Source organism: Elephantulus edwardii, unplaced genomic scaffold (assembly GCF_000299155.1).
Source record: "Elephantulus edwardii isolate Elephantulus edwardi_28Jun2011 unplaced genomic scaffold, EleEdw1.0 scaffold00009, whole genome shotgun sequence".
In the NCBI taxonomy this organism is placed as follows: domain Eukaryota; kingdom Metazoa; phylum Chordata; class Mammalia; order Macroscelidea; family Macroscelididae; genus Elephantulus; species Elephantulus edwardii.
The window spans coordinates 1,008,351-1,059,712 of NW_006399759.1; the positions used below are offsets into that span (position 1 = coordinate 1,008,351).

A 51,362-nucleotide genomic window follows, 5' to 3' on the forward strand; every position below is an offset into this window, starting at 1 on the left:
GGTCCTTGGAGAGGGACATCATGCTTGGGAGGGTGGAGGGACAGCGCAGGAGGGGAAGACCCTCTATGAGATGGATTGATTCGGTGACTGGGGTTATCGGGATGGGTGTGTCAGAGGCGGTGCGGTTGGTGCAGGATAGAGCAGGGTTTAGGGCTTTTGTGCATAGGGTCACTATGAGTCGCAAACGACTCGACGGCACATAACAACAAACAACAACATACACACACACACACACACACACACACACACACATAGAGACACAGAGTAGATTATCTATCTATCTATCTATCTATCTATCTATCTATCTATCCAGTCTCTTACAATATTGACAAATTCACATATTAGTTTTAGTAGTTTTTTGTAGTGTGTGTGTGTGTGTGTGTGTGAAATTATGCACACATAGTCTGTTTTTGAGGGACTATTTTCAAGAAGTCTGCCCAATAGTAAAATATATTCTCACACTCTTGGAGGGGTAGAGTTCCCAATGGAGATGGTCAAATCTTGCAAGTTATTCCTTGAATGGATCCCAGCTTCCTTGGATAGTAGTTTGGAAGGCCTAATGATTTTATTCAGGCAAAAGCTGGATGGCGTAGTTAACGCACCTGTCCACTAACTGCAGGGCTAAAGACTTGAGTCTACCCAGAAGTGCCTCAGAAGAAAAGCCTGGAGTTCTACTGCCAAGGAGGGAGTCACTGACAACCTGATGGAGCACAATTCTATTCTGACACACATGACCATTTTCTCTACAGCAACTAGCAGGTGGAGGAGATGCTTATATGAATTGATAGTCCGTTAACACTGTAATCTCAGAGCAGATTATAGTCACCGTGTTAAAAGCCCAGATATGGAATGCATGAAGGCAAAAACGTCTAGACTTGGGTTAGAAAAAGGTCCCCAAATCCTTATCAGAAACCACCAGCTCCTCTTGCCTCAACCACCAAGAAGCCACCTTTCTTGTCTCCTCTTTTCCTGTCTTGCCTCCTACAATCCTATCCCCCCTGAGTAGAGATAGTCTGAAATGCAGCCCACACCTGTTAGGCCCTGCACTAGAAGAGGATCCAGCTCCTCACCCAGGCCTAAGCTGCCCTCCTCACACTACTTGCCCTCCTCCCTCACCAGCCAAGCTCGTTCCCAGCTCTAGCTTCTGCCTGGAGTGCCTTTCCACATTCCACACTCCTCCTCACCACTAGTTAACCTACCTAACTCCTACTTGTCACTTCTTGAGGTTACTTCCTGACCCTCCTAAGTGATATTCGCTCTGGCAGCACCCCAACTTTTCTGTGTTGTGCATTGCCCTCACCATTATCTGCCACTGGCTTTCACACTAATGCAGGACCATGATGAGGGCAGAGCGCTATCTTGTTTACCCCAATCACTTACCCCTTGCTGTCAAATAGCAGGTACTGAGTATGTGACCTGAGGGGCTGCTTAAACTCTCTTTAGTGGCACTCCCTACGTTCAGGGAGCTCTGCTGGCTCAGTGTGTCCTGCTGCCAACCGAAAAACAGGTGGTTCGAATCTATCAGCTGCTCCTCAAGAGAAAGATGGGCCATCTCCTCCCATGTGATTCATAGCCTCTGAAAACCCACTGTAGGGCCAGCTAGGAGTCAATTCTAACTCAATGGTAATGACTTTGAACCTTATCTCCAGTTTAAATTCTACCTACACAGAAGCGTTGGTAGCTTTATGAACTATGCACAATATATCTTGGGTATTTGATGAGGTATAGGAAAAGTGGTTGGACATCAAACTAACTTGACTGTGCATGTGTGAGAATATGTACAACAGAAATCCATGCAACAATTTTTTCCATGGACTGTTCACTGACAATGGTTACAAACTGCATGTGTCATCATTCTCTGTGTTGTTTCGCCACCACTAACCTAGACCCTGCCTCTTCAAGTTCTCATCTCTATCTTAGTATGATTACTGTCATTTCATGTTCGTATAGCTAATTCTCTGATGCAAATCTCAAGGCAGACTTTGTTACTGAGATAAATTGTTTTATCCAAAAATGACTTCATGGGATACACTCAAGGTTCCAAAGTCCTTTCCAAGTAACAGCTCTGCTGGTCCCTTGATGTACCATTATTAAGTCTGGTTCTCACTAGGACTTTGAAGTCCCATTCCACAGCTTTACTCCCTTTGGTCAAGATCTATGGGACCCTTGATCAGAATGTGTCCAGTTAATTGGAGCTAGAACCGTCCATTTTCTTCTGGTCTCATAGAAAGGGAGGTAGCATCTGGGAAGATTTGAAAAAGTCACAGTAATGCCAGAACCCCAAGTCAGACATGAAGCTCAATCTTTGGAGGAAGGGGTCTGGACTGGAGACATGGTTAACGCACTTGGTTGCTAACTGAAAGGTAGGGGATTAAAGAAGAGACTTGACTACCTACTTCTAACAAATGAGCCACTGAGCACCATTTGGCGTGGAGCTTTACTGTGACACACCTGGGGTCACCATGAGCTGAACTGACCCAGCAGCAGCTGGTAGTGGCCGGCATTGGGTACTTGTATTTTAAGTAACTTTCCAGGAGCTTCGGGTATGCATCCAGGGCTAAAGAGCTACATTCATTCAGTGAGAGTGTTTAAAACCTTGAGGAGCTCATCCAGGAAGAGCTCTGTTGTTATGTGCCGTGAAGTTGAAACCAACTCACAGCTGACCCGCTGGTGGGTTTCAGAGGCAGTAAAATCACACTGGAGGAGACTGCTCATCTTTCCCGCCCCCCTCAGAGTAGCTGGTAGATTAAAACAGAATGCCACAGGGTTGGCAATGCAGCTCCTTGGTAGTATGCCAGGGCTATGGGGCAGGATATGTAAGCAACTTTTTCTTTTAATATCTTTATTACACGAAGTATTTGGAAATGTAGTTTAGGGTACTTGCTCTCATCTGAAGGGCAAGGTCCTCAAGATAGTTACATTTATTGGCCACTACTAATAGTGATCTTATTTGAAACAGATGTAAGAGTCTTACAGGTGACATTTAAAATCTCAAAGTATATAGAGTCATCAAGAGACTACCACATACTGTAATTGTTGATATTGTTAGTAAATGAGACTATTTGCAACTCATGATCACCCAATGAGATAGGGTAGAACTATTTCAAAGGGATTTCTAGAAGATGGGATCAGGGTAAGCAACCTTTATAAGAATTATTCACTATTGCAAGAACATGGAAACAGCCCATATGTCTAACTATAAATTAATGGATTGAGAAATTACGGCACATTCACACAGTGGAATACTAAGCAGCACGCAGAAGCAATAACTCTGTAAATTATTACCTAACTTGGGAGGGACTGGAGAGCATTATGCTGAGTGAACTAACTCAGTCCCATAAGGATAAATACTGTTATTGTAGAATGAGTATTACGATGCAGGAGGGGTGGTAGAGGATGGAAGCAGGGGGATATGAATTATAGGGGGAGGGGGGAATTAATCATTGGGTTGTACCATTTGTTGGGTGTGGGCAGTGAGGGAAATTGAAAGAATTTGTTCAAATTTATATTAGAATGTTGTAAATAAACTAGTAAAAAAAACCAATTTCACTTCAACCAAGCCTTCTTCAAATTACTCATTTGTCCTGTGTTGAATCCGTTCTGTTCACCAGGGAAGAAAGGATACTAAGCCAGAGTGGAAAGCATTTTCAAACTTTATTTACAACTGTCACAGTGACAAAAAGTAGTTTGGAAAAAAAAAATGCTAGTTTCTCCCTGAGCCTCAAAAAAGAACAGATAGAAGTTACAGGAGGTTCATCTTACAACAGGCATTTTTACTGAAATACTAGGATTTTGTTTTTTTCAATACAATCAGGTAGAAATACACACAGATTACTTAAAAAAAAATACAACAAATGAGGAGGCCAGACAGGAGCTCAGCCACTTGTCTGAGAGCAGCTGGGTGCTCCGCCCAACTAAATCACTGAGGGGCCTGACTTAGCTGTCACCCCCTGGCCTACTCAGACTCCAAAGGTCGTACAAAGTGGTCTAGGGACCAGCAAATAAAAGAAAAAGAATCATAAATCACCCCCATAAACATACATATACACAAAATAGGTTTGTTAAGCAGTTTACAAGCACATTCCCATCACATGGCAACACTAGGACAGATGAGGAGGAGACATCGAAACACAGGGTTTGGAAAGGCAAGACCCCGTCACAAAGGAGGAGGTGAGGGATGGTGAGTGTCGCGGGGAAGCAGAGTAAGGACTAAAGGCTCTTTGCTGCCAAAACAGAACAAGAGGGAGAGCAGGAGAGAGGCTGGCCCCCACCAGGCAGCTGCAGGCCTCTCCCACTTCAACAAGGAGCTGAAAGAAGTTATTGCCATCATATACAGAGCACAAGCGACGACACAGACGAGGGAGGCAGAGAGGTGAGAGGGAGTAGAAGTCGGTCCCCCAGAAACAAATCCTGTGGCAGGTCAAAACACACTCTAGTTTCCCACCCCACCACTCCCTGCCCCAACATTCTCCAGATCCACACTAGCCTTGAGGTATTAATGCTACTATACACACATGTCCCCAGCTTGGGGGTCAATCTGGCCTGACTGAAGGATGAAGGGTCACAGGTGGACCTTGATTGGCCCAGTTTAACCCAAGGAAGGCCCTGTCAGCCACTTCTTGGTTACATAGTCCTGCTGAGATATAGTTTGGGGAGTACGTCCTGCCCCTGCTGCCCCGGACATCCATCGGTTCTTAACTGCGGTGTCCTTGTATGGAAAGGAGGTGGGCAAGACAGAACCCACAATGCAGTGCAGGCAGGGACACCAGAATACTCCCTTTCCCGTGCCTCCCCACCATTCACATCCTGGAACAACTTGATCCCAGAGCTGTTCTAGGACCTTGTCACCGTCTGCCAGCTGCAGGGACCAGCATTAAACTCCCTCTAACAATAAAAGACAGAAAGGAGCCCTTGCTCCCCATTCCAACACCCAGGAGAAGAGGCCCAGGACCTGCTCTGAGCCATCAGGCAATGGGAATGAGGAGCAGGGCTGAAGAGAAGGGAGGGCTGGCCTGGGGGGGGAAGACCAACTTTGACATCTTAGGAGGGTTCTGAACACTAGTATTCTGGGGAGCAGTTGAAGGAGGACCCTTCGGACTCATGTGCCCACTTCAGGTGAGGGGAGGATGGTGTCACACCCACAGGGGCTGGGCAGCAACAGGGGTGACTTCAGAGCTGGGACCTTCACCACAGCTGGGAGCAGAGAAGAAGGATGAAGGAGTGCAAGGGTGCCCCTTTCCTTGCCAACCCATCACCCCCAGCAGGTCCACAAGGAAGCAGCCACTCCAGCTCTCCCTCCCCCAGTGACAGACAGACACACACACACCTGAAGTCAAAGCAGAGGGTGTGGGGTGAGGGTGGGGTGAGAGAGATGAAGGCTTGGTTTTCTGAGCCTCAGCAACCACAGCAAATGCTGGAGGAGCACTGGCTGCAGCCAGCAGGTTGCTCGGGGGGTTCCTCTCACTCCCATCTTCTCTCCTAGCTTTGCTTTCTCCCCCCCTCCCCAGTGTTCTGCATGCTCCCCCACCTCCTCACAGCCCCCCTAGAATCCCACCACTGCCTCTCTCTCACCCACTGGGACCCAGATAGCGATCTTAAAAACAGAAGCTGCTTTCCCACACCCCCACCCTCTTCTCAGGCGGCTTCTTCCTTTCTGGGAAGGCCTCACAGAGCGTCACAGAGGGCGCCCGCTGCTCGCTCGGCAAATTTCAAAAGAAGAAAACAGAAAAGAAAAGAAAACCAACTCGGTGATAAAACGGAAGCCATCGGCTGACATTTTCAGAACTACCGTGGCTCTCCCTCTTCTTCCATCATGATGGGGGGCAAAAAACCACACAGTTTAGGTCCAGAGGCCGCCTGGTGTCACCCCACGGGCGTCAGCAGTGACTCTACTGCTCCTTGTTTTCTTTCGCTGTCTCTTCACAGTTTTCTTGCTCATCCTCCTGGACCAGAAACTCCTCAGGGGGCCACCGGAGCTCCCCACTCTCCACCTCCCCCTCTGTGGGCTCCACCACTATGGAGGGCAGGCGGTCCTTCAGTTTGCAGCAGCGGTCAAAGTCCGAGGGGTCCGGGAAGATCTACAACATAAGCAGAGGGGGATGCCAGGTCAAGCCAATGCTGGGAGGGGAGGTGGGTGGGAACAGAAACCAACTTGGGTGTCACAGAACCAGTGCCCACCCATGGCACACCTGCCCACCCATGGCACACGCGCCCACCCATGGAAAACCAGAGCATGTCAGGGTAAAACTGTGCTCCACAAGGTTTTAAATGTCTGCTTTGTTGTAAGTACTTCTCCAGGCCTTTCCTCCACGGCACCTCTGGATGGACTTAAACCATCAACCTTTCGGGCAGCAGCTGAGTGCATTAGCTGCACGCACCAGCCAGGGCTCACACATTTGGACAGAGAAATTCCATCCCTTCCTTTCATGAACACATGGAGCAAGGAGAGCAGAAACCCAGCTCAGCCCTCCCCACAGGCCGAGGTAACAGCTTCCTGTTCCAAGTCCACAGGAGAAAATTCTGGACCAGACTTTGACTTGAATCCTGAGCTGAAAGTTTCAAGGACACTGTCACTGAGTCTAAAACACAGTATATTATTTTTGTTCTTTTTGTTTTATTTTCAAATAAAAGACTCTCAAACCAAACCCTATATAGTAAGTCAACTGTTTGCAATAAGCATTTTACTTCAATGGTCCTTACAATGTTGTTATGTGCTGTCGAGTTGCTTGAGACTCATAGCGACCCTATGAACAACAGCCCTAAACCCTACTCTATCCTGTGCCAATCGCACTGCCTCTGACACACACATCCCGATTACCCCAGTCACTGAATCAATCCACCTCACAGAGGGTCTTCCCCTCCTGCGCTGTCCCTCCACCCTCCCCAGCATGATGTCCCTCTCCAAGGACCAGTCCCTCCTTACAACATGTCCAAAGTATGTCAGACGAAGCCCCAGAATCCTTGCCTCCAAGGAGCCGCCCGGTTTAACCCTCTCCAGGATGAATCTGTTTGTTTTCTTGGCAGTCCATGGGTCCTTACAATAGGCACCAAAATATGAAATTCCTTTCACGGTAACATTGGTACTTCATCTAAGCAGGGTGGCAAGGGCTGCAAATAGATTATTTTGAATCAAGGGATCCATGGAGAAAAAAACCACGTATGCAACCCATATCACAGGCTAGAAGAAGTAGGCTACCCGAGATCACACAACCTGGAAAGGAGTAAAGGTGGAGTACAATTCAAAAGCAGGTCTGTGTAATGCCCACGTCTAGACCCCCATACATACCACCCTACCGCTCAAGGAGTCTTGATCTCAAAGCAACCCTAGAAGCAAAAGCAAAGTGGCATTGAGGGCACAGACTCAGTCTCAGACAAGCTGGGAACCAAGTTCAAAGCTCTTCTTTCTCCCATGAACGACTCTTGACTCCTCCAAAATCCTAGACCTGAGTTTATTCCTTTTCCTCCTGTCAACAAAGCTTCGTTTTCTATGATTACTGTGTGCCAGAGCTGGCAGAAGCCTCCATCAGGCTATCAAATCCAGGGCCAAGTCCAGCTCTGTGGACTCCTTTTGCATACACTACCCTGTGACTACAGTTGACCCAGTTCTTCACCCAGCTTAAGTACTTAATCCAATGGGCGGCTGGTCCCTTGCCATTCACAGTACTAGGTAACACACAGGAGCTAGAGCAGGAGCCTCAGAAATCCTGAGAGCCACACAGCCCACTGGGTCATTCACCTTCAAGGCCATTTCTTCCAACCTCTCTATTTACTCGGTGAGAAAATCAAGGCCCAGGGGCCCACGCTAATTGCAAAATCAAAGAAAGTGAAAACTAGAGTGGGTTATTGTTGTTAAGGTGCTGTTAATTCGACCACATCTCCTAGCAACTTTAAGAGGATAGGTGGAGATGTACATTTGCCAAGACACTGGGGATTGCTTGTTTCTCATCTGTCTTGTCAGGTACAGGCAGCAGACAAGTACCTGCTCACAGGATGTCAAAGATCCCTTTGAGCTCCTACAAACTTAGGCCCTCTAAACCCCAACCATTGTTGCCCCACCTAAGTCACGCCCTGACTTACATCACAACATATGACAGTGTGGGGGTTCCAAGAACCATGGACCTCTGTGAAGCCTCTCCAACCCCTCTAGACAAGCGATTATTAACCATTTATCCAATAAAGGTCTATTGCTGAGGATTAAGCCTTAAGCCATCTGCACAACCAGGCGTCATTAAAGACTTAACAAGGCTCATAAAAAGTATCCTAATGGCAACCAGGGGAAAAACAAAACAGGGGCAAAGCTGGAGAGTAGGTCAGAGGAGGCGTGAGAAGCTGACCTCCACCCCCAGCTTTTGGAAGGGTGGCAGCAGTTCTCGGCCAGCCCTAAAAGTCTGCCCTGACTGTCGTGTGAACACAGATCTCTCTGTGTGTGTGTGTGTGTGTGTGTGTGTGTGTAAAGGAGAGAGGCCAAGTAGCCTTTTCTGACCCTTTCTAAGTGGTCTTCATGGGGAGCTTGGAGCCTCTCCCTGGGGGTGAGGACACAGTACACGCCCAACATGAGCTTTGGGAGGGGAACCCCAGTGAATGGAAAGTACGCAATCACGAACAGAGTTCAAGATACCTCCTTGTTTAAGGCCTCCAACGTCCATGGAGCAGTAAGACTTTGTGACTCTGAGAAGCACATGGCCAAGATCTGAATGTGAATAATCATTTCCAGCACTTATACCTTTTGGAAAGTGAACTAGGATGCCCCTGGACCAAGCATAAGTAGAAGAGTGACCAGGGAAGCCAGCAGGCTTTGGCTCTGACTGCCCATTCAGCTGCTAGAGGTCTGAGGTTCAGGCTCCAGAAGGATCACCAGGCAGCCAGGTCCAAAGGTGAGTTTACCCAGGCCTGCATAGTTGTCCTAAATCCTTGAGAGCCAAGCTAGGACTGTGAAATATCAAGAGAGCTGTCCAGACACCTGGCCCAGCTTTGACCCTGGGCCCAGTGCCCTTCCTCCCTGACCTCATTGTCAGGCCCAAGGCTGGGTGTCTTCTGAGTCATGGCCACTGCTACTCAGCTGGGAGAGGTAGCCAATAGGCTAAAACTATGATCACCCTAGCCAAGGAAAAGCAAAGGAACAAGAAGCAGGGCAAGGCCAGCCAAAGAGGGAGGAGGTGGAGTGCATCTGATTTCATTTCAAATTGGAAATAGGCCTATAACTAAAATTAGGGGGAAATTAACATAATGATGATGTTGATGGATGACATGCCAGGCACATTTGCTAAGCAGAATCTCAATCTTCACAAAAATCCTATGAAGTAGTCAGTGGTATAGTCATTCCTCTTGGTATCTGGGAACTGCTTTCAGGATGCCCACAGGTTTCAAAATCAGAGGATGCTCATATAAAATGGCCTAGTATTTGCATATAAACTATGCTTCTACACCTTCTGTAAGGGACCTCTATACTTCTACATCTGCTGTCAGGAACCCCTCCACAGTACTGAAAAGCAATGATGTCATTCTAGAGACTAAGGTGCACTTAATCCAGGTCATGGTCTTCTCAATTACTTGCTATGGATCAGAGAGCTGGACAATGACTAAGGATGATAGAAGAATTTATGCCTTCAAGTTGTGGTGCTGGAGAAGAATCTTGAACATACCACGGACCACCAAGAAAATGCATAGTTCTGTCTTAGAGAGGGTGAAACCAAGTTTCTCCTTGGAGACTAGGATTTTGAAGCTCTGTCTCACATAGTTTGGGCAAGTGGCCAGGAGAGATCAGTCCTTGGAGAAAGGCATCATGCTCAGAAGGGAGGATGGACAGTGCAGGAGAGGAAGACCCCAGATGAGATGGATTGATATAGTGACTGTGGTAATGGGGGTTGGTGTGTCAGAGTCAGTGAGACTGGCTCAGGACAGGGCAGGCTTCAGTGCTGCTGTATATAGGTTGTTATAGGTTGCAGGTGACTTGATAGCACATAACAACATACACCTTTTTTTGTACTGAATGAAAGTCATCTCTAAATTGCTCATAATATTGAATACCATTAAATCCCATGCAAATAGCACTTTAGGCTTTCTCTTAGCCTTTGAGGGATTGGTTTGATCACTTAAGGCTTTAGGGGCATTTCTTTTTTTCATAGAAGCACAAGGTGCACACTTCACAAGCAGCCAGTGAACTAGACTCGAGGCAAATAGTGCTCCCCCAGGGAGTGACTGGAATCAGTGAGACGGCAGGGGCTATAACAGGGATGTCTCCATGTCTCTTCACTTGGGTGCATCTAGAGCAACGCTTGACACAAGTCTCTTGGAGGGTTTTCTAGAATTCCACCCCCTGACTGCTACCCCTGAATATTTCAATCTGCAGTTAGTTGAATTTGTAGATGTGGCACTTACAGATTTGGAGGGCTGACTTTATTATCCCGACTTTAGAGATGAGGACATTCCCACAAAGAGGACAAGTGACTTGCTCAAAGCCACACAGCTAGCAAAAGGCTGGGCCAGGATTCAAACCCAGCCCTGCAGGAATTCAAATTAAGTGCTCCCTCAGGCCACGCCACGGAGCCCAAGAGTTTATTACCTCCTTAATATCACTTGTATAATCACAACCTGTCCTGACTCAGATTCTCCTTTGGAGAAGTAAAAACTTCTTGTCTAACTAGATGGGTACAACTCTTGGCAAATACAAAGATGGTAAAGTGCTTTGATGACATATGTTACAATCAACTTGTAATGTCTTCTTTGGAGTCATTTCAACAGGGCTGCAGTAAGGATCCAATCTCCGAGCAAGAGGCAGTAATACGAACACAGTCATTAAAATAACTCCAAACAATGCCTTTCATACCAGGGGCTGCACAATCAAGTCTTTCAAGTCCTTGGGGAAGTCTGAGCATTGAACTTCTGATACTGCTAGTTGCCAGAGAACTTTGCTCTTTGAATTGCTCAAAGCAGGCGCCAGTTAAAAAAAAAAATTACAACTGCTAATTCTATTTCTTTTAAAGAAAACCCAACCACTGTAATAATTCATCTAACCCACCCATCAGAGATACTATTTTATTATCAGATTATACCAATTTCTGCCCTGGAAAATGGCAGCTTTCTTCAAAACACACACACACACACACACACACACACACACACACACCCACCCACCCCCGAACCAAACAGTGTCTCATTTTTTTACAGACAGACAGAAAGCCTCCCAAAGTGTTGTTGAACATTTTGCCAGCACAATCTTATCTCCAGCAGCTGCTTAAGAGGCTGACCCCAAGGAGGTCAAGATTTTTCCACTAAGTCATGCTTTTTAATCATCTAGGCAGCAGAAAAATGAGAGGTTGCAAACTGAAATTTGACTGGGTGGGGAAGTCAGTGGAAAAAAAAAAAGGACTGGAGTCAGACTTGCCAAGCACATGACAGGTAGGGCTGAGGTGACAAGCCAGCCTGGCATGCTGTCTGCCTACAGGAACTGGCAGGGGATAAAGAGCTGCCCCTGTTCCAAAAAGAAACTGCTTCTGGTTAAACCTCTTATCCCCAAAGTGCCCCTTCTCTCTAAACTCAGGAAATGCAAAATCTCTTTCCTTTGCAATGAAAGCTCTCTCCAAGAAGAGTAGAGAGGCAGGTGGGAAGACAGGTTGGGTTGGGTGTATCTAGAAGCATCCTTTGCCAGCTGGGATCCTCTCAGCCCTGTACCTTCCCTCTCTGACAACACTAGACTCCACACCTGCAGTTCTCAGACTACAGTCAGGGCTAATGACCTGGAGGGCACTGTGGCTACCTGAAACGGACACCAAGGCTCTTCCTTTGCAAATGAGATGATGTTTTAGAGATCAAGCACACTAAGTGGAGCTCATTGCTTAAGAACCATAGCAACTCATACTTGGTCACCAGGAATTTACCAGGAGATAGTTCTCTCACAGATCTATCCTTTGCCAACAGATCTCTCATTCCAACAAGTTTTACTATTTTGGGATCTCAAATGAGTCACCTGAAAGGTCAAGGGAGCTTGAGGGTCTTCTAGAAGATATGATCTGTGAGAGGTAATGTGGATGCCAATCCAGTGGAATTATTGACGGTACAAATCAGTGGTATCCAACCTAATTGTCTGTGATGGAGATGCTCTGGTTTTGCACAGTTCAATGTGGTAGTCACTAATTACATGCAACTACTATGTGCTTGAGTTGTGGCTAAACTTGTTTTAACTTATTTTAAACATATTTTATTTAACTATTATTAAGACACATAGTATATAGTAAGAAGCTGTGCTACAATCCCAAAGGCACAGGGTTCAAATCCACCAGTTACTCCGTGGGAAAAGGATGAGCAATCTCTTTCCATGCAACTACTCCCTCTGAAAACCTGCCAGAGGGTCAGCTATGGGTCGGTTCTGACTTGATGATACACAACAACATGTAAATACAATATCGTGGCTAGTAGCTCCCTCACTGGACAGCACAGATATAGGTGGTCAACTTCAGAAGAATGGAAACAGGATTATCCAGGAGAACTAAGGATGCACCAATGATTGACTGCACCAATGAGCAGAAGATTCTGGGGTTGAGAGTGAGCCTCCGAGGAGAAATCTATCAGCAGGCTTTTTGCTCTAGTGTAAAAGTTGCTGATCTGTCAGCTCCCATTTCACCCATGGAGAGGAACTGAAAGGCAATACTAGGACTCCAAAGGCCCCAAATTTGGGGGCCAAGCTATCATTTATCTGCTTCTCAGCCAGGTGACCTAAACCTGGCTGGCTCTGGGTGAGGAGTGGAGAGAGGTGCCTGGCACTTGGGATGGAAAATGTGAGTGATTCTGGTTGGAGCTGCCCTCTGCTGTGTGTGCATCCCTCAGCCATCATCATCCCAGAAAAACAACCTGAGCTGGCCACTGAGGGGGCGGAGGGCTCGGCTCAGAGATGCTAATGGAGAAATTGGACACCAGCAGGTGGAGGAGATGAAAGGTGGTTAACTGGACACAAAGGGCCAATTACCAGCTCTGCAAGCTGAGCCTCTGGAGCTGGGGCATCCTGCTCCTGGGTGCTGGGGTGGATCAGAGGAAAGGGGCGTGCTGAGGTGGAGACTGGAGGAGAGAGAGAGAGCAGAAGGGGGAAGATAAATGCCAGGCTGGCTCCCCCACGCCTGGGAGGGTGAGAGGGATGGCTCTCAGTGAACAAAGCCAGTGGCAAACTTCTCTCCTCTCTAGTTCCAGAAATCTGCTATGAGAAATTTTCCTTCTGCTGGGGACTAGAAATCTGAAGAAAGATCTAGCTTTCACCTTGCCCCCATCTTTTATTATCTTTATAACTTTGGTCAAGGCATTGTACCTTCTCTGAGCCATGAGCCAGAATCTACTTGTTATTTTTTTAAAATAACTTTTATGTCTTTATTCTTTAAGCCTCAGTTGCCTCTGGAGTATGATAAGGAGACTCCCCTTTGCAGAAATGATGGTACAATGCTGCCCATTACCTACCCACAAGGGCAGAACCTGACGGTGCTCAGAGGGCTGTCATCGCCCTTGGACCCCTCATAGACTAAGCGGCAATTACGCTAGTTCCCGTTCTGTATGGTCTTGGGGAGAATCAAATGAGATATGTGTGAATGTGCTCTGCAAACTCTAAATTCCTAATGAGGGCTCTGATTAGACAAAGCTGGGGGCCTCAAGGAGCATTTAGAGTGAGGGACCAGAACATGGAGAGCTGTAGCTTGGGACTGAAGCAAATTAGTGGCACTCCTAGGCTTCTGCTCACAAATCCTGGGCCAGGTTCTTTGGAAATTGTGCCTGTTTCCCCTGGGTACATAGGCAAGGCCTGCTGGAATGTAAACTACTGGTTGGACCAAATGCTGGTCTTTCTAAATGGAATTTCCTATAGCCAAGGGTCTTCACAGTGTGCACCCCGTCCCCAGCCGGTCTATTCCATGGGCTGCTATGTTGGCATGCTCAACTCAGTCTGTCCCCAACTTCAACTTCCTGAATCCTAGATTTCTTCTTTGAGAACAATGGATTTGTCTTGTGTGTTTATACTTTCCTAGGAGGGGTTCAGAATCAACTCAAGGGTGGCGGGTTTTGGTTTTGTTTGGGGTTTCCCAGGAGGTATTGGTTTCTACCAATGGATAGATCTCTATAGGTATTCTGCTTGCCAAGGGCTGAATGAGTGAGAAGTTGTTGTTATGTGCCACTGAGTTGCCTGTGACTCATAGCAACCCTATACACAACAGCTCTGAACCATCTCCTATCCTGAGTCAATCTCACTGTCTCTGAAGCACTTGCCCTTATTACTCCAGTCACTGAGTCAATCCATCTCATCCAGGGTCGTCTTCTCCTGTGTTGTCCCTCCACTCTTCCAAGCATGATGCCCTTCTGTAAGAACTGGTCCCTCCTAGCAGCATGCCCAACATATGTGAGATGAAGCTTCAAAATCCTTCCCTCCAAAGAGCAGCTTGGTTTTACTCTCTCTACGACAAACCTGTTTGTTTTCTTGGCAGTCCATGGTATGTTCAATACACTTCTCCAGCACACAACTCAAAGACATCAGTTCTTTTTCATCCTTAGTTATTGTTCAGCTCTCTGATGCACGGAAAGTAATTGTGAAGATTATTGCCTGGATCAGAAGAACCTTAGTCTCTAACATCATTGCTCTTCAATACTCTGGAGAAGTCCTTGACAGTAGACTTTCCTAATGCAATTCAACTTTTGATTTCCTGACTGCTGTGTCAAGAGTGTTGACTGTAGAATTGAGCAAGCTGAAATTATTAATCTCAATCTCTTCTCCATCTATCATGGTGTTGCCAATTGGCCCAGTGGTGACATCCATATAAATTAGTGAGATTGTACATTCAAATGAAAGTATACCTTGATTTTTGCCTCTCTTGTGGCCTAGTGTTAAGTAATTGTGCTATTAGCACAAAGGTATGCAGTTCTAATCTGCCAGCGGCTCTGAGGAAGAAAGATGGGCAATCTCTCCCCATGTGATTAAACTGCCTCTGAAAACCTGCTGGAGGGTCAATTGTGAGTTGACTCTAACTCAATGGTCCGTAATAACAATAATATATGAAGGCAAGAAATATTCTTTTTAAAATAGTTGCCTCCTGCTTTTTAATTGCTCAATCAATTGATTTGGAATTTATTGGCTTTTCAAAGTGAAAAGTGGCTGGTAGGAATAGAGATTATATTAAAAGGATTTTTATGCTGTTGTTATGTGCCATCAGGTCGCCTACAACTCATTGTGGCCCTCTGCACAATAGCTCTGAAGCTCTGAGCTAGTCTCACTGACTCTGACACAATAGCCTCAATACCCTAGTCACTGTGTCAATCCATCTCATCCAGTGTCTTCCTCTCCTGCACTGTCCCTCTACCCTTCCAAGCATGCCATCCTTCTCCAAGGACTGGTCCCTTTTGGCCATGTGCCCAAAGTATGTAAGCCAGAGCTTCAAAATTCTTGCCTCCAAGGAACAGCTTGGATTAAAAGGATATAGGGCCTATTATCTGACTTTCAGGAAGGAAGCTTATTCCTCAAGTCTCCACTTGAATGCTTATCACCTTATTCTCCAACCTTAAGACTCTGGCTCCAATCTCCCCTGGACTACAGTTACGGGATATTGATTTCACCTTCTCCCACCCTTCTCTGTTGCCCCTAATCCTACAGGAGACTTAAGCTGAGATTTGGGGCCTTATAACAGCAGTTGGACCTCCTTCCTTTGGATCAAAGATGCTTAAGCCTTGAGCCTTGAAACTTGAAAGGAAAGGAAATCCTTTGGATATACACCATCTTTCATAAACACGTCTCAAACACACACCCATCCTGCATGACAAGAATTCCAAATTCCAATTAATTAGCACTAATTAACTCTGGCGCCTAATAACAACAACCACCATTCATTCTGGACCCAGTGAACTGCTTGGACTTTTGGAATGCTTGCTAGAATGTTTTCAAACTTCTCTAGGCCTATGAGGAAAAAAAACTGTAATTATCTGACACAAATGATTTCAAATACTTGCACCTTATCGACTATATCACTCATGCCTTCTTGAAGGAAGAGTCATTTTTGGGTCTCTGGGGATGACAGATCCCTCTAACCTCCTACATTGGTATTACCTAAATGCCCCATGGTCACATCTCATCTTTCTCTAAAAGCCTAGCATGACACCTCGGTCATTTCCAATCATATCCCAATTATTTGTTTGCAAACAAAATCCTTGAGTCTGGTGCCAAAGTCTTGCCATCTTTGTCTAATATTTCTTTCTTTACCTTGCTCATTTGACTTCCAAACACATCCTTCTATTCAAACTACTCTTCCAAATCCCTAAGGACTTTCTGGGCCTTCAGTCATACCACCAGGCAGGTCGGTCTGCCTTAAGCTTTATTTTCTCTTTGCCTGACCTCATGGTCCTTTTCAAGTTCACCTGACCTGTCTAAGCACATTTTCTCTGCACCTTTCTGACATTTTGGTGTCATCTTAAGCTTGGCCTCTGGGTGGGTTTTTCCAGATTCAGCTTAGACATTGCTATGGTTTTGTCTATTCCTACAGGGTGAGGACTCTGAGATGGACAGCTGGGCCTCTACTTCCTATCGCGCTGCAACAGGGCTCTACTTGGATGATTCTCCCAAGGTGAGTTCCTAAGCTGGTTGCTCATTTTTCTTTTCTTTTTTTTCAAATGAGCCCATGCTTGATAGTGTTGAGGGTGGTGGTGTGTACCATCAAATCGGAACTGACCCTCTAGAAGGTTCTCAAAGGCAATAAATCACATGGTAGAAGACTATCCATCTTTTCCCCCAAAGAGCAGCTGGTGGATTCAAACCATGTGCCTTTGTGTTGGTAGTACAATCCCTTACCACTAAACCACCAGAGCTCCCTTGCTTGCTAGTAGATCCTCTAAAATAGGTTTAGAGATTTTAGTCAATCACAACTACCATATTCATGCTAAAATCTAAAACCAACAAGGTCATACACTTAGAGTTACCTTGAGTATATTGTAGCCATCTATACTAACAAGAAAATGAATGGTTCCTCTGGCATCAAATCTTAAGACATTACATTCAGGCAAGGAATTCTGAAAACTCACATTTCTACATACTTTCTTTGGGTAAAAGGATTGAATTATTCTATTTTCATAATAATACTAAGATGTTACTTGCCCTTTTCACTGTGTTGGCACCCAAATAATGTAAAAAACAAAGATAGGTGAAAGCATAGGAACCAGAATAAAGATTAAAGCAGTGGCAGCAAATTGTACGAGTTGTCAACTGTATTCTCCACTGTCACACATTCACAGAGAAAATACTCAACAAAACAATGTATGCCCTTGATTAAGTAATAAAAATAAATTTTTAATTAAATCTTGTTTCTTAAATGTACATTGTTCTAATAGACTATGCAATTTGATGGAAAGTAAGCATAACTAGTATTGCTGCACACCAGTACAGAGATTGTCCCATGGAAAGGCACTTGAATTACTGAGTTGCCAGCTAAATTAACCACTTTTCCCATAGCTGAGCATTTTTACTTAAAAGAGCACCTGACCAACAAACTTGGTTATTCAGACTTGAGTATCTGGCATTTCCTCAAAGATGAACAAAATGAAGCTGTCAACCAAGGAGCACAATTTTTTAATACCAATGATAAAAATTGAATTTTCAAGTTAAAATTTGAATTTTACAAAGGTTTTCTTAGTCATTATGAAATTGAGAACTTCCTTCTTATTGGAGACTTTTTTATGAGATAGGCAAAGATGTAGTACACGTAGTTTTTGATGCTTGTATAATGAAACATGTCAAAATTTGAAATATCTACATAGCTTACCAACTCATTATTTTCCAAATGATATCTGTATTATATTACAAAATCAAGCATGAGTAAAAGTGCAAGAAAGACTAAGTAACTTTAATCTAAAAGTACAAAAATTGTGGCAAGATTTCAGATTCCAGACTGGTCACTAACCTTTATGAAACTAGTTGTTATGCTTTGGTGGGGTATCAAAAAAATAACAGAAAGGCTATTAAAATATTTTTTCTTCACAATATCTAGTAGACACTGAACTTCTGTTACTGGTAAGGAAACATTTATGAATGGTTAATGACAATGGACAAACAATATGATGAACATTTAATGTCACTAAACTGTATATGTGAAGGTTGTTGAAATGGTCCTTACTTTGTTACTTATATATTTATTTATTGGGCATAGGGTCACTATGAGTCATAGTTGATTTGATGGCACATAACAATAACATATATTTTCTAGGGAGCACTGGTGGCTAGTGATTAAGAAGCTGTGCTGCAGTCACGAAGGCATGTGGTTCAAATCCACAAACGGTTCCATAGGAGAAGGATGGGAAATCTCCTTCTGCATGATTAACTGTCTCTGAAAACCTGCTGGAGGGCCAGCTGTAGGTTAGCTCTGACTCTGTGACTCACAGCAACAGCATATATTTACTAGGAAGCTGTGATGGCCTAATGGGTAAGGAGCTGTACTACCAATCCAAAAGCAGGTGGTTCAAATCTACCAGCTGTTCCACAGGAAAGAACTAGCCAGTCTCCTCTAGTGTGATTTACAGCCTCTGAAAAACCACTGAAATGTTAGCTGACCTTTGAGTTGGTTCTGACTTGACAGCACATAACAACATATATTACTACAATTTAAAAAGAAATTTTAAAATATTTCTTCTTTCCCCCACTTATCTATATGCATGACCTCAGATTTTCTTTATCAGCTAAAGTAAAATATATCACGATAGACTAAATTCATGAAGTATATGAGAATCCAACTGGTTCCTATTAAAGTAGACCTGAGATTTGTAAAAATAATAAAATACTTCTATCTTCACTAAATTTGGGTTATTTAAAAAGTACTTTTTAATCAAAACTTGTTACTGTATTCACACAATAGTTTTATTCTTGCTTTTTAAATAATGTAAAAATCTTAGTTTTCATTTCTGAAACTGTAAAGACCAATAGAATTACTATAAACAAAAGCTCTTTGGGGGATCCTAAATAAGTTTTAAGAATACATATTATAAAAAAAGACTAAGACCAAAATGATTGATAGTACTGGCCTAGAGGACACACACTTCTGAAAGATGACCAATAAATCAAGGCTGAAGGGCAATGCATATTTTAAAAGTGGAAAAGATTTGGCAGAAACATAGTTAGTACCATCTAATTCTGAAAGACTGACAGAAGACAGACTTTTTTGTTTTTAATTGTTTTACTCCAGTTGGATAGATATAGGATAAGGTTGAAAGATTTCATTTTGCTATGTAAGTTTCTGCAACAGTAATCAACTCTTACTTAAAAGATCAAGACCCAAAGAGGTGACCTGAATTACCTGAGATAACTGATCATAGCAGGACAAAGATTAGAGAACAGTTGTCCCAATTCCTAGTTCATAGTCCTTCCAGTCCTGAGAAGCTCTGTAAAGTTAATTGTTGAAAATGACTTTCCTAGCTATTAATTTGACTTTACCATGTGGATGGGCAGGAATATGCAAATAGGACACATTAGCCTATCCACAAGGGGATTGGCTAGTCTCACCATTAAACTGAGCGGATCTAGCAGCAGAATAGGAAGATCTACCCCATCAACAAAAAAGCAAGAGATTATAGTGCAACCTTTGGGCCCAGAAATGCTTGCACCAGCTAGAGCACCAGCTAGATCTATAGCAGGAACAGCCATGGCCAAAGCAGAGGACTAGAGACCCAGCATGAGATGGAGCTGACCTTGGGACTGCTACGCCCACAGAACCAGAGCTAAACTAAGAGCCTTTTCTCACGTTTGTTGAACAACTTGTAGGGGGAACACAGGGAGGGATGCAGAGAGCCAATACTGGATGGACTTAGAACTTTTTATCTATGGCCTAAAATCAAGAGGCTCAAGGTTGAGGCATCCATGAGCACATTTCTGAAGTTGTCCTGACTGTATTCTGCTACTAACCTAAATTATAGCTTTTTTTTACTTCCCCAATATGGTTCTGTGTGGTCTGGATCACATTTTGGAAGTAATAAAGCAGTAAGATTGGTGTTGAGATGAGTAGAAAGAGGTACACGAGCTTGGGGGGACATGTCTGGCCTCACAGGAATTGGTTTTGTGTTGGTAATGCTGTTGATGGGGACAGTTCCCCTTTGTGAAGTTGGTAAAGGTCACATATGGGTGTCCACATTCAGCCCTTGCTCTTTTCACACTGTTCTGAGTGGAGTTCAAAGACTATGTAGGTGATTGAGCCTCATGCTACTCTAGAGCACATTCCCAAATCTAATATGAGGCTGAACCAGGAAACCAATCTCAGAGGTACCTTCTTACTTTAAGATGCTCTGGTGCTGTAATTTTGACTTTATAGAGATTTACATACCCCTATAGTTCCACTTTTATTGTTTATGTGTCTCTTAAAATAATTTTTAAGAATTATTTATTTAGACATTTTCAAATCGACATTTAAAACTTCTGATACATTCTAAAAACTAACATTCCAAAGAAAGCCACTTATATTGCTCTTATAAAAGTATTCAATGGGGAAAAAAAAGTATTCAATGGATTATACATTCCGCAGCAATTCAATAGCAACTGTTATCCAGGGGGTCGAGGAAATCTCACAAGCTCTTAAGCCAAATCTAGTATTATTCCTTTCCATACTAGAAATCATAATTCTATTCTACTTCTACAGAATTTGATCTTAATATATTTTTAAGCTTGAACCTGTCTATGAGCATTGCATACTTGTCTGTGGTAAAAATATATAAATAGATTGGCATTTAATTTTTATGACCCTATGACTTAGCTAATTTTAAAACTCCCTCAATTCTGGATTGGCTTAATGTGGCAATTAGCATGTGATGGATCAATAAAGAAACTATAGAGAATTATTAAACACAAAGGTGAAGTTTTATTAGATTGGTGTCTCTTACTGTGACAGATGCACAGGATTGATGGGAACTTCTTGGACAGTGATATTTTGAATTTGTTTGGTATGCCTGCTGTTTCTATAGCCCAGGAAAAAGACACCTTAACAGACTCAGGAGGTCAGAGGCAGGTCTTTCTCGTAAAGAGTGAGAGAAGCGTAAATGTGACAAGCAAGCTAGGAAAAGAAAACGGGTGAAGCCAGTCTTCAGGAAATTCAATTTTAGCAAAGCAGCAGAAGGAAGCTGAAGACGTGGAAACTGATTTCCTGAAAACACTCTCTGCTGTCATATCCCCTGGAAAGTTTCTGTGCAGCCCCAGGGTTGTTATCCTCCAGTTTTAATATTGTGTTAAAGCAGCACACGCACAGAGACATTATTAAGTAATTGACATGAAAATCTCCAATATTAAGGTGCCAAGGAGAAGAGCCAGGAAAGATCCTGATTGCTGTATCTGAGGGAGCATGTAAGAATCAGTGCTCAGAATGTAGTCTTAGCTCATCTTTAAGGATGCTTCCATTTAAGAGGATATATTTAGCTTTTTAAAGGGAAAAAAGTTCTTTATTCTAACAACACTGACGTCTCTAAAAATAATCCGTGTTTGTCCTTTCCCACTGTAACAAGTCAGGATTGACCAACTAAAGGAAGTGGGGACTAATTTACCTTCATTCTTAGCATGTCCTCTTACACAGTACAGCTCAGACATTATTATTTTTTTAAAAAAAATTTTTATTATTAAATACTCACTTGTTGAAAACTTACATTTGGGTTTGGGTTTTTGGTGTTGTTTTTTAATGAAACTTTATCATTATATGAACAGAAAACTAGTGTTTCTTGCCACCAAATCCAAACTCAAAACTGAGAGCCATCAAGTCAATTCCTACTGGAGCAGAACTATCCCAACAGGGTTTCCTGATGGTTTATGTGAAGAGTCAGGGTTTGAATCTACCAGCGGCTCCATGGGTATGATGGACAGTCTCCTTCTGTAAAGATTTATGGTCTCAGAAACCTGACGAAGGGCGGCTATCGGTCAGAACTGACGTGAAGGTCATAGGCTCCGAGTTTTTGTTTAATCTTTACAACAGCAGACTGTCACATTTTTTCTTCTTCAGAGCAGCTGGTAGGTTGGAACCACTCACCTTTTGGTTAGCAGCCTACCACTTAACCACTGTGCCACCCCTAAGAATGAACAAATAAATATTTTTAAAGTGTATTTGTCTATGTAATACTTAACATTCACTTTGTAAGCCAGTAAGGTATGTGGAGAGGACTTGAACACTACTCTGTGCTGTTTCCTGGCTACAAAACAACTAGAGCTTTGGGATTGAGAATTGTCAGACCCTTTGTTATGAGGCCAAGACTTCCATAATGCACAGATCTATTTTAAAGAGACCATTCTCATCCCAGGGAAGTGTTATTTCTAAACTATGAGCCAGATCAGGAATCCCAGAAAAAAACAGATGAAGCCTGTTTTTGGCCAAACTTTATGGGTCTCCAGGCCCAGGAAATTTCACTAGCCTTCCTCAAAGTCTCATGGTGTTCAACATCATTCATTAATAGACTCAAGAAGACAAGTAGGGCAATCACTTGACCCATATACATTTGTAATCCGGTGTGCACGTCAATAGGCAGCCAGAGACAAGGCTGATTACCAAGAAGGCAATTCATATATGCTTACATATATGAATTATTATAATCTCTGCTTAAAAGAATTAAGAACAATGAGTAATGAGTATTAATGACTACTTTTCTGGTTCTATCTACCAAGCATCCCATCATGTCCTGTAGAGATTTCATTCACAGAATATAAGCAAAATATAACCCTGAGTTTTTATTTGCTAGAGTTTTCAACACTGAGAGAATTTCTTTTGACAAACTCTCTTATTTATGCTTTCTGTTTTCCAAGTTGCATGTAATAGAAAGGCTTAATGATGCTAAATCTCTTTAAATCAGTAATTCTACTTCTAGGAATTTATCCTTAGGAAACAATCAAACCTATGCGGAGATTAATGCAAAATGCCATTCACAGCAAGTGTTCTCTCCAAGAGCAAAATATGCACAATCTAGATGTCTAGCACATAATGAAATAAAATGCCACATTTTGAAGAAAACAGAAGGACACAGTCACAACAGCACATATTATATTTTTTCATTAAATATATAGAAAAACATTGAAAGAAAAACACCAAAATACTGTCTGTCTGTCTGTCTCTCTCACATACACACACACTTCTATCTTTTGACTCACAAAGTCTACTCCTAAATCACTATACTATATAAGAAAATATATATTATGGACAAAGTTTGCATATAAAATTATATCATTACTATAAGAGAAAAAATGTACATAGCATTAAAAGTTCCAATAGTTGGTGGTGTTGATTGCTGTTGAGTCAAGCACGACTCACAGTGACCCTATGAACAAAAGACCTGAAGCCTGAAGTCTCTCCAAAACTATCATCATTTATCAAAGTTCACAGAGTTTCCAGAAGAATGTTGTTTAGGAAGTAGATGCTACTCAAAATTTGTTATAGTTATTGAAAAGATGATTATGAAGTATTTTTAAGATAAGTTGCGATACTGATGACTTCTGTGCCACTGAAGTAAAAATGTGCTGTCTTGGCTCCGTAACAAGAAAAGTGAGCAGGAAAACAACACAAAATAGATTTAAATATTAACGGCTGTGATAATACATGATGTGACTGGAAAACAAAAAGTTTAAAGAAGAAAATAAAATTTCCATAATGGCCATATATTACAATTTTTGAAATTTGTGGTGAGGGGGAAAGCTTAAAAATAATGAAATATATGCTTGGATATGTTGTTGTTGTTATGTGCCATTGAGTCACCAGTGACTCATAGTGACCCTATGCACAACAGCTCTGAAGCCTATGCAGTCCTGAGCCAATCTTACTGACTCTGACACACCTACTTCCATTGCCCTAGTTACTATATCAATCCATCTTATCTGGGATCTTTCTCTCCTGTCCTGTCCCTCCACCCTTCCAAGCAAGATATCCTTCTCCAAGGATCAGTCCCTCCTGGCCACATGGTCAAAGTAGGTGAGATGGAGCTTCAAAATCCTAGTCTCCAAGGAGAAACTTGGCTTCATATCATTGAAAATATGAACTTTTCTTAAGAGGAAAAGAAAAAGAAAGTGTGCTTATAATTACAACGGTAATCTAAAATAAGACCTCTGGTAGCCTAGTGGTAAAACACTGCCCTGAAGTCCCCAAGGCACGAGGGTTGAATCCACCAGGTGTTCCATAGAAGAAGTATGGGCATACTCCTCTCATGTGATTAACTTCCTCTGAAAATCCACTGGAAGATCAGCTATGGATAGGGTGGTTCCAACTTGATGTTACTCAACAACAACAACCACCTAAAATAACCTCTATTAACAATTCATTAATTATAATCCATTATAGGGAGCTCTAGTGGCCTAGTGCTAAGATGTTGTGCTGCAATCCTGGAGGCACATTGTTCAAATCCACCTGCTGCTCCATGCAAGACAAACAGGCAATCTCCTCCCGTGTGAATAGCTGCCTTGAACACCCAGAGGGGGGTCAGATATGGGTTAGTTCAACTTGATGGTACACAAGATTAACAAGCCACAGTCAGCCCTATAGGTTGTGTGTATGAATGTGTGGTGCCCTGGGCAGGCAGCATAGCCTGCTCACTGACAAAGACCAGCCGCTGAGTCCAGTCTACCAAAGCACCTTGGGCTAAGGTTGTGGTTGTTTCATGTGTTCTATGCCTTCAAGTCAGAACTAACCCATAGCCAACCCTCCAGCGAGTTTTCAGAGACAGTAAATCACATAGGAGGAGACTGCCCCTCTATCCCCCACACTGCAACTGGTGGATCTGAACCCATATTTTCAGGTTGGCACATCAGCCCTGCAGGCACGTCCTAAGTGAGGGGTGCGACACAGGAGCCCTGGTGATGTTGGAGGACAAATACTGGGTTGATATGTGAAAGATCAGTGTTGTGAACACACCCCCTGCTCCTTGAGAGAAGAGTGAGGCAGTCTGCTTCCAGACAGTCACTGCCTTTGGAACCCTGTGGGGCTGCTCTATTCGGTCCTACAGTGCTGTTGTGACTTGGACTCCATGGTGATAGGTTTTGATAGTTGATACAGTCTTGAAAATATGATTAGGAATTTGAAAAATCCAATGATACCTTTCAAATCCAGGGTGGAGACCGCTATTGAGCACTGCAATGTGAAGGTAGAAGGTGAATTCTAAGTATACTTCATCATTCTTTGCTATGTCAAGTTAGGGAAAGTTCTGACTTATAGACCAACCAACTCTAGACTATAATGTGGACGCCCTCCTTGTTTGGCCCAATTTTACTTTGTGCAAGAGGTGGAGAATATTCCCACCGGCTCAGAAAAATATTTCTAATAGGTGAGTAGTTGATGCCCCTTTAGTTAAAATACTTTGTGTGCTGTTATTGTTAAGTGCCATCGAGTCATAGGTGACTGACTCATAGCGACCCTATGAATGAAAGACCTGGACACTTGTATGACTTTCATCCTTTCTCCAGGTTCATAGGGTTTCCGGAGGCAAGCTATTGTGGATGTGGATGCAACTCCAGCTTCTAAGCTTGTTTTAATTAGGGAGCTCCACCAAACGCTGTCCACAATGGGTAACCATTCTCACATTTGACTCATCAGTGTCACAGTGTTGTTATGCTTCTGCAATTCAGATCACTTAAAATGAGCTTCATACAGTGCAAGACAATTAAGTCCAACCTTCTGGTGAGTTTTCAGAGGTTGTAAATTGCAAAGGAATCATCTTTCTCCCACAGAGCTGATGGTGAATTCGAACCACCAGAGAAGTTTGGGTTAGCTGTGAGTCTCAGAACTTCTCTTCAATTGAAGTGCTGGCTCAACAAGAGTTTGGAGAAACTTCTAGCAAACTTTAATATTTTCAAGATGGGTCTCCAGAAGAGGCAGGACTTGATTTACTGATGAAGAACCTCCCATGAGGTAAGTTTGGGGTCAGAGAAGGGCAGATGTCAAGAGAAAGGCAGGTTGAGATAGTGCAGCATCTGCCAGGCTGGAAAGAACAAAGTCTGGGCCACTCTGAGCCCCATGTGAAGGAGTGTTTGCCTTCATGGCCTCCCAGGATTATTTCAGGACTCAGGCCTGAAAGAGCATTTCAGGACATTCCCCAGACACCCAGGAATAGCTCTTGGCTACAGTCATGAGATTCGCTCCTCAAACTCATCCTTTTCCCTAATGGTACGGATCTTGTCTCTATCCAATTTGGAAGACTGGGTCAACCAAGAGGAAATGCTGATCTTATAAAACAAATAAGGTAGCTGTGTCAAGGGATTGCCAAGGTAGGGGGAAAATTCTCCAAGGAGGAAAGGGAGGACCCAAATAATCATTCAATATTCATTAAGCAACTTACTTGTAGGATCCTGTGTCCAGCGCTTCAGGGACAAAGCCGTCTAAGACACAGCCCCTGGCTCTGGGGCATGAGGAACACATGACCACTTTGAGAGGTGTCAGGCTTAACACAGGCCCTTTGAGGGAAAGCTGGGCTGTATGGCTCTAGTGTGCAGCATGCTGGCTGGGAAAGTGAAGCTAGCCTGTTCTCTCCCTGGCTGAGCTACAGACTCACTGCTATGACTTGGGGTGGGGGTGCAAGGGGAACTCTCCCTGGGAATAGTCCCAGCTCCCTACAAGGCCCAGCCCAGGGGCACTGTAAAACTATGAACACAACATTTGTGTCAAGGCCTTGGGCGTAGGGAGGAAGATGCTGGGTCCCTCATACAAAGTCTTCTTGGTCTGAACAAGAGGGGTCTGAACTCAAAAAGAGTCTGTATTAGTGGACACGGGCCTAGAGACGCTCAAAAAAATGGATTCCTTGTTCCTGATACATGTGGCCCTAAATGCCTGTTTTATACCACCTTAATATGATTTTTACCAAGAAGAGAGCAGGATGGAGGGGGAAGGGTCAGGAGAAAACTTGCTGCGATTCCAGTAACATTTGTGTCCACTGTTGGACATCTCTTGCCAAGTGTTTTGGAATTTTAACTTTATGTCCCTCCAGGGACAACAGGGGCTTTTTAAGGCTACTAATAACCATGGGACTTCCATGTGGGAAGTTCACAAGGCCTCCAACGTGCCAGAGAACTCACTGAGTATGAAAGCTGGGGTAGCCAATGGAGTGAGGGCAGCAAGGGGGTGGTGTCACATTTTTGGTGTTATTGTTACAGACCCTTGAGTCAAAAACTGACTCACCCTCCAGCAGGTGTTCAGGGGCAGTAACTCACGTGAGAGAAGCCTGCCCATCTTTGTCAGTGAGTTCTCTCAAGAAGAAGAGACAGCAGGTCCCAGTGACTGAGAGAAGAGTTCTCAATCACTCTTTTTTAACCCAAAACAAACAGAGACACTCAAACTGCAAGAAGCAAATAGCAGGGCATAGACAAGGGAAGATCCCACCTCTCCACCATACCAAATGCCATCACATCGCTTCCTCCTGTCTTGAGAAATGGAAAAGGAACAAGCAGAAGGCTCTTAGATCTGTGGATCAAAAACAGAGTGTACAACGTACAGGAGCACTGTGGGGCATGAGGAAATCTGTTTTCTAGGCATTCACCTTTAGCTTTCCAGAGAACCAGAGACTCTAAGGGTCACTTGCATGATGCATGGAGAACACAACCAAATATAATAGCAGGAGACACAGGGAAGTCCATTAGGAACATCTGTGATGTTTGGAGAGGAATGTAAAGAATCCAGAGATGGATGAGTCTATCAGAGATAGGTCTCAAGCTTTAGAAGATTTTTAAAGGAAAACCAAACAGAGCCATAACAAAGCTAGGCTTTAGCAAGGACAACACAGATGTGGAAGTCTCTGTGTGCTACACCGGGAAGGTTAGGTTAGGAGGCAAGCCCAGTGACCAGCATCCTTGGGTCATGGCAGTATAAGTGCCCACAGGCACCCCCATTCAAACTGAGCTCAGGGCAATTTGGACACAGCCTGGGATGAGAGTCAGTCAGAAAGGCACATCTAAATGCCTTTCTACAGTCCACACAGGAATACACTCCACCACGCAGCCATTGGCTTGCTCCACTGAATTAGGCAGAAAACCATGGCATCAGGCAGGAAATACTGCCAACCCACCAACCAGAGAACCCGAGGCCCACAGAGAGACAAGGGCGCCATCATCACCAGGGACACAGAGACCCTCTACTCACTGGCGAGCCGGCTGCCTCTCTCAGCCAGCTCACAAAGCACTCAGACTTTCTAGTGACTGTTTATTCACCCACCCTGCGGAGCGTAGCCATTCACGCCAACTGAACGTACAGGGATTTCAACAACTGCATTTATTCTAAACAAATGTAGAGATGAAAACTGGCTCTGGCGATTTTAACACGTCCTCACAAAGCGGTGATAACTTCCCACGCACAACAGACAGAGCTTCCCTGAATCTTTGACGAGACAAAAACAAGTAAGCAACATAGGGCACAGTGCCTACCTACTGTTCACATGACTTGCTATGAGGTGTAGTCGACTCAACGGCACCTCACAACAACAACAACAACACCTGAAATCATTTTAGGCATAAGCCTGAGGAGGCTCTTTTAAAAATTCTGAAACAGAAGTGACAGTGAGCTGCTTTGAAAGCAAGAGACTCAAATGTATTGAAACATTTAGCACCCGCTCTGTGAGGGTGCTGAGTTGGCAGGCTCCTTGGGTGGGGGTAGGGTGGCGGGGGTGGGAATGGTGGCTGATGGGTGCAGAGATTAGATAGATCATCCTGGGCTCAAAGATCTCAATAGGATATAAGACCTGTGTTCTTGAAGCCCAGTGCAGTATCACTTGAAAGTACAAAACAACGCAGGTGGTGGGAGAAGAAAGGCGTCACGTCTGAAAACTCAGAAGCACTTCATTCTTGGGAGGTCTGGAAGGCAGTGGGGGAGGGAAGATTGGCAAAGCCCAGCAGGCCTATTTGTCTTGTGACCTTGTCTCAAGGTCAAATCACAAGCTTGGGATTCTATTTCACCTGCCAAGTCAAGATGGATGTCTCCTTTCCATTTTCAGGTCCTTAGAAAAGCAGGTCTCAGTAAGAACCACGGACTATTATTATCCTTAGGAGGAATGCCAAGAACCGAGCCAGAGTCTTAGCACTCAGGGCTGGCAGGCTGCAGCCAATCTCAACAGCTCTGCTGGGGAATCTGTTTAATCGGATGGCACTCACTTTGAGAGGGTCCAGAGAATGTCAGTGGGGCAAGTGTCACATCAGTTCGCTTGCATCTGGCACAAAGAAGGAGGAGTCAAGGAAGTGTAACAGAATTAGACAAAGAGAGAGGCAAAACTTCCTTCCAAGGCCCAGCCTAAGTCAGGCCTCCAGTCAGATGGCATCACTGCCCTCCCATACTGGACTGACTGTGGCTTCAGTGCCACTCCACCTAATAGCCTTGTTCTCACTTCAGCCCTGGATCTCCTAGGTAGTACCTCGCAAAGGACATTGCATACACTAAGTGCCTCCAAGAAGTTGCTTGGTTTGATGTTAAACCTCACCTCTCTCTTCCTCAGCTGAACAGGATCCTTTCCTAAAATTATCTTGAGATGAGAATGTTGAAGTTCTAAATAAAATACTTTGGAACTAGACAGAAAGCGCCCCTGGCCTGGCAGCATGGACAGATATCCTGAGGGGCTGTGAGGACCACAGGGGACCACAGTCACTCACCACAAGAGATAATTAGAAAGTTCTTTCTCAGAGTACAGTGGTCTCTCAGGAGCCCAGTATATCACTCTCTTCTTCCAGCCATTCAGCCCCAAGCCAGTCTTCCCTCCCTAGCCTTACAGCCCCTTCCTCCCTTATAACTATCCCTAACCATCAGATCCAGAAGATTGGCCTGACGGACAGAAGAGAGAAAGAAAACTGTCTGGTAGGGTCTGGTTTTTTATCTCAGGACAGGTTTAAAAGAAAGATGTGAAAAGTACATATAAGACTCACCGATGGCTGCATTTGGAAAGGCTGTGTGATGGAAACGTAAAACCCAGAACTGAAAAGAAAAACTACCTCACCTGGCACTACAGAGAGATTCAGTCTGACTCAGTGGCTTGGAAACAGGTGGAAACTGGTATCCAAAACATCCCAGCTGTGGGCCAGGAAACTTCTACGCCTCCCACCTGGCTGTGAGGCCCTCCATTATCTTCCTCAGATCCATTTTAGGGGTTGAATGTATAAACCTAGGGAAGGGAGTCTCCTTTACCTCCTAACCACCTCCCAGTCTAATTGACTACTCACTTCCAAGAAGCCCAAGGGACCCATCTACACTGACAAAAAACAAAGACAGATCCTTGAACCTTGTACATATCTGAGGGTGAGTCGGACCGCCCTGCCAAGTTTATGTCACCCCACCTGAGCTTTCATCTCTCCTTCTCTTTGATCACTTTCCCTCCAGAGTGTCTCATTCCACCCACCAAACTTTCTATTTGTTTCTTTCTCTACAAAATAAATGCCTTTTAAACCATTCTAAGGAATCTTCAGCCACAGAAGGCCAGTGCACAAATCCATGATACTTCAAAAGAGCAAGGCTTTGGAATGAAGGCTGTTCTAGTCCACTTTAACCAAGTCAATCTCTTCCCCCTTGCAATGGGTCAACAATTCTCATACTAAAAAAAACCACAAAAACCCCAAACCAAAAACAACCACCAAAACAATTCCCATATCAGAGCTGTGGTCATTAATACCTGTAAAGTTCTTAGCACACAGTGAGTATTAATGTCTGCTGAAATGGACCCACCACACTATGATTATTAGTTTTCACAGGAGCCAGCCACACCCTCACCAATCCTACTAAAAACACTCTCTTCCAAATATAATAAAAAACTTAAGACTCCTCTTAGCAACTCCAAACATTCTACCAGCTGTTGTTGTTGTTATTGTTGTTGTGTGCCATGGAGCTGGAACTGATGCATAACTGTTCCAGTGGGTTTTCAGAGGCTGTAAATCATACAGGAGAAGACTGTACATCTTTCTCCTGCAGAGCATCTGGTGGATTCAAACTGCTTGCCTTTTGGCTAGCAGTGCAACTCCTTACCACTTGGCCACCAGAGCCCTACCTAGCATTGTACCAGAGGGAGTTTCAATAGCTCTATAGCCTAATGGTGGTGATGATGGTTTGTGTTGTTGAACTGGAACCAACCCATAGCTGAACCTCCACTGGGTTTTCAGAGGCAGGAAATCTCATGAGAGGAGCTTGCCCTTCCTTCTCTGGTGGCAGAATGGATGCTCAACAGCCTAGTAGGGATGTGGAAAATTAACATGGAGAGGTAGAAAAACCACTGGTCTAAGAATCTCAAGGTGCTACTACTGAACAACGGGCAGTTAGTATGCATTTTGAACCCAACAGAAAGGATAATGTCTAAGCTACATTCCAGCAATAGCTTACCACCATCCCTGAGACAGCTTCCCTGCTGAGGGTGCAGCCTCTAAGCAGTTTGAACATTAACTCTGAATAAGCTGGTCAACCGTTAACCTGCAGAAGAAATCAGCACCCGGCACAGCCATATAAATTGCCCTTTACAGCAATGTCTCTACTGGCCAAGGCATCGCTGGGAAGAGAGGCTCTGGATTGAATTAACTACGCAAATCATTTCCTCCTCTGGCACCTAGAATGGCAGCCAGGATGGCTCATTTACAACAATGACTAGCATCTGTTGAACATGCACCGCGTTCAGGCACTACAGACATCTTGCACTCATCATCTGATGAAGCTGAATCTTCTCCACACCCTATGAGGTACAGACTGTTAGTCACATTTCACACATGAAGAAGCAGGTTTACAAGCATTAGGGGAATTTCTGGAGGTCACAAAGTCCTGATAAATGACATGGGACCCTTGTCTCCAATCACAGAAAAAGCTACCTTCCTCTAAAAAGCCAGTTGTGACTCGTTAGTTAAACTCACCTGATAGGAGAGGCCATCCTTCCGGGGGTTGAGTCCTATCTCCTCCATGGATGGGGTGTTCATCATCACCTCAGTCATCTCGGCCGATCTCAGATAGTCAGGGCTGCCAAAAAACCCAGAACAAAGTCAACAAACACGTGCACTTTCACAGTCCCACTTGCCGTATGCCCGCTGTTGTGTTAGATCAGGGGACTGTCTGGAGACAGGATGAGAGCTGTGCAAAACAGAACTGGAAGAAAAACAAGCTCACACCCTGAGGAAGTGCAGTACAAGCCCACAGCATCGAGCTTTCAAGCTCAACCAACAAAGCCCATTGTCTGGCAAACCTCTGAGGCTGCCTCCTTTCCTATACATCACACTAGAACCTGCTGCTGCTGCTTCCAGAAGCAGAGTGACTCTGGAGTTTCTTCACGAACAAAGTGAACAACAAAAAAACAGGTAGCTGAGTCCATCTATCTAAATAAATACCAATTCCACCAAGTCTGCCTCTACAACTCCAGGGTACAGATTTTATTTATTTTATTTTTTTTTTTTAAAAAAAATCCTTACATGAATTGTGTCGAGAGATGCACTTCATATTATTATTATTATATAATAACCACAACAGGTCAACCTCCGGAAAAAAAGTCTAATCACATGTCCTCCCACATTTCCCCCGTCTCTCTGGTGCTCTTCTTTGCAAGAATGTCCCACTTAAAGCCCCAAGGGGTCAGCTTCTCTGCAAGCTTCACATCTGCCATCCAACCCCCTTCTCCAGCCCCAGCCACAGCAGCTGCAAGCTCACAGCTTGAAAACATCCCCTGGATTAAAAGCCTGAAGGATACCGGGACTCTGATTGCAAAGGAAATTTCCAGAGGGGTCAGCCTGGCCCACCAATGGCTGACAAGTGAAAGTGCTTTGGACTCTATAAGCAGGATACAAGCATTCCATTATCCTCCCACACCCTTTACACAGCCATGAGCACACAGAGGGTCCTGTACAAATCATGCAAAAGGTTGCTGCTGTTGTTATATGCCATTGAGTCAACCGCGACTCATAATGATCCATGAACAACAGATTAGAACCATGTCCTATTCCTCACCCTCACCGCCGCTGGCCTCTTTAGAGATTCTTGTTATGGTCTGTCCTGTTGAGAGCCTTCCGCTTTCTCTCACCCTCCTCTTTTCCCAGAGGGATGTCTTTTTACAGACTGGCCCCTTCTTAACATGCCCAAAGTACATGAGACAAGTTTCACCATCCTTGCCTCCAAGTACCCTTTCCATAATATTCACAATTTTCACCACTATACACATGAATTTAAGAAACACAAACAAAAAAGTGGTGGGCAAGGCTTTAAAGTATATATATCCATCTATATAGAAATAAGACTACTAGACCCCTCATTTTACAGTTATAGTATATAGTATATAGTAGAAAGGCACCCAGGTGGCGCAGTGGTTAAAGTATTTGATTGCTCAGTAAAAGTGGGTAGTTGGAACCCAGCAACCACTCCCTGGGAAAAAGACAAGGCAGCTTGTCTTGGAATCTAGTCCTGAAAACCATAAGAGACAGTTCCATTCTGTCCTGTATGGGTCCCTATGGGTCACAATTCACTCAGTGGCCGTGGGTTGGATTGAGTTTTACTTGTAGTAGAAATAGCACTGGATGTGGAAATAGAAGCCGTGAGTTCTGCCATCACTACCTGTGTAATTTTGAACAAGTAGAACCTCTCGGAACCACAGGTGTCCCTGTTTATTACTATGCTGCTAATAATGCTTATCTCTCACTGTTGTGGTGGAAGTACAGTTAATATGACGGAGGTGTTACTAACTCTGATGCATTAACTCTAAAATGACCTTAAACCTTTTCTCAGGGGATAATAACCCTGAAAGCTCTGACATCTACTTGGCAGATTTTGAATGATTAGGGACACAGACGCCCCAAAATCTCACCCATAAGGCATCTGGCTGCTCACATATCGTGGGGATGGGAGCAAAAGGGTGCCCATAAAGAAAGGATTCATAAGCCTCAAAGGATGGGGAAGGGGAGGTTTTACTTTGTTCCGAGAGCTTAATTCCCTCTTTAAACAGGGCTAAGGAAAGTAGCTGTGGGATAAATTTAAGGCTAGTTTCTTTTGACTCGCAAAGAAATGGGCCACCACCGAATTCTCCGCCCGCTCGTCGCCTGGTGTAGGAGCGCACTATCCTCGCTTGGGGCCGTGGCGCTGGCCCGAAAAGTTAAGGCGAGAAGCAGTGAACTTTCCGGTTCCTGGGCAGAGTAGGACTGCGCAGGGGCTAGAACCTGTCTTCCCCTCGGGCAGGGCTGGGGTGTCCGCGCCTTCACCTGAGTGCACGCCCAGGAGTCGCCAGTGTGCGCCCCACCGGCTGCTTTTTCTTGTCCTCAGCGCAGGGCGCAGAGGCTTCGCTCTGCAAATAGACCTGCACCCTCAGCTATCACTCAGGGTTCCAATCCCTCAGCGGGGCACAAACCTTGTTGTGTCCCCCCCCACCCCCACCCCGTGCGGCCTGGGCTCCCTCTAACGCGGCGAGGGTGCTTCCTCTTTAGGACCCTAGCAAAGACGCCTCGAATTTTATTTATTTTTTTTTTTTTTTTAAGGGCCGTGGAGAGGGAAAGGGTTCCGAAGAGTGCAGTGCGTCCCCTTGCAGATAGTGGCTTTATTTGTGAGGTCGATTTTCCCCACTGCCTGGAGCTCTGCAAAGGGCGCCTTTGCACCAGCTCCACCGGCCTGGACATCGAGACTTGCATGCAAACAAAAAGAAAAAGGGGAGGGGCGGGGGAGAGCACTAGCCCACTGCGCAGCTGAAGCGCGCGCAGCCGGCAGCCCTCCGCATTGGGGGATTTATTGAGGGGTTCAGCCGTGACTTCTGGTTGGGATTTAATGAGGGGTTCAGCTGTGACCTCTGGTTCTCCATGCACCCCTCACCCCACATATAGACCCTAGGGCCATCACTTAGGTGAGGGCTCCAAGTTCACTTCCTTTGTCTGGATGCTCTGAACACCCTCTCCCCTCACCCCCACCTTTGCAACCTTGACGATGACTCGTGCACCGGATCAGGATCAGGCGGTGGGTTAGCGCTGGGTGTCGGCGGCGCCTGCTGCGCGCTAACACCCAGCGCGGGGCAAAACACGGCCGCCAGACGGCCGCGCGCGAAGGGCTCAGGATACTCACCAGTGAATAGGGAAATAAACAGACATGAAGTCCTAGGGGAGGCAGACCCACGCCCTTGTGACTTAAAAACGGTCACCGCGTCCCGAGTAAAGATGATACGGGCGCGGAAAGATGCACGACGGGAAGAGACAGAGAGGCAGGAGGCTGAGCGCAGGTACTGGGCGTTCGCACGTCCGCCTTCCCAAGCAGAGCCGACAGCCCAGCGGTGTCGGCCGACCAGGTAGCTATCAGCACTCTCCACCGAGCTCCGGGTCCCACAAAGAGCCAGGGAAGCCGTATATATAGAGGCGGAGGCGGAGCTTGGCTCCGGCAAGCCCCGCCTTCCCTCGCCCACTCCTGGAATAACGTCACCAAAATCATGAATGGCTTCACCTCGCGCAACTCGTGCGGGGCGGCGACTCGGGGACGCGCACGGCTCAGCTCCCCGGCGGGCTCCATGCCTGGCCCCCTCTTAACGATCTCACACACGCAGACATGCGCGTGCAGCAAGCTGGCACACACACGCACGCCGCCGAGGTGGGGGGTGCAATGTCAAGGCCGCTTCCCGCTTGCAAACATGCGCGCATCCACACACCCCACCTTGCCTTGTGCACGCCCCGGGGACTCAGAGCCGAAAGGTGGGCGTGAGGAGGACGCTGAACCTGCTCGGACTTGACCGTTGTCTGGCTCGCGCCGCGTCCGGGGAAAAAGGGGCACCTTGTCAGACCCTGATCCCATGCTGCAGCGTCCTTTTTGTACCCTGCTACCCAGCCCACTCCTGGGACCCCTTTTAAGGGCTCAAAATAGGCCTCTCTTTGGAATCGTGGTGCGCCACAAGAAACTGCGCTGTAGTGATGTTGTTGTTATGTAGTACTGTTTAATAAGTACTGAGAAGGTGGAGGAGAAGCGGAGCTGGGGACGCTGAGCACGCGCAGGAGTCGATTTGACTCTCCAGGGCCTGATCTGCAGCTCTGAAATCCGCGGAGGGCTTTATTTATAGGGAAAAGCTTATAGAGTTGTCCCAGGATTTTTCCACTAACCGCGTTACACACTTTGGGTTCCTGGCAGCGTAGAGGGGATGCAGGTGGTCAGTGCGCAGGAGGAACGGTGCACCAGCCTTGGCTCCCAGATCAGTTTCAAGGGGTCGATTTATGAGAGAAGAAACAAAGCAGCAGCCAAGTCAACCAAACCTTTCCCACACTGCCCAGGAATTGTAGCTCCCAGGCGGTCAGGCTACGTGGCCCCCACAGCATGGCAGAAGGCTGACTGGGGCCCAGCGCTGCCCCTCTGTGGCTAGAGTGCGTCGCTTCACTCTTGCCTCTGCTTCAGTTTCTCTTGTCTAAAGACTGTAATAAATAACTCAGGACTGAGTGTATATAGCGAAGAATTACTAAAAAGAATTACTCTAAAGTCAAGTCAGCGCTTTGGAAGACAGTGAATGTATTCAATCTATGGATGATGCTTAAAAATGGAAATCCATTTAAAAAATGTTGACACAAATAGAGTTACGTGGGGTAGGGGTCCTAAGGAGGCTCATTCCTAAAATTAATCCTTTTCATCCCGAAACCAGCCCAAATAAAAGTAACTTATGAGATTAAATTAAATTATAATTTAATTACAATTAAATGTAAAACACCTTTGCTGTTTCATTCACATATACACACTTTTAAGTCAAAACAGTGTGCAGTCTATGAGATGCAAACTCTAGGCTGTCCTTGCCAACCAGGCCAGCACTCCTGAACTCCTGCAGAGACAAATTCTATAGCCTTTCCCCAGTCTCTGGCAGGGCAAGGTTCAGAGCCACTAATCATAGGGTTGTGATATAATCGACTTGATGGCACCTAAACACCAGGTAGACCAGAAGTTGCCCTTTGCTGCACAGTGTCCCCTTCATTCTGTTCCTCTTGTGGTGGTATTCTGCAAGAGGACACTTTCATAGACAGAAGCTAACAGGATATGTTCTGAGTGTGGAGTTTTTGTTAATGTTGGGGCAATTTGTGTCTTCAGCATGACAGAAGTTGGGAAAGTTCAAAGCCACCAGTTCAATGTGACTTGTTGCCATCCATATAGTCAAAGAGGAAGCCAGGGCTAGGGGGAAGCCAAGGCTAGATCAGGTTTACCAGCTGAGATCTTACTGAGAACTTTGAGCTCAGACCCTGAGTGAGCCTTCTTTCCATGGTAACCATCCTAAGCCAAGGGAGTGAAAGATCCTCCTACAATTTTACATCCAAACTGCTACACTTTACACATTTGTGATTACCTGATTATGCTGATTACCTGAAGTCTATAGCTTTTGAAGGGAGCTCTGATAGCCTAGTGGGTAAGAACTTGCACTGCCAATCCAAAAGTATCTGATTCAAATCCACCAGCTCCTCTGGAAATAACTTCCTACTGGAGGAAGATGGGAAATCTCCTGTGCAATTGACAGCCTCTGAAAACAATCTGAAGAGTCTGCCATGGGTCAGTTCTGACTTGGTGGCACATAACAACAACTCTTTGAAAGAGGGCAGTGTGGTTTAGTGGTAACGAAGTCTTACCTTCAGTACAAAAGATGCAGGTCAGATTGCTGACCAGGGCACCTTGTGCAGGCCTCTCCTGTCTGTTAGTGATGTAGTCTATAGAGAGAGGCACCAGTGGTGAAAGAGGGCTGCCTCTGTGGCTATTCAAATATGCCACAGACTCCACTCGAAGAGATGGGCAATCTCCTACTGCACACTTTTCAATCTCTCAAAATCCTAAGGGAGGGCCAGCTGTGAGTCTACTCTGACTCAACAGCAATGAGTTTGCATTTTTTAATCTTGTCTGTCAATGAAGGCTTCATAATTGCTATGATGCTGAACATATTTGAAGGGAGCTCCCAGACAAAGGTTAGGAAGAAAAGCCTGGCAATTTATGTTCATGAGGTTCCCATGAGTCTTGATGGTAGTATTGATAGATTTTTTTTTTTATTAATGTGTTGTTGAGTACCATCGAGTTAGAACTGACCCATAGCAGACCCTCCAGAGGATTTTCAGAGTCTATAAATTGCAGGAGAGGAGATTGCCCATTTTTCTCCCACATTTTATTAATATTCATTGTAACTTTAACATTTACATTTGTCAGTGGGAGTGGAAGGTCAGTCTACTTTTTAGAACTATAACATAAATTCATTCATTTGAAAATTAAGAGGCATGGTACTAAACTTTGATAGAACTATGAGGAATGAATTATTAGTATACTATTTCTCAGCAATACTTTATATATGGCATCCTGCAGTTTTTCGATGTGATTTCACAACATATAGTCCCCAGTTTACACATATGCAAATTGCATCTAAAGTAAAGTAGGGGGCTTGCCATAATCCAGTTAGTAAGTGGTTGGAACCCAAGAACTTGGAGATACATTTATCTTTCCACTTTGTAGTAGAATGTTCCTCTCTGCTATACTGCATTGAGTCCTTGTGTTTTCATCTTTTCTGTAGAGACACAGAGCATTTCAACAGGCAGACTATTTCTTAACAATGCCCTACCAGATAGCTTACTATCCCTGCTGCCTTTGAAGAAATGAAGAAACAGAAACACAAGTGAGTAAAGTTAGAGCCCCAGAACCTTACAGCTGAAAGGAACCTTCTAAATCACCTAATCCAGGCTCCTCATTTTACACATGGGAAGATACGTAGGAGATTAAGTGGCACGTCCAAGGCTGCCAGGCTATTAAGTGGTGTCGATGGAACCTGAATGCAGGCCATCAGTCCCTGGGCAATTGCTCTTTCCACTCCAACACGACGCCTTGCACCACATTTGCCAAGTAGTCAGCAGCAGAAGTCACATACAAGACCTAAACTCTCTAAAAAACCTGTCGTCTGTCACCAACTTTTGTTGAACATCTACAGTGTGGAGAGCAATGGAGTAAAAGTCAGAGGCCCCACACTCTCTCCCTTCCCGTACCCTATTTCCAAGAATTAAGGGGCTGAGTTATAACTCTGCTTTGATAAAAATCTCAGAATCTAGTGTATAATTCAAATTGTCTTGCTTTCCAACATCTTCCAACATTGTTGTTTTTATTTTGTTATTGATTGCCATTGAGACTCATGAACAAAAGGCCTGAAGCCCCTCTGCAACTATCGACATTTATCAAAGTTCATAGAGTTTCTGGAGGCATGCTGTTTAGGAAGCCAATGCCACTCCTGCTTCCACGTTAGAACCAACTCATTGAGGTGCTCCTCCAGCAGGTTTTCAGAGGCTGTAAATCATATGGAAGGAAATTGTTCATCTTTCTTTCTTCCACAGAGCAGCTGGTGTTTTTTAATTACCTGCCTTGGAGTTGTCAGTGCAACTCCCTACAAGTAGGCCATCAAAACTTAATCAATATTGTTGTTCTTTTGTGCCTTTAAGTCAGAACCGACTCATAGCCTGGGTTTCCAGAGGCTGTAAATCACAAGGGAAGAGATTAGAGCAGCTTGTAGATTTGAATGGCCTGCGTTTGTGTTGGCAGCACAACTACTTGTCCACTAGGCCACCAGAGCTCTCCCTCAGTGGGTATTGGACTTTACCAACATCTCACCTCAGTTTCTGTCCCATCTAAGATAATTTTTTAAAAAGGTAATTAATTTGAGATCCTATTAGAGTTAACTATAATCACAAGCATACCATAGCACAAAGAATATTTCATTATGCACCTAGTTTTAAAAAAAAGAAAGCCAAGGCTTCAGCTAAATTTCTGCACTTTATCTCCCTCTTGGTTTGCAAAACAAACAACAACAACAAAAACAAACCCAAACTTAGTATCACATTTAATTTGCCTGGATTGGAGTGAAGCTGGCACTTTGGTTAGAGAGTTAACAAAATGAAACACAAAAAGTTGTTGTCGAGTTGATTTTTTACTCATGGCAGCTCCATGTGTGCAGAGTAGGGCTGAGCCCCATAGGGTGCTCACAGCTGTGGTCTTTCAGAGCCTTTCTCCTGCGGTGTCTCTGGGTGGGTTTGAACTGCCAACCTTTCAATTAGTAGAGTAGGACTCCTTGGTTAGCGAAAATGGATTTCAGTGAAGGACCCCATTGATCTCGAACTGACTGCGGTCCAATAGGATCTGACCCACAGCTGGCCTTCCTTGGTTTTCCAAAGCTGTGGCCTAGTGGCAAGAAGCTGCACTGCAATCCCAAAGGCATGCAGTTCAAATCCACCAGCTGCTCTGCAGGCTAGAAGGGTGGGCAATCTTCTCATGTGTGATTACTGCCTCTGAAAACTCAGCTATAGGTCTATTTTGACTCAATGGTACTCAGCAGCAACAACAACAAAATGCATAGAATGCATCTTTCATCCTGGAGTAGCTATGTCTAAGAGACGGTCTAAGAGATTCAACTTTTGGGCTAGCAGTTCTACTGCCTACGGACTACTCCAAGGTCAAGGGCACCATGTGTTAGAGTACGTTTGTATCTGCTACATTTATTCCTTACAACACTCTTCAGTTGCTTTGGGTGCTCTTGTGTCAGTACCAGCTCATTGCAACCGCACGTTCAAGAGATTGAAATCCTCTCTGATTCTGCTCCATCTTCACTCTCTCCTCTGGGCTTAAGCCATTGTTGCTGTCTGCATCAACACATCTCATTGGCTGTCTTCTTCCTCATCACTCATCCTCCACATTCCCAACCATCATGCCCTTCTCTTCCTGACAACACACCCCAAGTCTGTAAGATGAAGTTTCCCTGTCTTTGCCTCTAAGAATCAACTTTCTCTAAGACAGACCTGTTTGTTCTTCTAGCAGTCCATGGTAAAGTCACTACCCTTCACCAACACAGTTCTAACACAGTTCTTCAGTCTTCCTTGTACTTTGTCCAGCACAAGCATTACTACCTCCTTTTTACAAATGAAGAAATAGAAGTTCTAAGAAGTTCAGTAACTTGGCTACAGCCACAAGGTTCTTAATTGGATGAACCAAAATTTGATTCTGGTGTTTGCTCCAAAGCCCATGTTTACCTCACATACTACATTTACCATAACCTTTATAGTTTTGTTTATTTACTTTAACAGCTAAATTAAACGAATTTAAAAATGTTAGTTACACTAGTAACCACTCGGAGTGCTAGTGCCCATCTAGAACAAGGCAGGCAGAGGAAACGAATTTCCCACTCTGAGAATCTGGGAGCTCTGAAACGTATTATTCAAAAGCTTGGGATTTTAAGAAAAGCGAGTGGGAGGCGGGGAGTTTCTAGCCAATTTTTCGGTAAAGTTTGAGTACATCTGAAATTTGAAAGCAAGAATGTGTGTGGGTTGATGTGAGGATGAAATGAGTTAATGTTATGAAAACACTTGGTAATTGGAAAGCACTGAGTAGGCACTTGGCTTGTTTTGAAGGTGTCTGGGGAGAAGAGGGGGTTAAGCCGAGCTGCTTGCACCTGCTTCAGTTCTTGATCATCCCAGCCGGATTGTTGCTGCTCCTCACCACTCGTGAACTCGCTGGCAACTCCCAGTGACCCTACTCACGATGGAATAAAGCACAGCCTGATCCGCAGTCATTCAGCCCCGTGATCTGGCGGGTTTGGGTGGTGTTGCATTGTATAGCTCTGCAGTGACCAGGGTGGAAGGGCACACTCACACTCCCTGGGGCCTTTCATTCATTGTGTGGTAGGTCTAGTTTATTAAGATTTTTGCTATTGTTGTCATTGGTTGCCCTCACACAACCAAACAGAACCCTACTCTGTCCCGGGTCATTCTCATGATTGGTTGCGGATCAGATCACTGTGATTCACAGAGTGTTCCTTGGCCTGTTTGTGGAAGTAGATCACCAGGCCTTTCTTCCTAGTCTGTTTTTGTCCCGAAGCACCACTGAAACCTGTTCGGCAGCACAGGGATACAAATATCTCATAAAGTGACAGCATAAGGGGTATTAGCTGGGAAACAAGTCCAGGTCTCCTGCATAGAAGCTAAGAATCCTTCCATTACTCTGTCACTAGCCCCCTGCTTCAACCACAGATTGCACTGACTTTGCTAAGTGATGAATTTTTTTTTCCTAGCAGACATCAGAAAAGTGACAAAACGTCACCAGGCGAGTACCGCTCTGGCCCCAGTGTACCATGCATCTCCCCTCACACATTTGCCCCTGCCTGAGTTTACTCCCCTCCTCATCTTCTAAGCCTTCCAGCAAGTATCCACTTTGGTCCTTAACACAGGATGGATGAACAGGTTCTGGCCCTGAGTTACCCCAAGTTCTGAGCCTCCAAGCAGGTACCCAGCTTGAATGGGCCCTGGCCTCACAAGCGCTTTCTCAGACCAGCCACTGTGGAACGAGGCACAAAGGCAGTGCAATCCAAGCCCATCACACAAAATCCTTTTGTCTTCTACCTGCTTTGTTGTAAGTCTTAAAACAACTTGCTGAACTTCTCTGGTTCTCGGACTTCCAGGCAATAGAAGGCTCTTTTTAGTTCCCAGAGCATTAATAATAAGGTGAGAGAGATTGCTTCTATAGATGCTCAAGAAAAGAGTTCTTAATGTCCTTATTATCAGGGCTTTTGGGATGTTCTTGTCATGTGTCAGGAGGAGTCTCCATCTTTCCATTTGGAACCCTGCGCTCTACGAAGTTCATGAACTCTTACCTCCTCCTTAAATATCAAAAAAGTTTAGACTTCTTTTGCCTTATTTCTATCCAGGGGCTTTTGAACCAAGGGGAGTTTTCCGAACAAGAAAACTCTATGGAATATGTAGGATCCAGGTCCTAGACGAAAACACTAAATCTGGAACCAGTTCAAGGCTCTCATGTCCAATTAAGGAAATACTCACATTCCTGCCCTCGCTCTGGCTCTACTGCGCTCTCGCTCTTTCCACATATACACAGGAATGCGCTTTAACAGCCAGAAACGAGAGGTTACTATCACCAGGGCATGTATCATATAGCCAAGCACTCCTAGGGCGGGCTCCAGCAGGCTGATACCTCACCCGAATTAGACAAAGAGCTCTGGCCACAGAACAGTCCAGACTCCATGCCGCCCCCTCCCCGCTCTGTCACTGGTACCTCTGGGCCACAGGCCTTCTGTGATACCTGTGGGGGTTATAAAAAAGAGGAAAGCACTTACAACAGTTTCCTGTGAAGAAAAACACTTTCAGTTTTCTTTTCGAGTCTACAGGATGCCAGTTAGCCTCCTCCAGGACCAGCTGCGTCCCCACTCTGTAACCGGAGCTAACACCAGCTCGCTGGAGTCCTCTGTGTGCTTCACACTCACATGGTACCCAGCCCCGGGATCAGGTAGCGGGATTGCTGTTAGACCTGGCCGCTCTTTCAGCCACAGTCCCATCAACAGGCATTTAGTCCCTTCTATAGGTGAGGCTATTCCTTGGAGGGGGACATTATGCTTAGAAAGATGGAGTGGCAGCCAAGGAATTGTAGACTCCCCATGTGATGGGTTGACACTGTGACTTCAGCAATGGGCTCTAGTGCCCCACAGATGATGAGGATGGCACAGCATGGGGCAGTTTTCAGAATGGCTGTGCATAAGGTCGCTATGAGTTGTAATTTGCTCGATGGCACCTAACAACAAGAACATGAGCCAGAGAATAAACAAGTCAGTCCTGGATAAAGCGAAACCAGATGCTCTTTGGAGGCAAGGAGGGTGAGACTCTGTCTCACGTACTTTTGAGAACACTGTTAGCGGGAGGCAGTCTTTGGAGAAGGACTGTTTGGAAAGATGGCAAGTTCAGTACAAAAGAGGAAGACCCTTAGCAGGAATGATTGACAGAGTGACATAGTAGCAATGGGTTCAAGTATGTCAGAGATGGTGAGGTGGGCTCAGGAGAGGACAAGGTTCAGAGCAGTTGTTCACAGCATGGCTAGGAGTCGTAGATGACTCCAAGACACATAGCAACAACAATGTGCCCGAGTCGCTGTGTGAGTTGGTTGATTACAGTGGTAGATTGTGTCTTTTTTGTTTACCACTAGGCCTGGAAGACTGTCCAGCACTCAATTGTTGTTGTTGTTAGATGCTGGGGAGTCGACCCTGATCTGCAATGACCCCGTGAACAGTACTCTGTTCTGTCCTGTGCCATCATCGTCATCTCCTCACAATAGGGTCTCAGGAAATCTTTGTGGATGGAGTGAAAGGACATTACCAGGAGAAACTAGAGGGAATGGATGGTAATGAAGCTGGTTTCCAGGACGTGCCGCTCACTCACCGTAGTCCAGTCAGAACAGACTCGTAGCTGACTCTCCAATGGGTTTCTGAGGCTGTAAATCCCACAGGAGGATATTACTCTTCCTTCTCCCCCAGGGAAGCCTTACTGTGGATTTGAACTGTCAGAAAGGAAGCACCTCGGGGTTAGCAGCGTGACTCCCTACAGACTACGCCTGCCACCATGGCTCCTTGTCAAGACAGTAGAAACAAACAAGCAAAAACAAGGCGTTCCTGCTAACAGATCTCAGGCAACCGCCAGAATGTGATCTGACACACACATTCATGCTATTCTGATTCAGACCATAGTCTTTCCAGTTACTAGCTATGCATGTGAGAGCTGGACAATGAATAAATTGACACCTTTGAGCTGTGGTGTAGGAAAAGAGCACTGAACATCCCATGGGCGGCTAGGAGAACAGATATATCTTGGAGAGGGTGCAGCCAGAGTGCTCTTTGGAGGCAAGAATGATGAGGCTTCATCTCACGTACTTTGGGCATGTTGCTAGAAGGTGCTATTCCTTGGAGAAGGACATGCTGTTGGGAAAGGTGAAGAAACTTTTAGCCAGCTGGATTGACACAATGACTGTGGCAATGTCCTCTTGTGCATCGTCAGGAAGTGTGAGGCTGGCACAGGATAGAACAGGGTTCAGATCTTTTGGTCATAGGGTTGCTATGAGTCATACTTGACAACACCTAACAACAACAACAACAACAACAACAATTAATGTAACAATAATATAAGGAAAGATTCAGGGGTGACAAATGTCAGGAGTGTGCTAGAAACTAGGAACCACAGAAGAAGCATCTAGATCTTGGGAGGTTGCACTGAGCCTCCTAGATGCCAAGCCTGCATGTGTAAGGGAATGGTGACTTGTTAGAGATGGGCGTGCACTCCTCAGAAGAGATGGTGTACAGCACTTGCAACAGAAAAAAAAAAAACAACCAAACAACTCATCACTTTTATGAGCCCGATCAACCCAGTTTCTCTCACTCTGCATTATCTGAGCTAACATTGACGTTCTTTTCTAGTCAGGCACGGGTGCGAGCAGAAGTGCTAAGTAGGTCACATTTTGTTTGTGTGAACTGTGCCTTCTGAGACTTCCCCTTTCCATTCCCTCTCATTTCACACCTCTCTTCAGCCTGCCCCACGCACCTATCTCTCTCAACCCTGTACTCTATTCAGCAAGACCTCCGCCTCCTGCATCTTCCTTGCCTTTTTTTCTATTGAAACTCACATCCTTCAGCTCCCTGATCTCAGGCAACTTCCAGGCAGGAGAACATGATCTGACACACACATTCACACTATTATGAGAAGGACATGCTTGGCATGCCTCAAAGGATTCTGTCTCATGATGGCACAGAGGGAAGAGGACTCCAGTCCAGAAGGCTGGATGAGAGTTGATGCTGGGAAGCCTGAGGGGGAGTGTGCCGAGTTGAGACAGAGAAGGAAATAAACCACCCAGAAAGGCGAAGAAAAGAGATGTCAGTAGAACAAGTACAAAAGGATTATCCTTGTCAGTCACAGCCCTTTGGGGGGAATCTCTAACCTATTTGAATCTTCAATTCCTATTGGAGTCTTCAACCTTTGCATTTCTCTCATGACAGCATTGTAGTACATTAACTACAAGAATCAGTAGAGGAGGAGGTTGGAAAGAAAGGTTTCAGCAGATTATTTCCATCCTCTCTTCTTACCTCATGAGGAGAGCTCTGGTGGCCTAGTGGTAAGAAGCTGGACTGCAATCCCAAAGGCATGTGGTTCAAAACCACCAGCTTCTCCATGGGAGGATGGGCCCTCTTCTGTATTGCAATTTACTGCCTCTGAAACCCTGTTGGAGGGTCAGCTATAGGTTGGTTCTTCTGGTGGCTTGTTTTTGGGTGCCATCGAGTTGAGTATATGACTCATAGCAATACTATAAACAGACCTGAATCCTGTTCTATCCTGAGTATCCCCATCATCTCTGAAACACTAGACGCATTGCTGAAGTGACCATGTCAATCCATCTCACTGGAGGTCTTTCTCTCCTTTGCTAACCCTCTATACTTCCAACCCATGATGTCCCTGTCCAAGGAATAGCATCAGCTAGCTACAAAGTATGAAAGACAAAGCTTAACCTTGTTTGCTTTCAAGGAGCACTCTGACTGCACTTTTTCCAAGACCTCTATTTGTTCTTTTGGCAGTTTATGAGATATTCACTACTCTTCTCCAACACCATAACTCAAAGGCATAAATTCTTCTTCTGTTATCCGTATTCACTGTCCAGATCTCTAATGTGTTGCAGGTAATTGAGAAGACAATGGTTGGAATCAGGCACATCTTACTCTTCAAACTGACATCAATCATTGCTCTTCAGCATTTTGGAGAGATTCCTCAGAGCAGACTTGCCCAATGCAACATGTTTCTTGATTCCTTGACTGCTGGTACCAAGGGTGTTGATTGTTAATCCAAACAAGAGGAAATCATTGACAATTTGAATTCTTTCTCTATCTACCATGATGTTGAATGTTGGTAAGGAATTGTACTGCCAATCCAAATGCTCTCAGTTCAAACCCAACAGAGGCTCCCCAGGAGAAAGATGGGCCATCTCCTACTGTACAATTTACTGACTCTACAAACCTGCTAGAGGGTCAAGTATGAGTTGATTCTGACTCTACAGTACACATCAACAACAACAACAACTTCTTATTAATCATCCCTGAGTAGTGAGAGAGGCTTGGACTGAACTGTTGACACATTTGGGTTAAGCGTTGGACTACTAACTGAAAAGTTGGCAGTTCAAACCACCTGCTTCTGCAGGAGATAAAGATGAGATGGTGTGCTCCGGCTAAGACTTGCAGCCTTGGGAACCCAATGGAGGTTTCAGAACTGATTCAGCAGCAGTGGGTTTGGGGTTTGTTATTAGTGCAAGGATTGGCCATTCCAACGTAGCCAGCAGCACTGCAGAACAAAGTTGGTAACTTGCTTCCTTCAAGATTCACTCACTCATTGCCATTGAACCAACTCATAGCTGACCCTCCAGTGGGTTTTCAGGGGGTGTAAATTGTGCAGAACGAGATCACCCAGCTTTCTCCTATGGAGCAGCTGGTAGATTTGATCCACCCACCTTTGGGTTGGCAGCACAACTCCTTACCTACTAGGCCACCAGAGATAAGAAAATCCAATCGAGCATAGAGTCAGAACTGACTCTATGGCAGTAATTCTTAACTTTAAAAGGAAAGAGCTTCAGACCAAAAAGGACACTTCCCGGTGGTTTTGGGTGCCGAGACCCCCTGCTCAGGTCAGGAGTGGCCAGATAGCTCAGATGTAGGCCTACAGGTTCACAGTGACCTCACTGGGGAGGTCATGCAAGTCTGAGCCAAAGCTGATGACAAGTCATGACAGCGGGAAAGGCCAAGTGCCTTTTAACATGTTTAATGAAGCCCTCCAGGGCAGCCAGCGATTATGGCCAAGGGCTTCAAAGTCTAATGAACCGACAGCAAAGCACCCCGTGGGCTCTGGCAGGCATGATGACCCTGTGCTCATCAGCTCCGGCGGACAGGCAGTGGCTGGCTGTCCCTGCCTGCTGCACTGACTTCTGGAGCCAGGCAACTAGCAAGACATTGCCTTGGTGACCTCGGAGGGCGGCTGCCGCAGCCCTTCCCTTTCACTCTCCACCTGTCCTCTGAGAAAGAGTAAGTTTTTCTTCTTCTTCTTCATCCACATCTTAAGAAAGGGAAACCAGAACCACGGATGGTGATTTTCCCAGCTTGTTTCCTAACCTTCTTTAAGGTTTTATTCTTCAAGAATAACAACAACAACAAAACAAACCACTCAGCATATTACTTGTGATTGAGCTTTTCAGGACTTCAGGAGAATTCATTAGTTTTAAGCACCTGTTTTGGGGTTTGGGGTTTAGGGTTCCCCCACCCCCATTTTAAGACTAGTTCAGGACTGCGAAGAATTCCTAGTTGGTACAAAAATGGTTAATGTATTCAGCTGTTGTCGTAAAGGTTGGTGGGTCAAGCCCACCCAGATGCAACTCAGAAGAAAGGCTTGGTTCTCTGCTTCCTGAATTAGTCATTCAAAACCCCACAGAGCACAGTGCTAGTCTGTCACACATGAGGTTACTGTGAGTCAGAGCTCATTGGATGATAACTGCTTATTTCTTAAAAAGAACAACTAAAGCCCTAACTTCCTGGTTTCCAGCTCTCCTGTGAGCATCCTTTTACTCTTCTCATTTTATTTTCTTCATCTCCAGGATCCTGATCTTTTACAAGAGTGCATTTTTTTTTAAATGTCTATTGAAAACCCTATGAACTTGGAGAAACGATGAAAGTTATACAAGTGTTCAGGTCTTTCACTTATAGGATTGCTATGAGTTGTCTACGACTCAATGGCGCTTAAAACTTTAAAATCGTTAAAAACCAGACGAAGAAGAAAGAGTAATAAATTATATACCACTATGGCTTGTTTGTCATTTTGAATAAGAGAGTAAACCTGCCTCATCATTGGTTGGGCCTCAGTTTACTCATCTGTACAACGTGCCCAACGATATCGTGCCTAGGCTTACCGTGGAGTTGGGCTGCATTAGCAATTGGTGAGAATGGGGCTCCCTTGGCAGAAAGGTGCAGTATTAAATTAGCCCCTATTAGGCCTGCTTGAAGATGAACAGTTAAAAGAAGGGAAAGTGAAACCCACATCGATTATTTAATTTTGTTCACAGGGAAACATTGCAAACCAGCAACTCCTTTATTGGTTTCTGAGAAAGAAGACCAACCAGTTTTCTTAGAGGAGAATGACACGAGTTGTAACGGTTGAGACCCCATGCCTACGTCTTCGCGGTACATTTTGTTCTGTGTGGGTGACTGGATCTCGCACTGGCTGCCGCTTTGTCTGGAAGCACTATTGCATTAGTTTGGTGGCTTGAGGCGGTCACACTCGTCCTCACTGATAGTTCTCCAGTCCCCCAGGTTCACAGCCTGCCCTTCTGATCTCAGGAACACAGGCATTGGCTGACTTCAGCATTTTAAAGCTATTTGTTCAAAAGGAACATTAAGAAATACCCTGGTTTCCAGCACCAGCCAGTCACCCAGTTCCTCTTTTGTCTCTTGAACCTCTGCGTGTCCACACAAGCTTATACCTTCATGTGCCAGGGACGTCCCAGCAATTGAACAAGTGCTCTGTTTTCTGAATCTGAGCTAGGGAAATAACACTGACCTCAATCCAAACAGAAACAGAACCTCCTTATCCAATTCACATTGTTTTACCACCTTTGGTTTGCGTTCAGGTATTTTCTCACAAGCAGCCACAAACATTTCCCAGTGACTTCAGGGGAAACAGGTGTGAGAGCCTGGTATGACTCCAGGACAGCATTCTGTTCCTCCAGCAGAACAATGACTCAGCTGATGGAGGGGTGGGGGTGGTGACATCCCAGTGACAGGAGCTGTGCACCAGGGACAATCATCTGACAATAAGGAGGGGCAGCCAGCTTGAGAATGGGGGACCAGCAGGAGGTAGCTGCATTGGTCCAGGAGGAAGGCAGTGTTCAGGGGAGCTATCAATGGTGGTGGGAGGCAGTGCACAAAGAGAAGCATCAGAACTTAATGACTGTTTGGATATAGGGACACAAGGGACAGGGAGCTGGAAAAGGCTTGCAGTTCTTGAATGTAGATGCCCCAAAGGCTGGCATCATCAGGGAAACTAAGAGGCTGACCTTGGGGGAAGAAGGTCTTGTCAGGCATGGCCAGAGCTCCCGTACTTCCTCCTGTGTAATGACTGTCCAATTGCAGCTCTATCTCCCAGGACTATCATTCCATCCGTTCTAACAGTCTGTTCTAAAAACCATGCTTCTGGCAAATCGCTGCATCACAAGTGCTTGGACTGTGTTGCCCATTGATTCTTCAGAAGTAAGTGCTGAGATGGAGGTTTGAGGTCAACACTTGTGAAAAAAAAAAAGGAGGAGGAAGCCATCTTGGGCAGGAAAAGAGATCTACTTGAGATGCAGACCCAGCAAATATGGGCTAACTATGGAAAGCCTTGGTCTGAACCCTGTCTTGTGTTGGGACTATATGACTGGATCCTTTTGCCCTTGCCTTGCACAGTCCCCCTGCGTGAGTTATCCTGGTGAGCACAGGGTCTAGGTGAGGAGAGATAGCACTGAGACCACCTTTTAAAAAGCTGACAGCTGATCAGAGTCTGCTGGCTTCACTCCTCACAGCTGGGCAGCAGGAATTTCATTGAAGGGGATTCCAGAGTTACATTTCTCTGTCTGCCAGACCCCAGGGCTTGTCACCCAGCTTCAGTGCCTCTCGATAGTCTGCCATGCACTACAGAGTAATGGAGCTTGAGAATTCTTAGAGATGAGGGGGTTTCGATTCTAAGTTTGTCTTCTCCATTTCCAGGTAACAGATCTGTGGCCTGCAAGAAGGGGTGGTCTTTAGTCTCAAGTAAGTGATGAACACATGGTCCTTCTGATTCCCTGACCTGTTCTTTCTCCATGAAAGAGACTTTCCTATGCCTGGTGGATTGGGACAGGGAGATGCTTGATCTCAGGCCATGAGTCATTTGATGCTGTGTTTCCTGTCTTGCTCAGGACTCACCCTCCAAAGTCTTCATTCTCCCTCCTCTTCAGGGAGTGAGGCAGCAGAAGATTTGAGGAGAAGACTGAACTCATACACCCATGGAGGCAAAGCTCGGGTGGACTTTGAGATTGGTCAAAGATTTCCAAAACAGTTCTTTTCTTCTGAGTTTGATCTTGAGATTCAGCCAGCTAAGCGGGGGTAGTTCTGGAGTCCTCCACAACTGTTCTCATTGGACCAGGTAATGGCATGTCCATCAGCCTGCACTGGGGGTGTTAAAGAAAACATCCTGAGAGAAACCCCCTGAGTGCTCACGGTAGGACTCTTATTGTACACACTTCCTTCACTGTGTCTTCTGAAAGACCCCAGCTAGAGCCTCAGGAAGAGATTTGCTCCTCTGAAACATTGCTTCAGTTTTTCACATCACAGGCACAGCAGAACTGTAAGTGATTTTTGCACTCTGTTTCTTTGTGGGTTAGGAAGTCAGCCCTTGAATTTGCAGGTGCCTTAGGCATGAAGACCTATCAGCACACCATCATTTGTCACTGTACCCAGCGTTGTCCTCTCTTGCCTTTTATTTTCTTTTACCCTCAGATTGTTTTTCTTCTTCTTCTTTTTTTTTTATTTTATTAAATTTTATTAGTCTTAATGAACATTTACAGGGATTTGGGGTTTTCATTCCTTCATTGCTGCACCATTCTCTCTACCCTCCTCCCCAGTTTGTTCTT

The 51,362-nt window shown here is 45.0% G+C and overlaps 1 protein-coding gene and 1 pseudogene across 1 annotated transcript; both read right to left on the reverse strand.

The window, feature by feature from the left end:
- Window positions 1-4,087: 4,087 nt before the first annotated feature.
- LOC102850629 lies at window positions 4,088-4,688 on the reverse strand (annotated as a pseudogene).
- Window positions 4,689-5,888: 1,200 nt separating this feature from the next.
- Window positions 5,889-34,987, reverse strand: LBH (limb bud and heart development). The gene is made up of 3 exons (XM_006880563.1): window positions 34,962-34,987; window positions 31,793-31,895; window positions 5,889-6,077 (listed from the first exon to the last, which is right to left on the reverse strand). Exons 1-3 carry the CDS (start codon window positions 34,985-34,987, stop codon window positions 5,889-5,891), a joined length of 318 nt encoding a protein of 105 aa, XP_006880625.1.
- Between the last annotated feature and the right edge of the window lie 16,375 nt (window positions 34,988-51,362).

What these genes read in the sequence shown, in the direction of transcription:
- LBH (XM_006880563.1), bottom strand. Translation starts at nt 34,987, where the DNA reads ATGTCTGTTTATTTCCCTATTCACTG. An exon ending in GTTTATTTCCCTATTCACTG is followed by an intron (nt 31,896 to 34,961) that starts GTGAGTATCCTG and finishes GTTTTTTGGCAG; the next exon opens with CCCTGACTATCTGAGATCGG. An exon ending in AGGATGGCCTCTCCTATCAG is followed by an intron (nt 6,078 to 31,792) that starts GTGAGTTTAACT and finishes CTTATGTTGTAG; the next exon opens with ATCTTCCCGGACCCCTCGGA.